The 72,089-nt window shown below is 34.7% G+C and overlaps 1 long non-coding RNA gene across 2 annotated transcripts; it reads left to right on the top strand.

The window, feature by feature from the left end:
• Positions 1–43,899: 43,899 nt before the first annotated feature.
• LOC110702727 lies at positions 43,900–47,390 on the top strand. 2 transcript variants are annotated; one of them, XR_002507560.1, is made up of 4 exons: positions 43,900–44,076; positions 44,219–44,248; positions 46,589–46,831; positions 47,113–47,390. It is a non-coding gene; the product is annotated as an uncharacterized LOC110702727 (long non-coding RNA). The 2 variants fall into 2 exon arrangements; XR_002507559.1 differs by having other exon boundaries at positions 43,901–44,248.
• The last annotated feature ends 24,699 nt before the right edge of the window (positions 47,391–72,089 follow it).

Below are 72,089 nucleotides of genomic sequence, written 5' to 3'. Positions count from 1 at the left end.
CTAAGTTTTAACACCAGAAGCACCTTTATTTGCACCAACATTGGAACGAGATTGAACAGCAGAAACACCTTCAACAACATTTAAATCCTTTGACTGTAAAAAAATTAAATTGATCATTATTTAAACAATATATGATTAGTTACAAACACTCATATAAACATATAAGGAAAAAAAACTTAGGAAGAGATGAAATATCAACATCAACAGATATGCTGGATTGAACAATGCTTTCACCAGAAGCCTACAAAAAATAAATAAAATATTATATACATAATATATGCATAAATATAAAATAAATTTATAATTAATAGAAAAAAACATACCTGATCAAAGCCATTAGAAAAACTCTGATCCGATTCCTTAGAACTAGAAGGAATTTCTTCTAAAAAAACTGAATTCAATCCAACCTATATTTTTAAACAATTAAAGATCATTAATATATAAAATATAAATAAACTTTTTTTAACATTTAAATTTACATGAGACTATTTATTTCTCAAAACAATTAATTCAGTAGGATCACTTATAGAATTAGCATAGGTAACAGCACACCCATTCTCATCAAGTTCCTATAAAAAAAATATATATGTTCATTTCAGAAAACGCAAATGTTCAATACTGAAATATTAAATGATCATATACCTATAAAATTGCTTGCCCTATACCCCTTTTGTAAGGAGTGTACATTGACTTTTTCCTCTTCCAATTACCCTTTGCCTTGTTGCACTATTTCTCCAAGGTACTTTTAGGCCTTACATTCCTCTCACCTTTGGGCTTAGATTTTGGAGGATTCTCGATCTCAAGATCAACAATTTCAACCTCTTCAACAGGTTCACTAAAATCAATTGCACCTGATATGCTCTCAACCTTTTCTTTTAAAAGATTGAAATAACACACAACCTCTGCCCTTGCATTCAAAGAATTCTGACAACTTGTTATCAACTTAACAAACTTTATAAGTGTTTGTGACCTCCAAACACTAGTAGCCATAATATTTGTCTCAAAGTAGGTTCTTCAATACCATAACTACACATGGCAGCCTTTGTCCATCGTTTCATTATATATTCTTGTGGAATATTACGCACACAATGCAAATGATAAACTCAAAGAGAATGAGAACAAATTAAATCAATCTCACTAAAGTACATGCATGTGCAACAAACTGCATTTGTTTCTTTATTGAAAATAACTACATTCTTAATTATATCCTTCCAACACCAACCATTATCAACATGATCATAAGCAGTCCCCTTAATCAAATCTTCTTCAAAAAGAACATAAGCTTGAATAGTGTACAATGATCTTGCATGAACTAATATACCAATATTAGCAAATGCTAGGTACCTATTACCCCTCAAAGTATTATAATCTTTGCCACATTCCTTACTTCTCCACTCAGAATTAACATCAAGAAAAACATGATAAAAATCTCATAAACCTTGAGTCTTATTAAGACGTTGTGAAACTGACTTATTAGTAGTTTCACTACGTTGAGAGGAGAAAACACCACCAGACCAATACTTCTTAGACGTTGTGAAACTGACTTATTAGTAGTTTCACACTTGTATTTATCCAACATCCTGTATAACAGAAATGATCATATATTAATTGAAATTTAAACAAAATATAAATTAATATATGTACATTTGTATAAAGAATAATGTTCATAAACAACATGGACACAAATAAATATTAGTGGTTTGGCTGATTTCGACGAATTGACAGTCGAGGGTGGTTGGCTGACTGGTTTTGAGGGTCGACGGTAGTTCATTGGGATTGGATGACGGCGGTGGGGGCTGGGTTGGGGTAGCGATGGTGAAAACTGGCACCACCGATGGCGGCTGGTAATTTTAGAGGTTTTCCCTTTTTTTAATTTTTTATTTAAAATCCAATAAAAAAATTAACACGTGTACAATGTAGGACCCACTAACGGTTTTTTGGATGGAAAATTTGAGTGGTGGTGAAATCAAAATTTTTGGTTTTTTAGTGGTGTTATAATAAAAATTTTAAAATTTGTTGTGTTATAATCAAAATTGTGACAATTTTGTAGTGTTATTTTCTAATTTTTCCTATAATTTATGTTTATAATCTTGATTGTATCAGATCAAGTTGTCTATATTATAATTATATATCCTACTTAACTTTAACAAAAAAAATCTTAGTTATTCCATCTTAAGTTTACATACACACATATAAATGTAATGCATGTACTATTATAGTTGACTCACTGTTGTTAATTTGCAATTTAGATAGCTATATTTTGTATTCATGTACATTATTTAACTTTAATGCGACTTTAGAAGTAACTACGTTAAGGACATGTTAATTAATTTAAGAAAAGTCAGTTAATTTATGCAATATTTTTTACCCTTGATTTTTATCTCAATTTTTCCAAAATTATTATTAAACATTATATAAAAGCAATTACTGTAATTTGTTATAAATCATATCATGATTGCTCAATATCTTTACATGTTATTTTATTAGAGATCTGATCATGACTGCACAAAATTAAACACTCCAGCAAATGAAAATATTACTATACATGCGAGGGTTGACCGATTATGGTTTGTTTCATCTTTTAATAATCCAAGTGATACTATTGTCATTCTAAAAGATGGTAATTTTAGATGTACAAGTTTGTAATCTAATATTTGTCATCATGTAGATATGTTTACAAGTTATGCTAGCTTTTTATGGAGTTTAAATATTTTTTACATACTTCCTCCGTTCTTTTTTTATTGCACCATGAGGGATTTCACTCTTGCCAATCCATTACTTTAGCTATTAATATATTCAATTATACTTTTGTAAAAATTATAAAAAATTTGATATTTGAAAGAATGATTTTGAGACGAATTTAACTAGATCCCACATGACAATATTTTTCCTAATGAATAAATCACAAATGTTTGTCAAAGACGATTAAGTGAATAGTGTAAAAGTCCTAATGGTGCAATAAAATAAAAACGGAGGAAGTATATAATTTTGGAAAAAATATCTGGACTTCCACTTTTAAAAAAAAAAAAGTCTTCACTTATGAGAATTTAAAATAATTTAGTAGAGTAACAAGTTTACAATATGTCAAATTTTGAATTTGGATTTTGGTTGAAGCGTGTAAACTCACGAGACATGCATATAAAATTCTTTTTAGACACTTAGTGCCTATTCAGTTTTAGCGAAATGAGCCTAATTGAACCGATAAAAGCTGAACTAAAATTAAGCTAAAGTGAATATTCCCTTAACTCCTATTGTCATTCAATTGAAAATAACGACCATTCTCATTGTTTTGATTTAAAACCTTACAAATCAATAGTTTCAAACAAGTTGGACTTCTACATTTTCGTTGGTTTTTATTTTTCCTTTGTTTGTGTGTTTTAATTTATTTCTTTTATGCTTTTTTTTAAAAAAATTATTTATCATATACTTTATTTTAACATAACAATACTATATTCTATGTGTATATTTTGTCAAATATATACATATTTTTTAATATAACAAAAATTTTAAATTTTTATATTAATTTTTAAATATACTATGCATGGCACCGGTTTTAAACTAGTATATTATACATACATACATGGTACTAAAATATTCTAACATGGTAAAATGTACTTACCCTAGCAAGAATATAACATACTTGTCTTGTGGATTTAGGTGTTTTACAATTTTTTTATCACAAAAATTTTCTTTTGGATTTAGGAGTCCTTTTTCCATTTTTGTGGTGTTACTGTGTTTTTTTTTTTGTTTACATTTTTATTCTTCTTCTAGAATGTGAGTTGTTGTTAATCATATACAATGGTTTCGTAATGCACCACGTAACAATTGATAAAGCTGGATACCAATTTGCCTTAGATCGAGTGTATTAGGGTAAAAAAATAATTGTGCATGCTCGGCTTTGTATCCTCAATTAATGTAGGCCAAACTAAATCGTTTTGAGCAAGATTGATTCCAAAAGTAAATTTAAAGTGTTTAGTGGAACCAAAATACATGACGTGTTCAAAGTTGTTAACTTGATATAGCTTCAAACCATTTAAGTTTTAACTTTTTTTTAATCTATATCATTAATATCTGCGGATATGAAATATTTGGAACATTAGTCATTTACTCCTATATATTTCTATATTTATTTGTTTTAAATAAATATTTTTCAAAACATAAAAATAAGTTGGGTGTTTGAAATAAGAATTTGTGTGATTTTGAATTATGTGTAAAGATGAATACATCTTAGATTTGTGCCCAAATAATATCTTAACATTATAAGGGATGTATTAGGTTTTTGTTTTAAAAAAACGGTAGGATATTTTAACTTATGGCATAGAATTTTATCAAAACAAAAAAAAAAATTACACAAAAAAATTAGATATAAATAAAAAAATTCTAACAAAAACAACTTTAAATAAACCCATATATATTTTTTTTTAAAATTACCAAAGCGCCTAAAATTAACAAAAATCATTTAAAAGGAATTTAAGAGTTTTGTGTTAAAAAGGGAAGTCTATTCATTCCAAGTGTGCAAAGTGATAATTGTCTTACTCAAAATTTTTCGTAGACAAATTGATGAACACTAAATATGGGAGCCACTACTACTTTAATGTAAAATTTGAATTTTTTTTGTTTTTCCATAGTTTAATGGATACAATGTTTTGTTTTTTTTTGGCATTGAATTCACTTTTAGGTTGAGGAAGGATGATGTCATGTTATTGATTGTTTAGCTAAATTAAGTTGGAATGACTCCTCAGCATGGTCTGTCAAGTATTAATTGCTCCTCCATGTTGCGAGTGTTTTGGCAAAGTAGACTTCACAATTTCAGTACACTATTTTCCATGGCCTCATCATCTACAGGATTAAAACCTCAACATTACTCATAGTTATACTGATGTCAGATGTAACATTTAGTGCAAAAGCTATAAGTAGTTAGTAGCTTTTCCATCATTTATAACAACTTTCAATTGTATTAATAACCATTCATTCTTTGATGTTTGTAAGTAAGATGTTAAGTATTAGGGGCTCTTATGGATAAACCAATTACGGTGCATACAATTATTTAATAATAAAACTGTGAAGTTACTAGTAAATAATTGTGGAATGAATTAATTTCTTACACATATAATAGACTTTGTTCTTATTCATATAAACCACATCGGTGTTGTATTGTTAATCTCTCACTTGTGAGAAACGATAAGTTTTAACCATGGCGAATTGCATTGTACTTGTTAATGTTCCCCTATTAAGCGCGATTACTTTAACACAAATTCAAGGTTACATACATGTATCCTTATTCAGATATATCACTATAGTAGTCATCTCATAACTCGATTCGACTACATGTCTCTCTAATGTATTAGTACACAAAATCACCTAGATCGCGCATTATTTTCCAATAATTAAACATTGATTATTATTTTATCCTAAGGCAGATCTTTTAAAATATTTTGATTAAGATCTAATGATTATATTATATATTTTAATATTCATAAAATTTTGTAATGTTACCTCTTATTAATCAAAATGAATAAGCCCTTAACTTTTGTATGACACAAATTTTATCCAAATACATATTTGCAAAAAATATGAATTGTCTGTGATGGGGTGTTGAAAATGTTGAAGGTGCCTAATAAATTATGTTTTTTCCAATAACTAGCATAAGCGGAGTATGACACAAAGTCTGTCATAGCCGAATAACAAGTTTTGTGTAAGAGAATTCATTGGGTGGTTGGGGAAATCTAAGGGAGTGTAACCTAAATTGGTTTGACTATTTTTACCATAATGTTTTTTTAGCAACTTAAAGCTATTATACTTTTATGTGCAAGGTTATGTGTAAATGAAATCTAAGGGGGTTTCATCATCATTTTTAGTAAACCACAATTGATTGTTATGGGTATGCTAATTTAAACATATTTGTAGAGATTGTGGTAGACATAATCAAGTTTATAAAAATTTGTTGACCACGACAATCAACAATATCACGTGTCGTCTAGTCACTATATACATTGCTACCGATTGTCCTTTCAATACTGGAGAACTTGGTTCACCAAACATTATAAATCTTTTTATTTTCCGGATACATCCTATACAAAAATATCCACATACGTGATTATACAAACAATAAATGTAAAATAATAATCGTATAGGGATGGAATGAATATGAGTATATTAATAAGATGAAAATTACTAACTATAATAGAATATTATAGTTTAACACTATTTGTATTCTAGCTATCTACTAGTTATACTAAAAACAAGGACGATAACTGTAATAGCGACTCGTGATGTCACTTTTACCCTTAAACCTTATCGCCTAATCAAGTTAAGGCAGTGAACCCCTTACTATTAGGTACCAGATTGGTATTAGTAGTTTGCTTAGTTGTCTAGTTTTAATTATTTATTAACATAATGAGGTAATAATTTGCCTCGGCTATAAATCATGTAGACAACGGTTTGTTGAGGTATTTTTTTTTTTTTTTTGCAACGTATATTAATACATACAATGTCAGCTATTACATTTGGTGTATTAACTTCAATAAATCTTACACATAAAGGTCACTTCAAGGGTTAAAAGACAGTTTTAAATATTCAAATCGCTTTTTAAATTATCAAAATTGTATGAGTGCATCCAAGAGTAGCACTTCAATAAAGATATCTAATTACATACTTTTGCGTTACAACTTACAACTCAAAGAGTTGGGTTACAGTATTTGTATTATGTTCCTGAACCCCTAGTGGCGAATACAGAATGCAAGTGTAAGTTGTAAAAAATATGCCTCTAAGACTTATCATAAGTATTATTGTCTTTAAATCTTTAATTGATTAGAAAAGTCATCTTTGCTTAGTTGCCCAAGTTAACACCCAAGAAGTCTTTATACTCTTGTATAGCCGAATGTAGGAGTATTAAACTTAGCATTCATTGCGGCAGTTGGGATTGTGTGAGGGTTTCCAAATCTTTTTGTTTGATTTGTAAGATTATTTTGCCCTTTACACAACTTCATGCTAGGTCAGAATTTTTGAGAACCTTACTTGTGACTAATAACAAATTTGTACTAATTACAATCTAAGGAAAGGGATCTATCTTGTGCCTCTAATGTGATAGCCATAAAAAACAAACCACTAAACACTCCACTTATGTGTACATAATGTATAAATAAATAACCTTTCACGTAACTAAGGTTGACCTCCGTTTAAAGATCCGAGAAAACATAGTATCTACAGAGTTGATCAATTAATTTCACATTAGATTTTAATTTGATAATATATAAGTTATTAACTACACTGTAATACCCATTATTACACCAAACTCATACAATAATAACGTTTAGATTAATTTGAAGGGCCAAGCCAATAACCTAAATTTTGGCACAACATCGCTATACATTCTAAGATATAATGTCAACGTAATGTCAATTGTATTGTACTAAAACATATTCCATTTTATTTGTCTTGATACTAAATCCATATCAAATTGTTCTGTAGTCAGATAAATTGAAGAATTCATTTAATTGTAATGATCACCCAATCTAAAAAGACATATGCTTACCAAATCAGATGTGATAAAAGAATTTATTTCAAATTTCCCTAATTTAGTAACAACTAATTTGGATATGAATCATTTATAGGAATTACTCATTAAAATCCATCTAAAACTCATATAATACTTGCATAACCATTATGAAGAGGCAGGTGATTGGCTTGGATTATCTTTCAATCAACCATTAGATACTAGCTAGTTTTTTTGGAATTCACAATTGGTACTTTACTTTTAACAAATGATTACTTTAAATCAAGAGTAGTTAACTAAGACATTTTCACCACAACGAAACGTATGTTGTTATTTTATTCTGTTTTAAAGCGTAGTAATGACCGATGACTTATTCACTCCGTCACTAAATTACATTCCTAGTTCAATTTTGTAATGCGCCCTCCCGTCATAGGAAGACATTTAACTTTTTAATGTTGGGACCGAGGAAGTGATAAGTTGGCCGTATACGAATTTTGAGTTTGGTATGTGATAGACGAGGCGATTATCTAATTTAGTAAAGTATTGTGAATTGGGTACTTAATAGTTTGACTGCGATTCTTGTAACACAATATAACCTTATTTCATGTTTTTATTTTTATTTTTATTTTTATCCAAATACTGAAATCAGTAATAACAATAATTGATCACAAAAATATTAAGTTAACATCTAATATAAATAAATAATATTTAACGATACAATTCACTATATCTACTTATTAAAAATTTCCTTGTCAACTCTAGTATAATTCAACTGTAACAGTAGTGTTTACATTCTTAACTATGGAATATCATATAATCCATGTTATTAAAATGCGTAGCCTATATTCTGCGGTACAAAAAAAAAAGCACCTACATGAAAACTCTAAATTACCAATATTTCCCAAAATATTTTAGCTTACGTTACCATTCAAAGCAAAAAATAAAATATAAATAGGTTTGTCCTTTTATTTTTATTTTGGGGTTGATTATTGGCTATAAATAGGGACAACAAGTGAAGTTTCATCTCACTCACTTCATTCCTTTTAAAGCAAAACACTAACATTTATGTTTTGCATGTTCATGTATCCCCCAAACCTCCACATCCAAACTCAAATAGCCTAATCAGTGGTGTATTTTGGTGAAACGAAAGGCGTTGATTAATGATGTATCATAGGCGTAACAAGCTAAGGAATGGTGGTTCTTCATTCATCAGAAATTTCAGAGCTGGACAGATGTTAAGAAACCTGCCTAGGGCTCCTAGTCCAACTGGTTCAGACCAAGTTGTTCTAGTCACTAGGGATGACTTGGTGAGCCATGAACTTGTGTCACCAATTCGGAGGCCAAGCAGTTCATTTGATGTTCCAGAAGAGCCTAGGGTTGAACCAAATGTTGTAGCTAATCCCCCCATCTTTGGTGGCCATCCTATTTTGGCTGTCAATGTTAACCTGGTCCATAACCAAATTTAGCTGTGAATGTCAACCCACAACCTGTGTTCTACAATTTCCTTCCAACCCATGGCCAAGAAGCCCAGTCACCAATTCACAATCTCGTGCCCTATTATGCGATAACCATTTTCACTGTTAGAGTTAGATCTGTCAATCTAAATGATTTTGGTGTGATGTACACTATTAGGGGCGACCACACTTTCCAACAAATTTATTCTGATTATGCTGCAAAGGTGGACTTGGAATCACACGAGATAATTCTTAGCAAGGGAAATCAAGACATTCAACAGACTCAAACGGCTTTTGGAGCCCTGATCCAAAATGGTGAGGTTCTTATCATGACTCCAAAGGTACTTTTTGATTTACATTGCCTTATTTTTTGGTTTAATATATTAGGGTTCTTGTATATATTATATTACTTTTATTGTTATATAGTGTCTTAATTATATGGTAATAAGGTTTTTAATAATTCCTAATGGAACTCATAAAACTAAGGTTTTAATTCATTTATATTTTAATTTGGTAAGAGGTCCATTATGTAATAGTTATCTCCATAGATTTGTTACGAAATTGCAAATATCAAGTCATTGAATGGCTCCACTAAAAGGAATAATTTAATGATCTCTAATAATGATTTATGTTGGTGGAATTTAATTGCATGAAATAAAGTATTATTAAAGCTAGATAATAAATAATATTCAATGTTGCATTTAAAAAATTAATAAGCTACCTAATTATGTTGATTTTATATAATTTGTTTAATTGTTGTGTTCAGAGGGTTTATGCGTTTGCTTCGTATATATGCTGCATACATGTAAATGTAGCCTATAAGCGCAAATTTTTATTTAGAGCTTTGAATTATTTCATTAAAAAAAAACCTAGTTGAAACACATGTGTTTAGGGAGGGTTAAAAAACTGAAGAAGTCGACTACATATTTTTGTATAAAGGGTTACAACAAGTAAATCCATTGTATCTTTTAGTACTAAGTAGATAAAAAAATTTCAAATTTTGTTCTGAACTAACAAATAAGTAATTTTCACTTTTTATTAATATGATAAGATAATAATTACTTTATACTCGAGGGAGATAACATTTGTATCTTGTAGGATCTTGAAAAAAAATGTAGACACATGATTCAAGCAATTCACTATTGAGGAGATTTGCAACATTCCAAGGGAGTTGACAATTTTGTGGCCCCTTCACGAGCCTTTATATGGTGTGTACACCTACTGGCGATCCCAACTGAACGTGCCTCTACATAGACTTATTTTATTCAGGGAACGGAAGTACCTGAACTCCTACCAGACACCACATGTGGCAATCATCTTTAACGGAGATAAAATATTTGCCTTCGCAAACATATAGTTTGTGCTGTGTGGGAGTTTAGATTTGTTTTTGTAAATATTTTGGTTAAAATGACGATTATTCAATATCAATGTCTAATTTAGCTCATCAAAAGGCTTATGGAGCAAGTTTGTTTGAAGTCAACATTATCTAGTAATGGTAGATCTGTACATCTAACGAATGACCTTAAAATATTTGTAATCGCATTTTGAAGCTAAGTGGCCATTTCGTAAAAAATAATTTGGTATGGTTGTCAAAGAACTTTAGATGTTCCATGATATTGTAATTGGGAAACGTTTCCCTAATTTGCACTAGTATCTTGGCACTAGTTTGTATGATAATATTATGACTTTGGTAGTAATTGACGAACAATGTGTGTTAAAATTATTTGTTGTGAAGACTTTTATTTTGTTTGTTCTTTGTTTATTAAATGCGTCCCCAGTTAATTTTCAGGTTTATGTCACAAAATTGTATATTTTTTAACGTTAATATTGTTAAAAAAAATGATGATAATAATCCCTATAATTAAAGATAATTTTAGATATAACTGTACGGAAAAGATTAAATTATGACTAAAGCAATGATTAGCGGTCAAATTATGTGAGATAAATGAGGAATTTACATCCTTATATTGCATAACTTTTAAGGATTGGAAAAATGATTTAAGGACACGTTTGTGAAATTTGGATATCGTGATGATAAATTGTTTTAAAAATTATAAATATAATATAAGTCTTAAAATAATGGATACGTGTGTAAAAATTATAACAAAATGCGACAGAGAAACTGAAAAGACCTTTGCTTTATACAATTTTAGATTAATGATTTAAACTTGTGAACATAGTACTCTTAGTGTTTAAATTTTTTTGTAAAGATCCCTTCATAGTGTCTAATAATACTTCCCGAATATTACATGAAGAATTCAAGGACTCCAAACGATTGATAGTTTTACATTAATTTAACACTCACTTACATATGGAACTTGGAACACTAGTTGCTTAATAAATGCAGTTACAATTTGTGAGGTTATCGTTTACAAAATTTTCGTTTTTTAAATACTATTATTTACTTGTAAAAATAATGTTTCAATTTTACTTCATGATAAGCTGAGCAGATTCAATTTTAATTAGGATCTACGTGTATTTCAATACTTCTCTCCTTTATGCAATTCAATGTATATGTAAATGAAACATGCCTTCTTTTTTTTTTACACATTATGCAAAATTGAAATAAAGAGATAAGATTTCGAATAATTACACCAATTTTTGATACATTATTTATCTGTACAACGTAATACGTGCATAGTTTATTCCTAATGTAATACTTCCTCCGTTCTATTAATATTTCAACAAGGATGAAATCACGCATCCCAAAGCACATTTTATATGCTAAATATCTATAATTGTGTAAGAGTAAAAATCATAAAAAGTTGATATTGTGAAAGTATTTTATGAGATGAATCCAACAAGATCCCACATGACTATATTTTGCTTAACGTATAAATCATATTATATGGTCAAACAAGAGTAATGAATAGTGCAAAAAGTCCATTGTTGCAATATTAATAGAATAGAGGAAGTATGATTTAGTGTTTATTATATTAAATATTTTGAGTAGCTCAACTTACATTTTGAAAGACAGTTTTTGTTAAGTGTGACATAATGAACATAATAGAATAGACACTTACAATAAATGAGCAATGAAAGCATGTACATCTTTTATCCAGAGGGTCACACAACTCGTAAAAAGTGTTATGTAGTACATGATCTTTACTACAAATTTAAAATTGAACAAGCTACTATTTACGTAAACCCATGGCTAAATAATAAATAAATTTTAATATCGGATGTGATACACAAGGGCATTATATGGATAGTCTTTCAAAATTGTTAAGATACATTCAACATTAAACGTGTACTAAAATTTGGAATTGGAATTGGAACCACTTTAAGCGGGTCCTAAACTTTAAGAATTGGAATTTGAACTGCCGGGGTACCGGGTCCTAAATTTATTACACTAAATTGGAATCAGGTGCAACTGGTTCCTAAATTTATTACACTACATTAGAACCACCAGGTCTAGTTCCAGATCCAGACCAGCTGGTTCCTTACCGATTCCAGTACCAATTAAGGATACCCGGAATTTTTGCTCACGCCTAGTGATAATGTGGCGATGATTTCCTAACATAATTACCATGTTGATATAATGTAAGTGTGTCAGAATTAATATGTATTCTAATAAAGCATATGATAAAAATGATAGTATCCTAAGTAATAGTTGTTTAAGTTATCCCTTAAAAATATCTGAATGCCATCATTTGTTTCTAGTATTGTTTCCTTTGACGGGCAAGCCTAGATGTTTGAAAATGCACCTATGCTTAGTGAAGCTGACCTTAATCACCCAAAGTTAGTGACAAAAACTAACATAAACCGTCCTAGACTTAATCACGTCGTATGTTGTAATAAAAATCTACTCATTAAAAAATAAGATATTTTTTTAATTAAAAAAATTAGGCAACTATTAATTTAGACCATTCTATCTCATCAACCAGACTCTAATACATCAAAGGCCCACTATTATGATCCACCCCCCTCCAACTTCCCTTTATAAATAGTGTTGTTGCACCCTATTCCAGCTGCTTCCAAATTCTATATATATAATAAAAAAAAAGCAAATACAAAGAGGGTCACATTAGTACTCTTTCAACTTTCAGAAAATGTCCTTAAACTCAAGCCATTCAACCCCAAACCACACTACTACTCTTTATTCATTATTGTATGGCAGTGATGAATCTTGCAGAAAATCCTATCACAAGAATCCACAAGACCGTTTGTACGTGAAAGATTTGTAGTAGATTGACGAACTCCTTCCACGATGTTGTTTCGGGCCTAGGGGGTACAAATCCTTATTCGATGAATTTGGATAAAATGCTTCAAGATCAACTCGAGTCGATGCGAGTTGACGCTTTGGAGTTTAATTTGTTTCCGCATTTGGAAGAAGGTAGAGATGAAACTCCATATTCAACCCCAAAAGAAGTGTATTCACCACAACCCAACGAATTACTTGTTAATTCCCCAGCTTCGACAAGTTAAATTTGTATTTAATTTTTCTTTAATCCACCACATATCTGGGTTTTACAGATTTGGATCAAAATTCATGTACCTAATATAGATTCAGTTTAAATATTTCAAATTAACAGTTTTGTTTGGGCTTTACTACGCATTTGAGGCTGGTCTCCGTACTCTAATCGTGGAGTCGGATTGCTATAACCTCGTTGATCTTGTACAAGAAAAATCTATAGAATGTTGTGCTACTCAAGTGGTCGTGAATGACATTGTAGTCTTGGCTAGGACTTTTGATTACGATTGCTTTTATTTTGCTCATAGAACTTGTAATAAAGTGGCCCATTCTAGCTTGTGATAACCCTGTATCATCCAATGTTTTTTTTTTTAGTAACAGTAACATTTTCTTTAGTAACTAATGGGTAGATATCAAAATCAATAAAGAAATATCCCTAATTATTATTTCTTATAATTATATTTATAATTTTATTTGTAAAATAGTAGTGGAAAATTGTTCACTCAATATATGTCTGGCTTTAATGTTAACAAAGCTATGCTTTTGATAGATATTGTTTTCGAACATTTCGCCAAACTTGAAACCATGTATGATTATTGGACATAGGCAAAATTATATGCTTAATGAAGGGATCGAACTTGAAACCATGTATAATTATTGTAATTTTTTCCATCATTGTTAACCAAATTGCAGAATTATTAACAAATATAGCGAGTTTCACCTTGTAACATTTTGCAAATTTATTGTATCGGCCTTTTGTGATATATTAATAAGATCATTGTTACAAATTAATATGGTTTTGTTATCAAAAAACACGCAAACATACTAAAATGTCCACATTGTAGTGTTATTAATAAGTGCATAGTTCCCTGTCCAAAAAAAAGGTGCATAGTTACTAAATATTGATTTTAAAATTAAATAAAAGTGTGCTAGATAGAATAGATGCAAAGAACTTGATGTATTAATTATAAATAAAAGTTAGCATGGTAAAAATAAAAGATGTAATATACTTATGACTGTATGACATCATATTTTTGTGTTAAAAAAAATATGATATCATATTTTTACATTATGATCATCTATTATATTAAACCATAAATCATATAGACATCCTCCTCCCTCTTCAAGTATTATTCTTGTTCTGAGTATTCTAACCCATGATGCAATATTTATTTAAAATAAAAAATATTATTATTCTAACACACACACACACACACTATAAACATTGTTCCATTATTCAATTACACGATTTGTTCAAATTATAAACATTGTTCCATTATTCATAGGGGAAATATAACCTTATAAATTTAATTTCCTGTTTGGCATTATTTTTTGTTTTCAGTTTTTTTTTTTTAAACTAAAAACCAAAAACAGGAAACAAGAAAAAAGTGTTTCCACTTTTTGGTTGTCGGTTTTCAAAATTATCATAATTTTAATAAATTTGACTATTTTTTTATTCATTACATGATATATATCATATGATTTTAAAAAAACAAAAAAACAAAAACCAGACAACCACGGTGATGCCAAACGAACCCTTATTAACTTAAGTTGTGAAATTTCATTTTGTAATAAGAAAAACGATTTTGTCAACTAATATTGTGCAATAGTAAACATTGTCGGAATTTAATCAAATTTAATATAACTAATTGTTATCTAATTTAATGCTTATTATTAATGATGTGAAACAAGATTGCTATTTACTTGATTCACTTTCCTTATATTACTAAATAATTTGCGTGTGTTACTGAATAATCTACTGCTCGTACGTACTGTTATTAAATAAATGGCTTGTGTTAGTAGTAAATAATGTGCTTGTGTTACTAAATAAATTAGTAAATTATATAATTAACAATGAGTAAGCTAGTAAAATAAAGTGAAATAAATAAATAAATAAATAAATAAATAATAATAATAATAATAATAATAATAATAATAATAATAGAGTTGGCCCAGGTTACTCACGGTGAGAAACAAGATTGTTTCTCACGAACAAGTGGCATGCCAGTTGGCAACTTTAGTTAAAAAATAACACGTCATACAGCTTGGTTATTATTTCGTTAAGTCACGCTGTTAGTCTTGCAACAGTAATCACCTGAGTTTCTCCTAAGTTTCAATTGAAGAAGTTCCCATCTTCATTAGCTTGGTTCATCTTCACACCTTCAATTGTTCACCTGCAATTGTTGCTCTGCTTTGGCCGTCTCGCTTGGTGGTGTCGGTGGTCGTAGGTGGCAAGATCAATTTAAGGTAATTTGTTTTCCCATCGTTTCGTGTTGTTGTTTCTTTCGCCACTTTTCATGGAGTTATATAATGAATTTATGTGGTTTAATGTTTAATTTTTGTTAATTTGTGTGACCTGTTGTTGAATTAGGGCATTGGTGAAAGTTTGTTATGTGAATTACCTTTGCGGTTGCTTAATTTTGTCAATAAAAGCTATATTTTCATTAAATTACCCAATTTAGTGTACTTGTATTTGTGCTTTTGCTATGAATCTGCTACTGCTGTCATTTTGCTATACTTGGGTATGTATTTTGTTAATTTCTGTTTAGTATTTGATATTAGATGGTATTTACAGGTGGAAATGGATGTTAATTTGGTAGGTGGGTGTGATGAGGGGTAATTTGATGGAAATTGGTGTAGAATACAGTCAACACGAAGGTTGTATTTTGAATTCAGAGAACGTAAGTTCAATGGGAGGTGGTTGTGATGAGGTGGGTAATTTGATTGAAATTGGTGTAGATGGGAGTGACAGTGAACATGAGGGGTGTGAAGTTTTGAGTGCACAGATCTTAAGTTCAATGGGAGGTGGGTGTGATGAAGTGGCAACTTGATTAAATTGGTCTTGATGGCAGTTAACAGAAAGGGTGTCAAGACGCGAATACACAGTCCTTGGAGAACATCAGCCTTACATAGACCATTGAAAACACTTCACCTTTGCCCACTAGAAATGGTAAAGCTAATAGTCTAGTGCAGAACTGCTCCCCAAATGAGACAATTCAAACCGTTGAGACTACTGTGCCAACTAATGAGTTCAGTGTGATAACCACTATTGACCCAAAAATCGGTATGGTTTTTAAGTCCTGGCAGGACATTGAGCTGTATTACAAAACATATGCAGAGCAGTGTGGATTTGGGGTTAGCAGGGTGCAAGTTGCTTCTAACAGTTCAAAATTGATAAGCAGGATCACATGGAGGTGTGAATGTTAGGGTCCGCCGGATATGAGGGCCAGGCGGGAGGCAAGGAAAAGGGCCAAGTTAATGGACGTTGGTGGCTCTACAGGTAATGTGAATGGTGATATTGGTGAGGATGATCTTGCACGTGGTAAAAGGAAATCCAAAAAATGTTTCTTCTTAGCTAGGATATATGCTAGTGTAGACACCCATTTGTGTCTCCCCAAAACCAAACCCAGTGATGAGTACCTTTCACGTCGAATCATAATCGAATGAAGTGAAAGTGTGGAAAGTTTAGTGTTGCGGATAGTTTTAATTTTTTTTCTCTTCTCACTGTTTTTGAAAACCTATTTTAAGAAAACAGCCAATCCAGTTTTGTTGGTCCATTATATGGGTCCAATAATAGTGTAGTTGGATAGGTCTTGAAAAGACCTTTCCAACGACATATTATAAGCCCAATTCCGATGAGTATTGAGGAAGTTATGACCAAATTACTGAACTGGGCCTGGTTTGAGCCTTATATGCGGCCCAATGATCTAGAGGAGGGCCTAATGTAGATTTATCATTCCTAATGCAATTAGGAATGGTTTTAGTCATCTAGATTCTTCTAGAAGGTTCTTTTCATTCCTAATTCAATTAGTATTGATAAATTGACTTTTGTTAACTTTTTAGAGTTTTTATCAAAGAATGTTTTTGAGGAAAATACGATTTTATCCTCCCGAACGGTCAATTTCTATCTGATTTTTAGAAAACGCGTCAAAATCTTATTCAGCGCCAAACGCCATCATTAGCTCCTGACGCTAAGCTTGGCGCCTCGCGCTAGCGTTAACGCCTGACGCTAATGTCAGCGTCTGGCGCCAACTCCTGTTTTACGCGTCAGAACTCTGATTTGTTTTTTTATCTTTTTGGCTGATTTTCTTTATAAATAGACTTCTAAAAACTCCGTTTTCATTCATCAATTCTCATCAATTCTCACCAATTCTCACCAACTTTCATCAAGATTCTCTTGATTACTCTATCTCTCTCTCTCTCTTTTCTAAACTAGCTTTTCACAAATACAAAATTCCGCATTCATTAGACTTAGAAACACCTAACCATATTCGAATTTGCCTTCGCCCTATACGTGAAAGGTTTTAATTTCTGAGGGTTTGGTCCCAAATCTCTCTTTCAATTATTTAATTTAATTGTTTTGATTATTATTTTCCTTGAAGTTACTAACGCGTGTATTTTGTTATTAGAAAGAGGTATGAGCAGTCCAAGTAAGTGATTTAATTGCTTTATTGATATTATGATATAGAAATCATGTTTAGGTTGTTATTTTGATTCCTAGTATCATGTTAGGATGCTTGATGTTTTGAATGACAACAATGATTCCTAGTATTATGTTTAGGGAAAAGGTTATAATATCAAATATGCTTATTATGATTCTTGCGATGCTTCCTATTCTTTTCCTAATACCATGTTAGTATCATGTTAGGGCTACATATTTGATTTTTATTGTTTAGTGACATGCTAGGGTTTGTTATTAATCTTGTTAGTATGATGCCTAGGATCTTGCTATTATTATGCTTTTTTTACAACATGAACATAATTTATTGATTATTATTATGTTGCTTGATTATATTTATTGTTATTTCTTGATCACACCTTTTATGCATGTTTAAAGGGAATTGGTACTTGTAATCACGCTTAATAAGATAATTAATAAACTTGTTTAGGGTTAATATGATTATAATTCAAGTGATTGCCAATAATATATTTGTTTGTGCATTAATATTCAACCAACATAGATAAACAGGTTTAAGGTAAACCTATTGATTGCATGTTAGTCAAAAAGCGCACATGTATACGATCAGAATAAAGTAGAGGCCTATTATTAGGGCAGGTTCAATCTCTTCTAGGTTGGATTTGTACCTTCATCCCCGAACTACCAGTCATGGTTCCAGACCTATTGGAGTTGACGATCTCCTGGATCGTTAAGGGGTGTAACCTTCACCTCGTGAACGGTTTACATGTTCCTGAAAAACTTGTTAGCGACTCTTTTGCTCTATCTTCTTTCCCTTTGGACGCCACCGTACTTTAGTGTATGATCATAGTGGGGTTCAAGCTAGGAGTAATGCTTGAAATATTCCCTACAGTTTTTGGCGACTCCACTGGGGAGGATTTCTATTTTAATTCCTGAAATTTATTTCGCCAATGATTTAGAATGAGTGGATGCGACTCGAAAAGCTCCAAGTATTTCATGTGCGTAATTTTGATTAACATTATTGTCATATGCATAAAAAAGATCTCATTGGAAAGACCATCCGTAATGAGTTAAAACATAGGATTTTTACACGTAGGAAATTTGAGGAATATCTTTCACAACTAGGACCGAAATAACACTGCGCGAAACTGGAAAATTTTATCGAGCACAGAAAGCTGCTGAGGCATGTAGGAATTATTGTCAACGAACAGAAGATTAGCGCCAGGAATTTGACTGTAGCGCCAGACAACAGCTCTGTCGCCAGGCGCTACAGCCAAAATCCGGCGCCAACTCCTATTTGCTGGCGCCAAATTCTTCGAATACCAAGCCAGAAATATGCGTTCTAATTTCGACCAGTTTTTCGCATTGTTTGCTCGATCCTACTTCCTGATTAAGTTTTTCTCACCTTTCTGAAACCCATATGTGTTCTACATATGGACATAACCCTCTGGGAATTCATGCTCCATCTACCTGATTGAACGCTCTAAGCAACAAAGGGTACATCCAAGAATGTTTAATTCACCAAACCATGGAAGCGAGTTTTTTCTAAAACTCCCGGTGTCCCAACCACTCGCGCCAACCCTTCACGGTTAGGCTTCCGCGCGGTGCATCCGGAAAATTAACCATGGACCCACAATTAACTTTAGAGAACTAGAGCCGTGGTTAGGTTGCAAACTCATTGCATCATATCGTGCCTACATGACTAATTGTGCATTTTTTGGTTGTGCATTCTCTATGTGGTTTTTCCTAACCGTTTGTTTGACTTGTGTTAAGACAAAATAAACTGCTTAATGTCTAAAAAGACTTTGCCTAATTAATAATTAATTAATTTGAGTAAATAAAGTCTAATATTTTAATCAGAGTTGACTTAGTACAACTTTAGGCATACCCAGTAGAGTAATAACACCGAAAGCAGTTAGAGATCAACGTTCCAGCACTGGCGCCGAGATTTGGACTGCAACGCCACTCTGTGGAGTGTAGCGCCTGGAGAAAGCTCTGTCGTCTGGCGCTACACTACACAGTGCGGTGCTAGTCCTGTCGTTTTTGCGGCAGTTCGGTACATTGCTCGAGTCATCACTTTGTGTCTAATCGAACAGTTTGCTGATCAATTCGATTATTTTTATTAATAATATACCTTGTTAAGACATTAATTGAATCTAGTCACATAGTCTAGCCACATGATCACGACACGAGTCTTAACATGTCACCTACACTCACTAGTCTTAGCACACACTTTGTGTATATATCACCATGACCATGTCTTAGGTTCATGCATGAGTCGGTTTTTTTCCATCATTTAAGTTGGGGGGTACATACTATTCCTAATTTTCCACATCTCTCCATCTACATGCTTTCTCCATATCATTTTTCTACCTTCTTCCATCCATTTCTTGTTGAATAAATTTTGAGTTAAACAATTAACAATAAATATCCCCAAATTCCTTTTCCACAATACTTGGTCGAGGAGAGAAGGGCGATTAATCAAGGATAATCTCTTTATTCAAGTCTTACTTTTTGATAAAACGATTCGTCAAAAGAGGAAGGCTAAAAAGATAATGGCAACTCAAGAGGAAGTTAATGAACTTAGGAGTCAATTGACTGACGTGACCGAGGTGTTAAAGGCTTTAACCCTCAAAATTGATGACCTTGTGAAGCAACAACAAATGAACCTCATGCAAGAAAGCTTGAGCAAGCTATCTAGTGACTATAAATTTCAGGGCATTAGTTCACAAGGGGTCTTGGTGGATAAAGAACTTCTTCCGCATAAGTTCAATGCAAACTACATCCCGAAATTCAAGGCAACTGACAACCCTTATTTTCATCTAAGAGCTTTTGAAACCATAATGAACATTAAGGGAATTGATAAGAAAGTCTTTAATTCTTTGTTTTCTTTATCCCTTGAGACCGTTTGTCAACAACGGCTCGTTTCCCTTGACAAAGAGAAAACCTCTTCTTGGGAGTCAATAACAAACACTTTCATAGATAGATATAAATGCAATATCCAAGTCGAAACTGATTATAGACAAATTGAAATGCTAAGACAAAAAGAGAATGAAGGCTTTACTTCTTTCTTCAATAAGTGGAGGGAAACTTCTGCTAAGATGATTGAGGTCCCCACCGAAAAGGAGTCTGTGAGGATGTTTATCAAGAATCTCCAAGAAAAGTATTCAAAGCACTTAAAATATCAACACAACTTGAATACTTTCAGAGCCGTCTATGACATAGGTATCGAGATCGAAGACGACCTCGCAAAGCAAAAAGCTACTAACAATAGTAACCACGGTGGCTGGAAAGGAAAGAAGAACGATAATACTTCTTCTTCCGAAAACGCCCACTATAGTAATAATGTAAGTACCTTTGACCATAATGGTGTTTTAGCCATGGACAATCAAGGATCTAAAAGGAAACCCAGGCGAGAGTTCACACCCATTGGAATGACCTACGACGTTGCTTTCGACCGTCTTTATGATCGAGGATTAATCAAACCTATTGGCCCTACAGAGGATCCAACGCCAGAAAATCGATCTTCGAGATGGAATCCAAACTCCTATTGCAAGCATCGTCGAGGAAACGGTCATACCACTGATGAATGCTACAGGTTTCAAAACCTCATTCAAGATCTTATAGAGGCAAATAAGATCCCATTGCCTCTAGCTAGCGAGAAGACTGGATGATGTCGGAGCAAACGACACAAGACAGAGGCGAGCTTCAACGACGAGATTTCATGACCTCTTTTTCTATTTCTTTTTTTTTTATTTACCATTTCCCCCAATAATTCTAGCATAGGCACCTTTCTTTTCCCTTAGATTAATTTTGTAGAATCTTTCTTTTTCCCATTTAATAAAATGAGCATTCACTTTCCTTACATATGATTTTCGCATTGCTAAGCACAAGGTATACCAATGATTTAAGGCACCCCTTGTAGCCACATCATATTGCCTTTCACCTTTCTAATTTACAATCCTTTCTTCATAAACCACTTTGAGCCTCGTCTAATGATAGACTTTTCATTTTTCAACCTACAACTACCTAACTTTGGGATGGGATGGTGTGCAACTTATGCAATTTTCAATTTCATAAAAATCTTGAGTGACTTCAAAAGATTAAAATAGCAAAAAAAAAGCAAATATATAAATAAAAGTGTACAAAAGGGAAAGTGTTCCAATGTCTTTGATATGAATACGTCTCAAATTGCGTCTCTTATCGAGTGCTCGGTACCGTGCCTGAGAAACATGAATGCCAAGTGAGTGATAGACCGCATGATCGGAATTGCCCACACTTATTAAAATAAAATAAATTCTAAAGCAAAAAAAGCTAAAAAAGAGAAGAAACTCAAGCATAAAAAAAATACAAAGATTCAAAAGCGAGGTTGCACACCTTGGGGGCTTATCGAGGGTTTTGAGCCTTTATCCCCTTCTTCTTCAAGCCTTTAGCCTAACCATGTTACAACCCTTAAAAAGACCTTTTTGAGGTATACATACACTTGTGCGAGGTTCGGCTAGAGCTACGTTCGGCCTGATTCCTAATGGATACGTAGGCAACCTCACATCGAGGTGCGGCTGTAATAAACATGCATTCACATTCATATTTACATTCGCACATCATGGTCATATCAAGGGATCTCCAATGCTCATCCCTATTCACTTAGAGCTAGACTTGGGGGCTTGATCCCTACATCATTAGCTTACCTAGCCTAAGAGTCACCATCATTTGACTCTTCTAAAAATAATATTTTCCCACACACTTAGCCCTTGCGGCCTAACTTTAGTGTCACTATCACACACATCACATATACATGACCAAATATACTTCCCTTAGGAACCCTTTGTCATGGAATATTAACACAACGTTGAAGCATGTCGCGTCATAACAAAATCACTCATCAATCATCATTGCATCACAAAGTACGAAGTGCTTAACCTCCGTGCCTAACTTACCCAAATACTTTCATCATGGAGTCAACAATTGAGATAACCTAGGATGAATTAATCCTTGCACAACATTTGACTAAGCTCATTCAACATACACCTTTAAAAACTTCGCTTCTTTCTTTTTCGCGTCTTTCTTTTTCGGGAGAAAGTCGGTACCCTCCACAAAAATGACGAAATTTTTTTGCTTTTTTTGCATTTTTGAGACACACAATCATAATACAATGCACACACAGGTCATGAGTCACACGTGTCATTTCACTTCGAGTCGAGTCAACCTCGAGTCAGTCAATCATAGTGAGTCAAGTTTATACCTTGAGTCATTTCAAGTTAATGAGTCAAGCAACACAATCTTAGGTCAACCCTAAAGAGATTAGCAAAGTCCTATAGTCAAAGATATAAATGCAGGTGCATCCCAGCAAGCGAGGACATTCCCGGATTTTTTTTGAAAAAACCGCGAATATGATACAGGAGATTCCTCCGAGATTAGAGGAATTACATAGATCAGTAAGTTAGAGATGAAGATCTTTAATTTACAAAATATTTGAGCGGATTAGGTTGAAAGGAAATGACCAAGCTCAAAGTTCGGAGCAAAACCAAGCAACAGCGGCAGCAGGAGCAGAGTAGGGAAGACCCGACTCCAGCGCCAGACGACAAGGCTGTCGCCTGGCGACAAAGTTCAGCGCTTGGCGCTAGATCCCAGCGTCTGGCGACAGAGCCAATTCTTGACGCCAGAGATATTTTAGCAGCAACAGAGCTCGTAGCCTCTCAGAATGGTTATTTCGACCTCATACAGCAATTTCGGGTTCCTTAGTACTCTAGTTAGCCCCTATAAGCAAATTGACATGATTAGTAGTCGGCTCGATTACAATCTTAGTAAGTGATTGACCTGACAAAAAATCGTCTCACTTAGCTTAAGCGCCTAAAAAACTAGCTCATTACAAGCACCAACGTATCGTTTTAAAAGCATTATTCTTAAACGACAATATTTCCAAATATGGATTGTCGCGCATTCTCCTTAAACGACAATTTTTCCAAAAATTGGATTGTCATCCCCAACTGACAATATTTCTAAAAATGGATTGTCGTGCAACTACTTCAACGACAATTTTTCCAAGATTGGATTGTCATCTCTGGCATAGTTTCCAAGCGTGGATTGTCGTGCTTCTTCTCTATTTGGCAATTTTTTCCAAGTTCGGATTGTCATACATTCATCGACTCGCTGGCAAGTTTTTCGAGATTGGATTTTCATACACCCAATTCCCTATGGCAAAATTTCCCAAAGGATTATCGTAGGTCTCTATTCATCATAAATTTCGGCAAAGGTTCCTCAAACGTGGATTGTCATTCATTTCAGTAAGTGGCAAATTTTCTCGAAGTGGATTGTCGGTCGACTCTTTTTTGCAAATGTTCCAAGACACGGATTGTCAATTGTGGAAATATTTTTCAAAAAGGATTGTCGCATAACGTTGGCAAATTTCCAAGGTGGATTGCTTTCAAGAGTTATATTCCAAGATGTGGATCGTCGATCGTAGCAAAATTCTTATGACAGATTGTTACGAAGCATTGGCAACTTTTTCCAAAATTGGATTTTGGCAAATTTTCCGAGATACGGATTGTCGCTTCATCGTGGCAACATTTCCATGGATGGATTGTTACGTGGAATTGACAACTTTCCCTAAATCGGATTGTCATACATCATACAAGAGTTATGTGGGCAACTATTCCCAAAGAAAAGAGGATTGTCATCACATCAAAAGCACCGACATACTGGTTCACAAGCAGCAAAGTGCCAACGGCAGTGATCTTTTCGAAGACTATCACAGCGGAAATTTGAGACAGCTACAAGCGTAGCAGTCTTCAGGCGGTATTCTCTAGCTTGCGGAAGATCGTCAAAAACAGCAAAATGGGGTTCCATAGATTGTGGAAGGTTATCACAACATCAATACATCAGCAAATCGGTTACCTCTAGAGACGTGTGCTCGACGGTGCAAGATACGCTTTTCTTAACTCTTTTATTTGTTTTAACTAACGCTAGTTTTGCAAGTAACGGCGTTACAAGAATGATTTAGGATCGCAGAACGTTCTGAATCATTCTCCGTCCCTATTGATACTTTGACTTTTGTTTTCAAAACGTGCGTTTCTCCAAACTCAGTCAAAGTGGGGGCTTCTATAGACAACCATTTGTGTATCCCCAAAACCAAACCCAGTGATGAGTACCTTTCACGTCAAATCATAATCGAATGAAGTGAAAGTGTGGAAATTTTAGTGTTGCGGATAGTTTTAATTTCTTTTCTCTTCTCTCTGTTTTTGAAAACCTATTTTAAGAAAACAACCAATCTAGTTTGGTTGGTCCATGATATGGGTCCAATAATAGTTTAGTTGGATAGGGCTTGAAAAGACCTTTCCAACGATATAAGCCCAATTCCGATGAGTATTGAGGAAGTTATGGCCAAATTATTGAACTGGGCCTGGTTTGAGCCTTATATGCGGCCCAATGATCTAGAGGAGGGCCTAATATAGATTTATCATTCCTAATGCAATTAGGAATGGTTTTAGTCTTCTAGATTCTTCTAGAAGGTTCTTTTCATTCCTAATTCAATTAGCATTGATAAATTGACTTTTGTTGACTTTTTAGAGTTTTATCAGAATAAAAGAATGTTTTTGAGGAAAATACGATTTTATCCTCCCGTACGGTCAATTTCTATCTGATTTTTAGAAAACGCGTCAAAGTCTTAGTCAGTGCCAAACGCCAGCATTAACGCCTGACGCTAAGCTTGGCGCCTGGCGCTAGCGTTAGCGCCTGGCGCTAATGTCAGCGTCCGGCGCTAACTCCTGTTTTACGCGCCAGAACTCTGATTTGTTTTTTTTATCTTTTTGGCTGATTTTCTTTATAAATAGCCTTCTAAAAACTCCGTTTTTATTCATCAATTCTCACCAATTCTCACCAACTCTCATCAAGATTCTCTTGATTACTCTCTCTCTCTCTCTCTCTTTTCTAAACTAGCTTTTCACAAATACAAAATTCCGCATTCATTAGACTTAGAAACACCTAGCCATATTCGAAGTTGCCTTCGCCCTATATGTGAAAGGTTTTAATTTCTGAGGGTTTGGTCCCAAATCTCTCTTTCAATTATTTAATTTAATTGTTTTTATTATTATTTTCCTTGAAGTTACTAACGCGTGTATTTTGTTATTAGAAAGAGGTACGAGGCATCCAAGTAAGTGATTTAATTGCTTTATTGATATTATGATATAGAAATCATGTTTAGGTTGTTATTTTGATTCATAGTATCATGTTAGGATGCTTGATGTTTTGAATGACAACAATGATTCCTTGTATTATGTTTAGGGAAAAGGTTATAATATCAAATATGCTTATTATGATTCCTGCGAAGCTTCCTATTCTTTTCCTAATAGCATGTTAGTATCATGTTAAGGCTACATATTTGATTTTTATCGTTTAGTGACATGCAAGGGTTTGTTATTAATCTTGTTAGCATCATGCCTATGATCTTGCTATTATTGTGCTTTATTTTCAACATGAACATAATTTATTGATTATTATTATGTTGCTTGATTATATTTATTGTTATTTCTTGATCACACCTTTTATGCATGTTTAAAGCGAATTGGTACTTGTAATCACGCTTAATAAGATAATTAATAATCTATTTTAGGGTTAATATGATTATAATTCAAGTGATCGCCAATAATAGATTAGTTTGTGCATCAATATTCAACCAACATAGATAAACAGGTTTAGGGTAAACCTATTGATTGCATGTTAGTCATAAAGCGCACATGAATATGATCAGAATAAGTAGAGAGGCCTATTATTAGGGCAGGTTCAATCTCTTTTAGGTTTGATTTGTACCTTCATCCCCGAACTACCAGTCATGGTCCCAGACCTATTGGATTTGACGATCTCCTGGATCGTTAAGGGTGTAACCTTCACCTCGTGAACGGTTTACAAGTTCCTGAAAAACTTGTTGGAGACTCTTTTGCTCTATCTTTTTTCCCTTTGGACGCCACCGTACTTTAGTGTATGATCACAGTGGGGTTCAAGCTAGGGGTAATGCTTGAAATATTCCCTACATCTAGTCTTTCAAGTGATGGCCTATGGATTTTGAAAACCGTCCACTTTAGAACATACTCATATTCTTTCACCAAGCATGGCTAATTTGGTGAAATAGTATTGTATGAAGAAAATGACCTTAACTGTACGAAAGAGGTTATTTAATTTTTATGAGGAGGGTGTTCCTGTGTCACAAATTCGTGGGTGTTTAGGCACGGAGAATAAAAATTTTCCGAATGTGAAGGATATGCAGCACGAGGTTTACAAGCATAGGCGCTTGAAGATGGCCGGGGAGATGTGCATGCAATGATGGATTACTTTGATTATATGCAGGCTGATAATCAAAACTTTTACCATGTCCATAGGTTGGATCCAAAGGGTCGTCTAAAGGATGTGTTGTGGGTTGATGCAAGGAGTCGGGTGGCTTATGATGAATTTGGAGATGTGGTGTGTTTTGATTCCGCATATCTAACAAATAAGTACGAGCTACCATTTGCCAATTTCGTGGGAGTAAATCACCATGGCCAGTCCATTTTATTAGGTTGTGCTCTTGTTTCACATGAAGACTCGAACACCTTTCGTTGGATATTCCAATAATGGTTAGCTTGCATGGGGAACAGAGCGCCCGCTGCTATTCTCACTGACCAAGAAGCTGCAATGAGGAAGCCTTTAGCTAAAATTATGCCCAATACACGCCATCGTTGGTGCATATGGCATATACTTAGGAAATTCCCTGTCAGAGTTGGAAGCTTTGCCTTGTAAGTAGTCTATTGTAAGCTTTGTTTTATACTCATTTAAAACCTGCTGTTTCATACATCTTTTTTTTTTTTTTTTTGTATCATAGGTATAAGCAATTCAAGAACCCTTTAAATGAAGTAATATATGAAAGTTTCACTGTTGAAGAATTTCTGACTTGTAGGTGTAATGCAATGAAGCTGTACAAGCTTGAGGATAATGAATGGCTACAAGAGTTGTTCATGAGAGGCACATGTGGATACCGGGTTACATGAAAGAGTACTTTTGGGATGGTATGAAGACAACACAGAGAGTAGAGAGTATTAACAGGTTTTTTGATGGATTTGTTACGCGCAAAACTAAGCTTTGTGAGTTTCCTGAAAAATATTGCAAAGTAATGAAGAAGAGGACCATCGATGAGATAGATGCTGACGCAAGGGATTTTTATACATAAGGTGGATTGTTAATGGATTCAGAGCAAAGAAGCTTTTCCAAAAAATCTACACAGATTCCAAGTTTCAAGAAGTACAAAAGGAATGTTCAAGGATGCTCTATGTTGTTTTTAAGGGTGAGAGAGTTGTTAGTGAAACAGAAATCCACTATCTTCAAGAAGACAGAGTTTGGATCATTCCTGAAGGAGCAAGTGAAGAAATCATTACTGAACGTCGGAGGTTTTACTCGCTTGTTTTCAATCCTATTACGAAAGACACTACCTGCGACTGTCGTAAGTTTGAGAAGGATGGTATTCTTTGTAAGCACATCATTAGAGTTTGGGATAATAACAAGGTCAAAGATATTCCATCAAAGTATATACTTGATCGTTGGCGGAAGGATATTCCCAGGAGGCACACACGAGTCAAGGTGGCTTATCACGATCCCAGTGAAACCAAAGAATGTAAATGTTGGAACAGCCTGATTCATGATCTCGAGGCTTTGTGCGACGAAGCATCAGCGGTGGACGATGATACAGTTGAGGCAGTTCGCACAGCAGTGTCAAATATTCGAGCGGAAATAAGGGTACGCCATGCTAAAAACTTGGCAGCCAATGCTCCAACTGAGTGTTCAACATTCCCTTGTTTTGAAATTTGATAATCTAATCCCCAGCCAGGGCCAGGTAGTACACCGAAGTCAGTGTCCAAGGCACCGATACTAGAAAGTAGGGCTAATAACAAACCTTTAGCATTTGTGATTAGTGGTCCTTTATGTTCGAAACGGCGTTGTGGGCGTCCGAAGGGCTCTAAAAATAAGAGTCCGGTTGAATTAGGCAGCACACCAATGCCTGTTAACGAGGCACAATAACCACCAAGGTCAGACACCGAAACTCATCAAAACCATACCCTTGGTGAATGAACTGACAACTTTGCATTTTTAATCCATGAACGTGTAAGCCAAAAAAGGCGTCGTGGGTGTTTGAAGGGCTCTAAAAATAAGAGCCTGGCTGAATTAGGCAGCACACCGATGACTAAGCCTGTGACCGAGTCACCACAGCAAGTACTAAGGCCAGACAGCGAAACTGACAAGTCTGCATTTGTAATACATGTTCCCGTAACTTCAAAAAATGCCTAGGGGGCGTCCAAAAGTATCTAGAAATAAGACCCTGGATGAATTAGGCTACAATCATAGTAAGTCGAAAGCTTCAAAGGTAACAACCTCAACTACCTTCCTCACTTGTCCTATCGCGTCTTAATTTGCAGTTACCAATCTCTTAATTACTTGTTCTGTTCCGTGTACATTTCAAAATTAGGCATCCAAACTTGGAGATGTCATAGGACAAGCTTCAAAGTTACCGGTAATTTGTTGTGTGTTAACAATTTCAGATTGTATACTATTAATGCAACAAAGTGAACTAACTATACTTTATATAACAACAGAGGAAGCGTAAAACAAGACAGAACCCATATGCTGAATTTAACATTGTTACTCCTGATGCTGAACATGATGAATTCGACCCATGGGGTGCCATGGAGCACGGGCTCACAGAGCACAAGTGCGAGTCTCCTTACGTTTGATCACTCAGTAATATGACGTGGGGTCGTGGTTTTAAGAATCAAATGATGATACTCACTTTAAGTATCACTACAAACTTGTTTTGAATCTAACAAATATTTGTATCACTTTCAAGTGATGATTTTTTGTGTGTGAAACATTTTGAACAAGAGATTAGTTGTCCTCAAACTTAATTAAGGGGATGCAGTTTACCACCATGTGTTATTTGTAATGGAAGCACTAATTTGGCTCACTTGATAGTTTCGGACAACTCATTTTGTTACTTGTTATTTGTAATCGTAGTATTGATTTGTTTCACTTTGTAGTTTTGCATCTAAGATTTTGATAAAAAATTTTGCAGTTATTTTTTTTTTAACAAAAAAAAAACGATATGGGCCAATAATTTATGAGCAATTCAAGTCTCATACGAAAAATGTTGAACAATTGGGCCCAATTTACAAACAACCAAACCATTGTGCAATATGGGCCTAATCAAAAGTGCAGCCGATTTTTAGATCCAACAATATTATCATGCCAAAGAAGTTTAGGACTAGTCCGAATCCAACCGTTAGATGGTTACGAACCCAACCCACAATACCATAGCCAACCCAAAATACCATAAACATAGTTGCAAATTCCGCTGGTAACAAAACTACTTCAATAGGATGTAAATGTCAGTTGCAAATTCCATAAACATAGCTATAAATAACTACTTCATTCATTTTCATTAGATGCAAAATTTTTTCAAAAGGATTATAATTGATCCATTACATCAAAACAACCTAAACAAACCTAAATAACTAAATACCTTAATTCATGAGATTAAATGTCACCAAACACAATATTTTACAACAAAAGGGTGACTACATATGAAACTTTCTACTTGCATTTAAATCAAAAAGGCACATGAGACCACGTCCACCCACAACTTAATACTCTGGAAACGCAATTACAAAACCCTTGTTCTTGATTCCTGCATCCCCAACGTTGAGACGCCCATTCAGTCTCACGTCTTGATGCATCAAAACAATGCTCCTGGGATCCATGTTGACCTGCTGACCTCAATTCTGGCATACCCTTGTCAGCTTTGTAGTAAGCCTTGCACACACCTGGACCTCATGGTATGGAGTACACGTATTTCTCATGGTAAAATGTTTCATCTTAGTGTTCATGTTGGTTCTAGGAATCTGCCAACAAAAATTTGCCAAATTAACCAGAGTTTAGTTTAAACAACCAATTAATTACAAGTATTTAGCATAACAACAACACTACTAAAGTACGATTGAGATTACATACCACCGCAATAGCGTCAAGGACATCACCAGATCTTATCCTCAAGTTTGCAGCCACATCGGTTGGTGAAATGACTATGTCATTTTTTTCAGCACATTTTCATGCGGCTTGAGATCCACACGTGATGAGTAATCCTCATACATCTCCTCAAAGGTTTTGTCATCCCTCATCTCATACACAACCCCCTCAGTCATTACGTTACCTACTCTTCACTAGGACAGTGTTAGTGTATGGAGAGGGATGTCGATCTGCAAGAGGAACACGCACATCCTGTTCAAAAACATGACCTGTTGGTAGTTCTAGCTTAGATGATGATGCTGCCGGGCAGTTGAGTACCTGGTGTAGCTCAGCTACGGCTTTGCCAACTCTCATTTGTTCCTTCACCCTCTTTTGAGCACTACCTGCCATGCTTTTGTAAGGGACAACAGCTCGTAGCCTCCTTAAGGCATTACAAGTGATGACTCTTACAAGCAAACTTCCTTTATTCCTTGTGAAATGCCTATTACATCGTGGCTTAATTGTACGCTTGGCTTTATGGTAGGAAGGAGAACGAGCTGGGAATGAAGAGGGTTTGGTTAAACCAAGTGGCGAGGGCAAAGTGATGGAGGAAGTGTTTGGAGCCATGGTTGCCAACACACAAGGTTAGGGTTTTTAGAAAGGATACTGTTAGTTTGGTTGGAAAATAAGCGTTTTCCCACCACCACTATTTATAATGTTATTCACCCAATACAGAGCTGCCACGTTACATAAATTTTTGGCGGGAATAAATATTTAGTGTGCCCTAATAGTGTTGTCATTTCCATACATATACAATAACTTAATCAAGATCTATTAAACTCACACTTGAGTTTAAATGAATACTAGTGTAAGATGTTTTGGCTATAATTGACCCAACTATTTACCCTAACTGAATATCCTTTCTAATCAATAAACTAACATAATTCGTATACTAAAAAGCCGAGATTATTAACACCTAGTTACATAAGGGTAGTCTAGGATAAATGTGTGCATAATTGTTATTATTTAAGTTTGTATATGATGATGAGGGATATTGGGAAATAATATTAACTTATTTTGAATTAAGTAATCCTAACATATTGTCTATTTAACATCTACACGATCATTATACTCACAACGTTATAATTAACAGGGATATATATATATATATATATATATATATATATATATATATATATATATATATATAATCGAGATCGAATATATCTTGATATTTGCGGTGAACATATTACATTCAAGTCTTTTTTTTTGTTTAAGAATCACCAAGTTAGACTAGCAACTAGCAACTAATTAAGCTTTTTCAAAACCCTTTTAACATAGTTAGTCTCGATATCAAAAAGTTAGTAAAAAGATTTTTTCTTTCATTTAAATAGATAATGCCCATAATACATTGCTGCAATCAATGCTTCACTAAGAGGGTAAAGCATTGTTTTATCCTTTGGACGGTTTAGGCTAATGGAGACAAGTCTCTGCTACGCATTTTCTATTTCCTTCTTCTCAGTTGAATACATATGCTAGCAGGCTCTATTTGGTCTACAACTCTAGCATATGTGTACTGTCTACTTTGTCTTAAACAAGTAACAAGACAGCCTCCCTAAAAAAAAAAGTAACAAGACATCCCTTTTCATCATATCATAACATTTTGGTGTTTGATTGCTCTTATTTTGTGTTCAAATAATTCAATACGATTAGCAACATATAATGCTATTATTATATATGGCACCAGAATCATATTAGTCACTCTAGTATATTGTATTTATATAATCAATCGTGATTAAGAACTCAACTCGCAAACAAATCAATCTATTAATAACTTCCATGTTTTGGATTTAGGTTTAAAGCACTGTCGAGGTTTGTTCAAGTTATCGATACATAAATTCTGGCAATACTCAAATGACCATGATTAACCTAAGCAACCACTTCAACTATAAGCATACTCCAAGCAAAAAACTAACTAGGTCGAGCCATAATCAACTTAGGCCGAAGTTATAAAGCATTGAATTTTTTTTAATTAAAATTACTCGTACTCATCACTGTCGGAATCTACCAACGTCTTCCTCAAGCCTGGTGAACTCGGTAGATCATCAGATGCAATCCATCCTGGCTGCCTCATTGAAACAAAATGTATACAGACTAAGAGTTATAATTGGTTTTGAAATCACCAACAAAAGCTCATATTTGTATAACAGTTGTAGACATAATGTGGCCATACACAGTTTGCTTCTTACGATGAAAACGTGGAAAAGCCCAATTATCCCATATTATCATAATCCACCAATGTTACTGTCCGGACCAATTACCTCTACCAAATACTCTCCTACCAGTTTCTTTCGAATGAAGTTAATAAAAGGCTTACACGCTCTAGCCTCAGTCATAATAACTAACATCAATCTAAAGGCCCTAAACAAATTCCCAAAATTTTCTTCAAAAGAAGGTCTATGCACGCTCCTTGCATTCCAAAATATAACAGTTGACCCCCTCAAGAAATTCTTTGTGCTAAAAGATTCAGCCGTCTATTGCGAGCTAATATTGACACTATAGAAACGGGTACCTGTAAATGGCGTAATGCAAGAATGAACATTAATATTTATATGAGACAAGTGATCCTCGATTTTAAATACATGAACTCCAACCCTATTAGCTCCTAATAGGACTTCTTTAATCTTGTGAGGAAGTGAGAAAATGGGAATTTCATTAGTGGATATTATAATTTTTAACTCAAAAACATGAACTAGATCACTAGGAATGAACAGAGGACTCACATAATCCTCTTGTTGGCAATACCATCTCATGAAAACAGACACTCCCCTATGCAAGTACGCATCTATGTCTTCCCTTACAATGATGCATGCAGGTTGCGTTATTTTTGGTGCACTTGCTAACACCATTACCCTGAAAGGAGATCTATATGGTACTCCATTATCTAGGTCACTTGCTATCTCCGACCTCAAACTCGATACACCCACTTGATTGTAAAAACTTAAATCAGTTTTGTCTTGGTAGTAAATAGTTGAGTTAAATTCCATCTCAGCTTCGTTCGTAGAATGAACTGGCTTGAAGTACAGAGATTCCTTCTGTGGATGGTAAAGTAAACTCCGGCGACTAGATGATCGGAGTTGATGGTTGTTGATTTGGGATACAATGGATTGTTGGTTAGAATTCATGGTTAATTTTATTTGATAATTGTGATCAATAAAGAAGTACTTGATGGAGGAACATCATATCGAAGAGTGTAATCCTGTTCTGACTTTATGTTGATCTGAAGCTTAAAAAAGGAATTGTGGAATGTCTGACATATCACCAACGTTTGAGTAAGTTGCCAATTGAATGTATTCATTTTCTGATGGTTGTTTTTACAATAATACCCCTAAATCCCTAAACCCTTAAAACTTAACCCTAAACCCTAAACCCTAAAATCTTAACCCTTTACGCTAAACCCTAAACCCTAAATCCCAAACAAGAAGCTTGAACTCGACTAGGTCAGTCGACTCGATTAACTCTGTCAAAATTTGCCTCGAGTTTGCTCCGGCTCTAAGTTGCTCGTAACCCTATAAAAGTACCATAATTTAAGTTTTTAGGTATTATATCATCGTCAAAGGTTAGGTGTCGATCAACCCTATGCTCGTGATCAACTTCAACTACTCGCTCGATTAGCACCCCATCCCAAACCCTTAACTAGGGGTGCTAATTGCTCACGAGCATCTCCCATTCGACTTGGTTAATGCTCGGTCAAATATCGACTCGAGTTAGCTCAACTCGACTTTGCCTCGACTCGAGATGTTACCGAACACGAGTTGAACAAGCTCTATGTCGACTCGATAAACTCGTGATTAAATAAAAAATATAGAATTTTTTTAAAAAATTACATTGTTTATACAAATTAGACACTTATTAAGTCTTAGTTTAACGAGCAGATTGTGCTCGACTCGAAACTTTAACGAGCATGAGTTGAGCACATGTAAACAGATTTTCAGTTGATTCAAGCACTCAGCTCGTGTTCGACTCGCTCGATAAGAATCCCTAACCTAAACCCTTAACCTGAGCAGATCTTCATCAAAAACCAGTTTCATCAAGCACTTCATGTCCGTAACCCGAACATGCTACTAAGCATAAACCGATTTAACTACAGAAACAACAAGCATAACCCTAGGTGAACTAGTACCCGGCCGAATTATTAAAATCTTTTCTCGACCTTATATATATTTTGATCTCTATTACTCATATATAGGTTTGCAACAGTTTTGAAGATTCTTGATCAGATGATTAGAATTGTATACGTAAGGCCTGTTCTCATTGGCTGAACCGAGCTGAACAGAACTGAACTGAACTAAACTGAATTGAACTAACTGAACTGAAATGAATATTTTATAAGACAAGGAAATTGGGAGCTGACTTGAACAGAACAGAATTGAACTGAACTGAGCTGAACTGAACTGAACTGAATTGAACTGAATTTCAACGTAAGAGAAAAGGCCCGTAGTAGTTTAACTTCACGACATAGAGATTTATTGGAATTTAACTTTAACTAAAAACCGACTATAATATATAACATCAATCTACAACCACATGGAGAATTATTAATTAACTTATTATCTATATTTATATTTAATTAGATTATCATGTCAATAATGACTTTGAACCATTGTTTGTGTTCTATTTTGTTAATAATGTTATCCCATTGTACCAGCTAATCTTAGTTGAGTTGCAAAATAGATGTAATTTTCATAGCATTGGATGCCAAATCTAATGGTATGACATAATCCCAAAATTTAAAAGCTTGATTGATTTCCAACTAAAAGAAACAACAGTTACATAAAAAAAAAATAATTACATGACTTTTGTGTTTGTTGATTTGACATACAGCCTATCATTATTTTCTTCTTTAAAGGAGATAACATTAAACTGACAAATTATTGGTATGGCTTAGCGATTTGACAATTTAATAACTAGTTATTTTTCCTTGTTTTGAATTTTTTAACTTAAAACAAAAACCAGAAATTTGAAATTTAAATTACTAATTAAGTACAAGCTAAGTATGGATGTAGCTTTATAGCCTATACTTCAATATTGCCTTTGGATTTCATAATAAACAAATGTATGTACTTACTCCAACATACAACCTGTCACTATTTTTCTTGTTAAAGGATTTAATATTAAAACTCCAAGTTATTGGTCAGTTTTAGGGATTTGACAATTTATTAACTGGTAATTTTTCCATGTTTCGAAATTTTTAACTCCAATTAAAAACAATAAATCTGGAATGTAAAATACTAATTAAGAACAAGCTAAGCATGGATGTTGCCTCTTTTTTGTTTAATTTTTTGTTTTTAAAGAGTGTATGGATGTAGCTTTATACTTCATATATTATGACTACATACTATTGGTCTTGGAAGCAAAACTAATGATTGCTTCAACTTTTGAAGTTATAATTATACCCGAGGGTATCGAGGATTGATCAAGCAAGTGTTCCCTTTAGAATAGATCACATATTAACTTTATAAACGAATACAGGTGAAATGCTTTGGATTGATCGATATTGGTTAAATAAGGACAATAATCACCAATTACCAGTTCAAACCACATCAGACTCTTTAATTTCAGCAACAAATACATAGTAACACAATAACTAATAGTCACTAACAAAGTAATTAGTACTAGCTTAGCTCGCCAAAGGCGACAATTACATAACATATACTCGTATGCTTTAAGTCTACACCAACATTAATCCCCATCGCTGCTCTCATCTTCATCTTCATGAGTAGTTAAATCATCCTCATTCATCAAAATCAGGTTCGGTTGCCAACCAGCTGTACAAAATCAAAACAAAGGCTATATATTGTTAATAAACACAAAATTAATACCAAACGAAATCACGAAAAATTACTATTTAAATTATTACTTACACTTATAGTTGTGGACAATACATGACCGAACAAAGTATGTTGCTTCATATGAATATATGGTAGCGCACGTCTATCCCAAATAACTAAAAGGCCCCCTAATCCATTGTCGGGACCAATAACCTCGACGAAGTAATTTTCACCAAACACCTTGCGAATTAAGTAAACAAATGGCTTGTTTACTCTAGCTTCAGTCAAGACAACGACCATAGGCGAATAAGCTTCAAACAGGACAGCAATATTTTCATCAAACGAAGGTCGATGGATACTTTTAGCATTCCATATCACTAACTTATAACCCTTCATGAAACATCTAATTTTTGACGATCCCGTAATTCTTTGGGAACTAATACATACGTTGTAGAACCTAGTTTGACTCAATGTAGCTACAGAAGAGAGGACATTTAAGTGAACATGTGTTATCATATCATCAACCTCCAACACGTGAACACCAAACAGATTACTACCGAACACAACTTCTCTTGGATCCAAAGGGATGGAGAATATTAGAATCTCCTCTGGGGATATAATAATTTTCAAATAAAAAATGAGGACTAAATCCTCTGGAATGAACGGAGGATCCATGTCCTTAATATTGTAGCAAAACCATTTCATGAAAACTGACACACCCTTGTGTAAATAAGCATCCATGTCATCTAGAAGAGGGATATAGGCCGGTAGGAACTGATTCTAATGATCGTGTTCCACCATCGATAAAATTGGGACATAAACTGGGATCCATTCTCTAGATACGTATTAAGTTCAAAAAATAAAGCATATGAAGAAAGCTAATTATCAGTTGAAAAATCATTATCATCGTGATATTATTTTGTTTTGTTGAACTTCAGTTCCGACTCGGTAGATGCGCACACAGTTTTGAAATACATTGTTTTATTGCAAGGATGAAAATTGATTTTCCGCCTTGAGCTACCAATCTCAAGATTGTGCAACTGTGAGATAATTGATTTTAGATTATTTTGCATTATGCCAGTAAGGGAGGTTTTTTTTTCGTAATTGGATATTTTAGGGGAGTGTATGGCAAAAACAAAAGATATAGGACAAAGACAAAAAAAAGACACTTCTTCCTTTCAATTTGGTCTTTTAAAGAAATTGTGAATTTCAAAAACTGATTTTGTACACGTGGAAAAGCAATTTCAAGAAACAACTATAAGTTGATATATTTACCAATTTACCCTAAACCCTCGACGCTAAACCCTAAACCCTAATTACTATACCCTAAACCCTATACCCTAAACCCTAAGCCCTCGACACTAAGAGCTCAAAGATAAACCCTGAACCCTCAACACGTTAACAATATCACGATTAAATACACAAATAACATTATGCTCACCGGTTTATCAAAATAAAAGCTTCAATGTTCAGATATAACGAAGTAACAAGTTTTAACTAGCTTTCAAGCTGTTCTAACTTTATGTAATTCTCATTGTCGGTTTGGTTGATTTAGCAAATATGATACATGCATTCAATTTTTATTCGATGTATACTTACCATTACCGTTAATTAAATGGATTAAATTGAACCGAAGGGAAATAACCACTACCATCAAGTGTGTGATCGATAATCAATAAATGCAATTATTTATTCCTAACTTTGGTTCATTGTATCAAAAATTTGCATCATATGTTATGGTTAACATTTTGAGCATTGGTTTACCATGTTAAACGTGACCACTCTACTTTGGTGTATGTAGCTGCATGCCACTCGTACTTACATAATATATACACACCTCTACTATTCACCGTGTATTGTGAAACATAAATAATGACCAATTATAGCCATGGTAGTCGGTGATCCTGTCTGATTCGTCACGATATATATTTTCTCGCTACCAACCTAATTATTTTCACAAATTATACTACTTTATGTTAGATACAACAATTTTTCAAATTACATAAATGATCACACATGTAACTATTATATTCTTCCGGCCTGTTCACATTTACTTAATTTTAGTTCAGTTCAGTTCAGTTCAGCTCCCATCAATTCTGTTTAGTTAAGTTCAGTTTGGTTCATTTCAGATCACTTCAGTTCAGCTCTAATCAGTTCAAATCAATTCAGTTCAGTTTAGTTCAGCTCCAATCAGCTCAGTTCAGTTAAGCTCAGTTCAGTAAATGTGAACAAGCCCTTAGTTATAATCGTATTTAGGGATGACAAGTCATCATTTACTGTTATTCTATAATTAACATGATCAATCTGAAGTCTCATTTTTTTAAAAAAAAATTATTAATAAAAAAAATCAAATGGTATAGAACTAAAATTACTTCATTTACACGTATTGAGGATGTGTAAGTTTATCATTTTACCATCACCGTTGATTTGTACATCAACATTTTATAAACTAAAAAAAATGTGAAGGGAAACATAATTACGAAAACCCATAACTACTGATGATATGCACTGGACATTGTCTATAAATTGAGTTAGGTAATTCACTTTAAATATCATACAAAATCTTCAAAAGATAGACTTGGCTTTTTAATGTGTCAGAAAATTTTTCCTACAGATTTTCCGCCACAGGGTACATGCTTACAGTCTGCTAATGCTCTTCTTCAATTTACAAAAGTTATGACTTGACAACTCATAGGCCTTGTTTGGCAAATGGATGTTGGCGGTTGGTTGTTGGCTGGTTCACTTGGCTTGTTTGACTAGCTGGAATGTTTGGCTGTTTATAATGGCTTTTGAAATTGGCTGTTTGTAAATGTGTTTGGTAAATTAATTGTTGGTTGTTGGCTGTTTATTAGATAATTTGTGGGCCAACAAGCCAAAAGCCAACAAAAAAGCTACTCAAAGCAGCTTTTTCATTTTGGCTTAAAAGCCAGCTTTTTCTCTGATTAAAAAGCCAATTACCAAACACATTTTTTGGCTATTTGACCACCTAAAAAAGCCAAAAACCAAAAAGCCATTAAAAAGCCAATTACCAAACATGGCCATAATGTAAAATGGGTTTTTGAGAAAATGAAATCAACACTTTTACTGCAATTCTTGACAATAAGCTGATCTGCAAAGTTAGTAGGACTTGAAGTAGTACTTGTTCTGCCAAAATTTCATTTTTTTTTTAAAATTTGAATAATGTTTTTGCGCTACTTTGAATGCAATGGACATGAAGTTTTTATCCATTTGTGTTTGATGACCTTGTCAGTTTCAAAAGAAAGATGATGGACACCTAGTAATTAAATGGACATCTCTATATAAGACTCTTAACAAATATTTTCCACACAGATGATAACCTAGAGTACCCAACTAAAGCAAAATCAAAGTATTATTACCATGGCAAACCCAAACTTTGACCTTGAAAACCCAACTTACCCAACTGGTTGCTATCTTGTTGCAACCAAAGCCAAAACAATTTGTCGGCAAACTAGGAAGGCTGGAACTCCAGAAATGGATTTCAACAGATTCATGTACTTTACTGGGAATAAGGCAAACGGAACAAGAGATATTCTCAGCGACAGGACTATAAGGGACATCATTCGTAGTGCAGATAGTCCCCTAAGTGAGGAACTGGATGGAATGGTCATGGTTGGCCCCTTAGGTGAATTTGTTCCAGCCCATCTCCTTAATTTAGTTTATATTGTTGGTATGATTAACTTAGTTGATGCGTTTAAGGAACTATATGGTGATAATCCTGAAGTCATTTACGACACCTCTAAGATTAGTGAGATAATGCCCTATTTTCTGGTTAAAATAATTGATCTAATCCCTGAATTAGACATCAAGGGCCTTATTTACCCACTTGAAATTCAGAAAACAAGAACTGAACTTGCTTGTTACTCTAATGGTTTGCAAATCTTTTATCTGCATGCTAAAATTAGTTCTATCGATGTTGTTGCTTGTTTGGGAAACTACAAGGTCGACCCCTTCCTTAGGTCCATCGATGTGAGCATTGAAACAAGTTATGTTAGTAATGAAAAGCCTTTTGAGTTAGGTTCATCTGTTGTGTTGTGGAATGCGCGTGGCATTACTAGGCCATCCTTTAAGCGACATGTCCTTAGGATAAGTCCACAAGCCAATGATTGTCATCATTTCTGAGACTAGGGTGGGTAAGAAGTCTTTTGAGCAGGTTGTGGAGGCAATTGAGGGTGATATGAATTGGACATTTGATGAGAGTGTAGGGCTGAGTGGTGGGTTTGCTATAATATGGGACCAGAGCAGGGTTGAATCTGATGAGATGCTTGTGTGTGCTGATGTTGAGAGCCCTCTTAGGATGTTAGGAACCCTTAAGGTAAAATCACATACAATGTTAATCTTTTTGTATGCATATCCTAAGTTTACTCTATTTATCATATTTATTGGCATAATTTGACAGGCTGCAAAGGAAACCCCTGCACAGGGAGCTGATAAGGCAGCTGGGGGTGAAGGACCTTCTGGGGAAGTGAAAGGAGCTGGAGAGATGTTAGCTGTAGTGGCCTAAACTGGAGATGGAGCTTGAAGGCTACGAGGTATGGTGTGCACACAACTATCCCTATATACCAGGAATTTCTATGATGACTATGTTTAATTATATTATGCTGTTAACCTGCTACTGTTGTTTAATTTCTATGATAACTATGTTTTGCTATGGACCTATAAAACTCTATTCAATGTATTAACTAAGCTCAATTGGTGTCTTGGGCAGCTATGTTCTAATTTGTGGGATGTATTCCTACATGTGCTACTTATGTCTGGATTAGCATGTTTATCTACATATTTTGACTACCTATTATGGTTTTATTAGTTATTTTCAAAGATTTTGGTAAATATGATTAGATTAAGCTCTAAAAGGGATCAAAAGATTAGATGTAGCCCTAAAAGGCATCAAAAGATTAGATTAAGCCTTAAAAGGCATCAAAAGATAGGTTAAATAATTACATACCTTCCAAAGTTAAGCCCCCATAGAGCATTATACAGTTATCCACAAAAGATTCAAACTACTACCAAAGACTTAAATAATTGTTTAAACTTACTTACATAAGTAGAGCATATACACAAGAAATAGTCTGCATATTTACATCCATAAACTTCCAATAAGACCTTCAAAAGGGGGTAAAGAGTTTATTTGGCTTCCCTATCCAGATAGTCTACTTCCTTAGTGTCAGCTGCATAGAGGCCTGCATTGAGTGTATATATAGGAATTGAATAAGCATCATCAGTGTGAAATTGAATCCTAAATCAGTTGCATGGCAGTCAAAGTGTATATAGCTAGAGTTAAATGCGTTTTTGATAAGGAATTTGTTGAGTAAAGGTAAAGATATAGTCTAGAATGTTATGTCAATGTTTTTAGGTGTTACACAAATATTGATCTACTAGATATATATTGATCAAGTCAAGGGGTGTTGTGAAGGAATCATTATTCCATTACAACAGCTATTGATCATACCAACTAAACACCCAAAAAAGAAAAAAAAAAAAAACCAAACATCACATTAGTCCCTTCCAAATAGTTTCTATTTTGTAAGCACATCAGTCCCTTCCAACTAAATTACACCAGGTTAGATGAAGATGAGATAGAAACAAATAACTTATTTACACTAATCAAAGAACAACTAACCAAGCCACAACCTACCTAGGGCTGCACACAAACCCAAAGAATGAGGGCTTAACATATATAATTTAACATGTGTAGTAGGCCAAATTTCTTGATTAAACTAATATGACTAACTAGCCCTTATGAATTTGTTTATTCTAAGTTAACTAGTAAGTTATTTGGATTAAGTTGAGAAGATGGTCAGTTGTTTGGAATAATTTTTGGTACTTGATCATATTCAAGGAAATTATGTTTCATGTAATCTAGATAGAGGTTAATAGATTGCAATTCAGAATCACTGATTAGCAAATCCATTCCATTCCATTCCATTCATCCATAGAATCCATTTAGGTGTGATTGTGATAGCAGAATCAAGGGTTAATACATATTTTAGGACTTATAGGGTCTATCAAACAATGCTAGTTCACTTCACTTCATAACCAAATCTGACTATACAACACACAGACTAATGAAACACACATATGGTACACCAGTTCTACTATGGATGGCAATAAACTAAATCAGACAAACCCCACATAATACTCTATTTATTCCTTCAATGACATACAATGAGACAGAAATCAACCATAATTAAACATTCCACTCTCCCTATCATACCTAAATGGAAACCTACAAACACTAAGAATAGCATACCCTAGATAAATTAATATCAACATCCAAAAGAGGTAAACAACTACAAAGGTGCTTACATTCTAAGTGACCCTATTTAATTTAGATAAAGTAGTTGAATTAAGTTACAACACCAAATAACGGTTATTTTCTTCCAAAATTCAACAGGATCAAGACATTGTTAGGGAACAAAAAATCTAAACAACTAATTTACACAAATCTAAGTTCAATTAACCAACTACAACCCCTCATAGGGCTTCACACAAACCCAAATAATTAAAAACCAATAGACAATTATCAAAAACAGAAAACCCTAACTTTCTGAGTGATCTGGAAACTAGAGGTAACGGTCGCCCCAATACTGGCTGCTTGTGCTGTTAGCGTTGTCAGTATCGTAGTCATCGGAGTCCACTTCAAGGTCAGACTCATACCAACTGTCATCGGCGTAGTTCCATTCTTGCCCACTGTCATCATTCTCATATCCCACTCTCCCTGGTTATCTTCACCTTCCTCCTCCTGGTTGTCCTGATCCCCACCCTCCTGGTTATCATCATCACCGTTGTCGTTGTCAGCTTCATCATCGCCTTCTTCTTCTTCTACACCATCCATCTGATCGACTTCTTCTTCGCTATCAGAGAGGACGACATTCGACATCTCCTTCCCTTCAAGGTAAACACGATAGGAGTTGATATCAGCCATCAAGAAGACGAAGTAGGCGTCGAAGCTAGCAAGGTTTTCGGCTGAATTTTTTGTTGGATTAGGCTTCCAAGACGGTGGGTTGAAAAGTCTTGATGTTGCACTGATTTGGCTTCCACTTGCCATTTTTTGGAGTGTGAGAACACTACTACAAAAGGCGTGCTTTTTGGACGCTTTTGGTTCGACGTTGTTGGTGTGGCGTCAGCCTATGTATTTTGGTACCGTCTTTAGACGCTTTTTCTGGTCAAAGATTTTTCTCCACACTTAAAAGTGTCGGGAAATCAGGTGCTATGCACGTGAGTATGGCTGCCCGCAATTTTGACCCTCACTCAAATCAGGTTCACAAATTCCCAATTAAACCGCCTATCCATACTAAGCTATTCTGCTCTCCTCTAAACCTAACTCCATCATCAGCAACAAAAAAAAAATTCCTTTTTGGTTAAAATCTGGGTTTTGCTTGCTAAACTTCAAGGAGGGGTTTTTGGTTCGTCACTTTCATAAATTTGAGGTATTAACTTACAGTTTGCTACACAATATTGTTTCTAGGTATATATATATCGTTTTTGGTACCTAATATATCACAATTCTCTAAATTTTCGTTAAAATTGGGAATTATTTCTTTGCATGTCTTCTATTTTGAGTTGGTGTAGAACAAGAATCGATCTCGATCTTATTGCGAGGTAAATTTTTGCCCTTAATTAGATAATTTTATTTCTTTTTATGTTGGTTTTTTCGTGAATTCTGTTTTCAAATCCAAGTTTTCACTCTTTTTTTTTATTTTTTAAAGGAGTTTATTGGTTTTTGTTATGATTTTTATGGCGTTTTTTAGGTTTTTAGTTTAGAATTTTATGGGTTTATGATATGAATAATATTGGCTTTGAATTTTCTGGTTTTTGATATGAAATTTCTGGTTTTTGATATGAATGTTATAGGCTTTGAATTTTCTGGTTTTTGATATGAATTTTTTGGTTTTAGTTGAAATTGATAATTGTTGATTAAATGTTATCCCTTGCACGAAGCTGGAGGTTTTTTTGTATTTCTTACATTTTTGTTTAGTTTAGATCATTGTATTATTCTAATTTTGATAATGCCACTATGCTCTTCCTATATTGCTCATCTAATATTCCTTTGATGACATTATGAATTTTGAGGTCAAAACAATGGCTTGTGGGCATCTAGTATCTCTGTCAAATAATTATTTAAGCCAAATAGTATCACTCTGAAGGGTGAGAACCCTATATCAGAATATGACCACCTATCTTCTTGTGTATTACACAAACAAGGTGGGATTATGCTAGTAGTAAGATTCCTAGTTGAATTTGCCTTGTGTGATTACACTGTCCTTAAGATAAGCTTAGCTGATAGGTGTTTCCTATCAATGTTTTAATTAGCAGCTCTTGGATGTTAAACAATGTGTATGTAGAGGTAGATCACCTGAAAGCATAAAGGAGGTTTTTTGTTCTGAAGGGTAAGAGAAATTCAACCTAGTATAAATTTTCCAGTTGGTATAAACTACTAATTTTGTTGATAAAATAGTAATTATGGTACTTTATCTGTGGTAAATTATTTTAGCAGGGTAAAAATAATTCCAAATAGTAGACACGTTGACAGATTGACAGAAATGTATGAAATTTACATAATTGACAAAAATTTATGTGCAGAAAGTTTACTTCTAAGGTGGAACAACACTGTTAAATAACTCGTCATAAATGATATGCATAATGTTTAAACAACTCTATGATGTTTGGAGGGAAGCATGAGGCTAAAATTTTAATCAACATTAGTTAACACTCTTAAGAGCACATCTAACATGTAAGTATCAATTTTAATCAATATAGTTGCTTTCAGTTACTGGGCATGACTTAGCATATTCAATGTGCCAGGGTGCCAGACATAGCTTAATTTTTTAATTCCTGTGCTTGTAAAAGGTTTGTCTTGTTCATAATTTTAATTGAACTTAATATTTCTACTACTACTTTTTCACATGCACCAACACAAGGGCACAACGAATAGGATTCTCATTCATGCTTAAACAGGCAATTTTTTACCGTCTGTTCAAATTACCTTTGCTGCATTTGTTTTTCACAAAAGATGGCTTGTGAGATGCTACGTTTGTTTTTCACCCATAGATGGCTTGTGAGAGAAATGTAACTAATGGCTGGGCCACTAGGCTCTCCACTATTGGGCTGTGATTCAAGTTCTGACCATTTAAACACTAAATTGTCTTTGGTTTTCATACATGTAAAGATATGCATCTCATCTGTTTAATCCTATTGCTCTGATAGAATCCTTAAATTCTAGAACTATTGCTTATAATCCTGAGAAAATGTAGTGAATAGTGAAGGAAATTGCATGTTTATTCTGTTGTGCAAGATGTCCTTTTGCAGCATTTGGTATATTCATTCCGTGCTTAATATTGTGATTAGCACTAATGCTTGCAATCAGAAAATGGCATTTGATTATGGTTGCATACGAAATATAGGCCTTCAGCAACAGGTATCTTTAGGCCCACCCTCTAATGTTTCCTAGCTGCTGGATGCTATTAATTGAAGCTTCAGCACTGTATCTGACCCACTATAATATTCAATGTTCTGTAGTGTACTTACTGCGTTTTACATGTTTGTATTCAATTTATTGCTTAGTGAGATTACTGAGATACACTTTACATGTTAATATAGCAATAATTACTTTGTAATCTAATAAGTTCTGGTATTGGGATTGGGTTATAATTAGGTGTTATTCATTGGAATATTGACTGAATTGGACTGTTAGTTGGGACTGGTAGATGATCTTTGCCTACTTGATCTTTATTAATTTTGAGCATATTCAATGTGACTAGCACTTACTGCTACTCATTTATAAAATTACTCCCATTTTTACTGCTGCTCATTTATAAAATTACTGCTGTTATGAGGCCTAATTTACATATGCTGATGCACTAACTAAGATGCTCAAGGATCCAAAGGATCATTTGAAGACATAATGCTGTTATGATGCACTAACTAAAATTACTGTTGTAGCTGATAAGCTTGCTTTTATGGGAGAACAAAGTTCAAAGCAGGAGAATGTGTCCCTTTTACTTACCCTCCAGCAAACTTCTTTGACATTTATGCTACTGAAATTCCTGATATGGCTCCCTAGTCTTCTGTTGATGGTTTAATCCAGTAGCTCCTTTTGCTAACCTCAGACTACTGAAAATTTCCTAACTACCAGTCAGCATTCTGGGATAAGTGCCATATAAAGAGTATTATCACTCTAAGTCAGTAAGTAACTGTCAAGTTATCTGCAGTATATTTGTATTACTTCATAAGTACTCTGAGTGGCTATCTTTTTCCATCAGTTACTCTATGATCTAATATAATGTGCTCCCTTTTAGGTTTTTTAATTTACAGATTTATATATGTGCATTGTACATAATTAATTGGACCCAGATTAAAGTATAATGTCTGTATATTTGTCTCAAATCGATTATGAATATTGAGCCTATATATATTGTGTAATGTACTAATTTATACTTTTTTTTTTTTTTTTTTTTTTTGTGAAGATTGGAAAAGGCAATGTAGGAGCAACAACAGAATAGGTCGGGACACTTGAGCATCAACAAGAGAATATATCTAAGGCCGTCATCTATTTATTTTGGTTTTTAGTCTTATATTAGCGATGTATTTATTTAGGGACAAGCTACTATAATATGCGACGTTTTTTTTTAATAATTGTGTTGATGTTTTCTTTTATAAATTTGGTAATTAACTACGTACACTTATTAATGTTGATTAATTGTTGTTTTTTATTTTTAATCTAGTTATATAGAATATTTGTTTATTTTTATTTTAATGTTATTAATTTAATTAAATTTATGATAAATTTATATAACTTTAGTGTATGTATGATGGTAATAATTTAATAAAAGGAAAAAAAAAAAAGCTTAAAATAAATTCTAGACGCTTTTTAATGTCTACATATTTGCACATTTTCAAATTTCAAAGAGTTTCCCGCCATACCATAGGCCGACACAAATAAACGCAAGACAACAAAAAGCGTCGCTAAATTTGAGTATGAGGACTGGTAAAAGCGTCGCTAAAAAACTTTACTCATTTTGGACAATGCGCGAAATACATAATTTACGACGCTTCGTATATTAGTTAGGACACAAAAAAGCGTCGATATTCTCGACGCTTTCTTATGTCCCTGAAAATTTTCAACGCTTTTTAGCAGCGTCGAGAACGCTTTTTAGCGTTGATAAAAGGCCTAAAATGCGTCTAGAAGACACGCTTTTTGTAGTAGTGCGAAAGGAGAATTACAGAGGATTAATTACAGAAGAGAGGAAATGAAGAAGACAGAGAATAAAAGTAATGAGCGGGACCCACAACGTTATTTAAGGCAAAAAAAAAACTGAAGTAGCCCCATAAATGGACCAATCAAAACGATGTTGTAATTATTTACATGTGAGTATAGGGGAAAAAAACAAATCGTTTCCCAAGAAAGGGTTGTGTTTTGGTTGATGTATGATGATTTTAGGTGTTACTCCGTACTCGTAGTATTTATGGACTTCGTACTCAAATAAGAACAATCCCGGAATAGAAAGTTAGTTTTTCACATTTTATTTTTAGTCGAATTCAGGGGTGTCAATTATTCGAAAAAAAAAAAACCAAAATCCAATCCAATGTAAGCCGAATTATTAATTTGGATCGGATCCAAACTTTAAATCGGATGGGATCGGGTTGAAATTTTTTGAAAATTCTGATTTTCGGATCGGATCGGATCGGATTGACCTTGTTCTAATCCAAAAACCCAAATTAACCGAAATGTGAAATCATGCTTTTACAAATAAGGATACATTATATTAATCATGTAAAATTTTGTTTATAATTACATTAATATAAATTATGTTTTTAATATTTGTATTAATCATAAGAACTATGAATTTAAGACTAGGCTTTTTATAATTGCAATTTTATTTTTATTATCACTTAACTCCCTAAAAATTTATAATGTATTTAAATTCGGATTGGAACCTAATAACCGAATTTTGATTCAGATTGTATCGGATTCATGAGAAATTCTAATCGGATTGGATTTAAAAATCAATTACCGAATTTTATTTCGGACCCAAAACCGAATAGGCACCCCTAGTCGAATCACGAGTTACGCGTTTCAAATTGACAATGTTATACACACACCGGGCAATCTTTCGTATTATTATTTATTATTATTTTTGTAACAAGTTTTTCAACACCGCTAAAATAGTACAATATTCGTGTCAAAAAAAAATACAAGATCAGTCGTGTAACCATTACAAGTGTGAGCATGAACTCTTAACAAGTGTCACCGGGAATTCTTTCGTTTTTAAATCCATAAAGTACGAAATTGGTTTTTAAAATAAGAAAATACAAAGTAGATGCTACTGCACACTATACTTGATTGTTTGGACAATAACTTAAATAAAACAATAAATAGACAATTATCATTGATGATGGCACATAAACCAACAACATATTCAAAATAGTGTAGTAGTTAAGAGTAAAAAATTTACATTAAAAATTATGTAACCATATTAAGACTGCGAGTTTAGAGGCGCACGCAATACGTGAAAGACTATCCCCTTCAAATTTATTCCCCTTCAAATTTACTGACAAGATTCTTCATATTTCGTTTATAATTTATTTTATACTTTACTAGCCCCCCCTCCCCCAACTTAAAATCTCTCTAATTTAGCTTTATTTTTAAGTTATTAGCTTATAAAAGTATCATATAATTAAGTTCTTATTTTATTTAAGTATTGTTACTATCTTTAATTTCTATAAAAAAATACAAAAAAATATTTTAAGTTCAAGTATTGTTGTTATTTTTATCTTTGCTAAAAAATTAGCTTTTGTTTAAGTATTTCTATTCTACACTAAAACCAAAAAAAAAACAGAAGGTAGAATTAAGCATCAGTAGGTTTGCTGTATATTACATTAGTAAATTTTATATTTAAAGAATTTACTTCTCCTCATATTTGATTACTTTGTCTAGTGACCATAGTATCAATTGATTCAGAACCCCGTTATATACTTCTCAAATGACAAAATTACAGAGAATGAAGAGATGTTATAGTAAATAGGGAGTTTTACTAAAGACGGTTCAAATTGAAAAATAATCGAGATCAACTCGATTCGAACAAAACTGGACTCGGTCAAAGCTCGATCAAAACTCGACTATATAAAGCGCGACTCAATATGTTAACGAGTCGAGTCGCAATACCTTGAACTCAAACTCGACTCGCACCATAAGCACCCCTAATAAAGACATTTAAGGGATAGACTATCAGATAAAAGCAAGAAATAAAATAATAAAATAATACTCATTTTGCTAGTCATTTTACTGAACAGACTTGGATAAATTTATTGTATTTAAAAATCATTTAAGTTAAAAATATTTGCACACTATTAATGTTGTTGATAGGTTGTTGTACACCTGTCAAAAATAAATTCCTAACAAAACCAACTAACAATGTAATAGGGTAAGTAGGGTCGAATCCACAAAGAGATGGTTATTCAATCTAACTTCTAAGGTATGGAGAAACTAAACTATGTCACGAAATTGGGATAGAAAAATAGTCTAAATTAAAATAGGAATAAAACAATTAATAAAAAGATCTAGAGTTATGGTTCACCATGTTTATAGCTCTAAATCTATCAAATATCAATAACAATTCAATCAATCAACTATCTAGAGCAATTGCTAAGCCTACGATCGAGTCTTATCGCTCTCAATTCAACATATGCAGTACGGTCGCCAACATAATTAGAATTGCTAATTGTAGGGAAGCCTCTAAAAGTAAGATCTTTCGATTCAAACTCTTATTAACATGAATTAATCAAACAATTGATCAGGTTGCAAGATTAACAATAAAGCACTATCAATTAGAGAAATTAATAATCAAAATATTAAAAACATCAATCAAGATTCATTGTATAAACATGGATTCCCAAACCCTAGAAATAAAACTACTCAAACATGAAAGAAATAATTAAAACTAGATCTAATAAAGAAAACATAATTAAAGTAAAGAAATAAAATTACCTCAGAATAAAAGTAACAAATTCAAGCATGGAAGAATCCATAGATTTGTCCATGAAAAACTAGGGCTAGAGAGAAAACTCAAAAGAACGTAAAATAATAAAAGATAAAAAAGGCATGAGGAAAAAATAATATCCCTTGAGTATTTATATTATCCTAAAACTAATCTAAAAATAAATAAAGAAAATAATTAAGAAAATAAAGATTACATAGGTTGAATTATTATTGGATGATAAAAGATGAAGTGGCATAAAACCGCAAGCAAAGTCGACAACACGAGCACCTCATGGGCTTCTTTGGCTCGCCAGAACCTGCGGGCGCAGGCTGGTGGCCGCGGGTTGGCAGTAGCTACGGCTGGTGTCGAGTGGTCGCGGGACAGGGGCGCAACAACATCCCGCGGGTGGCTGACTACATTGCTTAGATTCAAACATCTATAACTTATGTTCTAGGAATTCTCTTGAGGCGTGCAACCTATCATTGGAAATCTCTTTAAGTCTAGTTTCCAACTCAATTTGAATCGCTTCAATCCGATATGTAGAAGTATGGTCAAAAGAGTGACCAAAGGTCTGTTTTGCCACTTTGTAAAACATCGTTTAACTTCATTTCTAACTCAAATTCAATTCCGAAAAGTGCATAAAAACCCTTGAGGATGCTACTCCTCATGCATATAAATCTCAAAATCAACATCCACAAACATGGGATCTTTGATTTATAAATGACAGGGTAAAGTCGTATCCCCTAATAAAAGTTAATACCTAAGTACTCTAACTAAAGTAGATAGGGAAGTAGGGTCGAACTCCACAGGGAAACAAGTCTTTCTATTCCTAATTAACTAATATAATCTAGATTATGAAGTAACCAATATTTATATTTGAATAATAAACTAAACTACGGAGATTAAGAATAAGGAGAAAATAATATAAAAGGATCTAGGGCATAGGTTCACCAATAAATAATACTCCGGGGTAAAACATAATAATCAATCATTGACATTGCATAAATAACATGATTAACAGGCTCTCGCAATTTATTAATCAAAATAGATCTAACAGGCTCTCGCAATTTACTAGATCTAAGTTCCTATTGAAAATAGCCTTTAATATCAAATTAACATATGCTCGATTCATCAATTCAATATTGCTATACTTTTACAAGCCATAATTGTAAAGCGTTAAAACAATTCAATAAGAAATTATCATGCAATATCAAAAATCAATAATAGTCAATTATCAATGCATCAATTAACTAGATCTTAAAGGGCTTTCGCTACGTATTACAATCACAGAATTAATCTACCGGTATTAAATCTCATCTCTCGAATCTCGACTTAACCATTTATAAATTAATCTGCCTATTGAAACTAGACCTAAACATCAATTCTCATATGTCGAATCTCGAATCAATATTGTCAAACTCATGCATAAAAGGTCAGGCCTAATCTAGTCACAAAGCATTAAATCAATCAATAGGAAATTAATCTAGTATTGACAATCAACAACAATAAATCACTCCTTCATATTATTTATGGATCCCTATAAACCCTAGAAAGAAAACTACCCACACATAATAGAAACTAAACTAATCAAAGCAATAAAGCAAGACATAATCAAAGGGATAAAGTAAATAACTAAGATTAAGAGAAGAGAAATAGTTACCAAACGAATCTGGAATTAATGAAAGTAATTAAGAACAAAAGTTTAAGAGAGAGACAGAATCTAGGAGAGAAAATATTCTAAGTAGAGAGAAAAAATCTAAAAAAGAAAGTCATCCAAAATTACGTACATAATTCGTACTTAAACATTCCCCAAAACAAAAATTAAAACTAATCTAATCAACTCTGAGAAAAACACGCGCCCGATCGGGCTATAGGCCGCCCGAACGGGCGCGCCTTTTTCCTTGCGCCTCTTCTCAGCAGCGACGCCCGATCGAGCTAAATGCTCGCACGATCAGGCGCGCCTTAGGCCACGCACCAACAATTGCATGCCGCACCCGATCGTGCTAATGCTTGCCGATCGGGCCCATTCTTCTCTTTGAGGCTTAGACTTCGATTGGGCTTGATTCCTCGGCCCAATCCGGAATTCCTCTTCGAGTCTTGAATACTCGGTCCAAATACCTCGGTATCCCGATTACCGAGCCCTTAATCACTGGCTCGATGAGTCTAACCGGCCTCGGACTTCAAAGATGGTCGTGCTCTTCTAATTTCCGTAGTTGCTCCATGAAAAACCCAAGAAAATGCTCCAAAGGCGCAATTTCCTACAAAACTCAACAAAGACTACGAAAACACTAGAAAACACCAATTAGCAATAAAAGTGGCTCAAAAGAACCAAAAACACTACTAATTATGACCAAGGGACGGGGGTAAATTACTATATAAAATGGACATATCAAACTTCCCCAAGCCAAACCTTTGCTTGTCCCTAAGCAAAGAGCTCATCAATGAACATATAAAACATGCCTCACCCCAATAATCAAATCAAGCACAAATGATTCAAGGCAAATCTAATGAAACATGCTTCAACATCAATCAATCTTATTCATCCAATCACCCTTCCTCCCCAACAATTGTCAAATAGAGCTAACCACAAGAGCATATAGAATTCAAGACTAGTGCTCACACACTCAACTCTCATTTATGTGGCGAGTAGAAGATGTACTCGACCGCTCTCCAACCCAACCCCTTTAATGTGAACAATGCCCTCCCAAACTCACACACTCGTGTGTTTAAAAAGACATACACTCAACCTCATAGTCGACTCAGAATATGTCAAGTCATAACTTGCATTGATAAACAACACTTTCACATTTACACAACTCTATGCACAAAGGTCGAAAGGTCTTTAAAGCTTGTAATTTAAGGCTAGGGTAAAGGGTAAGATAAATTTGGGAATATGTGAGAGAAAATCTATGCATTAAGGGAGCCAAATCCTAATAAACCCATGATCAAAATAGAACACTTGAACATATGAAACAACTTTTTTTCTTTGCTCTTTTTTTTTTCTTTTTAACTCATATTGGAAATTTCAACTTTGTAACACAACATATCAATATTTTCCAATCATAAAATTAAAGAACAATCACTCTCCTTTTATTCCCACATTGTGCAAATAATGTGCACACCACAACTCCCTCACCTCACCAACTAATAGCTCCCCCAAGCCAAGCTTGGGACTAGTAACCAATGGGGCTCACATAGGCTTGTAATGTGGCTAAATAAACAATAAAAGGGCACAAGCAACAACATGGGTAACAAGAAGGGAACAAATGTATCTAATATCGTCTGAAGGCTTCCTAGGAGAACAAATGCCTTCGTCCTCCTCAATGTGCATAATATTGAGCTATATAAACATTACTAATAGTTGCAAACCAATACTCAAATTCATTGACATACTAGGAACTATGGAACTATCACACATTCCTAACCAAATCAAATAGTCAAGCACTATATTCACAAATAGTTGGCAAAATTGACGCATGTTTAGGAATCGAAACAATTAAATTTCAAATCATGACCAACAAATCCACAATGCTCATTATTAATAACCAAGAATCAAAACAAATTTTCTCAAGTCAGGGGCACAGGGAAGCATGATTTACAATTCATTGGAATGTATTTTTGGATTTTTTATTTTTCAATTTTTTTGTATTTTTTTCATAAAAGAAAGCAATAAAATCTACACTAAAAAAGCAAATAAAAATTATACTAGAAAGCAAATAAAAAGAGAAAAGGAAGAGAATTACGAAGCAAAAGATCACCCCCCCAAGCCAAATCAAGCAATGCCCTCATTGACTTGGGAGTGTAGCTTACTCCTCATCCTCATCCATCCTCGAATAGCCCCCTCCATGGCTAGAACCGGCTCCTCCATGGCTCGAACCACCACCTCCATAACCTGAACCACCTGCAAAGTAGTTAGGATCCACATTCCCCCCAAGCCCACCAAAAGGAACATCAGTCCCATAACCATAGACCAATGAGTAGTCCACATAGGTACCGTAGGCACTTGGGTCCGTGTATCCTCCTTGAGGATATTGGAACCAATCGGGAACAAGTGTTTCGGGGGGAATAGCCCCCCAACGTGCATAATCATTGTACATGGGGTATAGACCCCTCCCGAGGTTCCTCTCCACATACCCCACCCGTCTATCTAGAGACCCAACTCTAGTGTCCAAGTTCCTAACCATACTCTCGACTCTCCCTTGCCCCATCTCAATCCTATCCAATTGCCTCCTAAAAGCCGAAGTTCATAAGGGGCGTTGGGGTCAATGTTGTAGTTGGTTGAGGAAGTGGGAATGTCATATGCGTCGGGTTGGGGTGATGGGTGGTGAAATTGAGGTTGTGGTGAAGGTGGTGCTTGGTGAGACGCTTGGGCCTCACCTTGGTTGCCTAAGTCGAAGGTGTAAGAAGGTTGACCCTTCTCAAACTTGGTCAAAACCGGGTTAGGCAAAGTAAAAGCGTCCCTTCTACCCGATTCCCTTTGAATCACCCACCAAGTCTCACCTCCTATGACATTTATCCAATTTAGGCCACCTAAATAGGGTAGGCCCATAATTGTTGGGCCGACTACCTTCCCTTCGTTGTTAGGGACAAAGTTAAGGTGTTTGACCGCTATGTGAGTTACTAGACCACCAAAATAAATGAGTACCCTAGACCTACCCGCCTCGGCCGCATTGGCCACCCTTTGGAAGTATTGGGCCATCTTATAGACAATGTTGAGCTTATCACTCCTAGGTATCATGTATGACCCTAACAATTCTAGTTCATCCCTCCTAACATTGGCGGGTTCATGCCTCCCAAAGATGGTAAGGCCAACAAACCGTTGCCAAAACTTTGGCACGGGATGTTGTATCCAAGTGCCCTTGACATGTTGGAGGTTCAAGTTAGCATCCCCCGTAAGGGATTGATAGACAACGACAATGTTGTCTTGAGGAGGTTCGATTGGTCTATCCGATTTTAACTCAAATAATTTGCCAAATTCTTTCAAAGACAATCTAACATCATTATTAAGCAATCTAAATTGAACATGAGTAATCAAAGCATTAGATTTTATGACATTAAAACTAGAAATAAATTCCAAGGTTAAATAATCATAATTATCATAATGCAAGTTTAACAAACCACTCATGCCAATTCCTTTAAACAATTTTTCTACGGGTATATCAATTCCTAATTTAAAGGGTGGGGTGATGAACAAAGCGTGTAGGAATTACTTGCCTTGACGTGAGATTGATCATCCGTTGTCTTTGCTCTTGGGTGGTGATGACCACCCTCTCCCATCCCGAAACTTGCAACTCCGGGTCAATCCTAGGTGCTTGTTGCCTTGAGCTTTCCCCCCTTATGGTCCTAGATCTTTTGAGATCCATTTATGATGAGAAATGGTAGGAATTGAAGCTTTCTCTCTCTTAGGGTTATGAGAAAAATTGAGAGAATGTGGTAGAAATTTGGGTAGATTGTAGAGAAAGATGAAAGGATTAGGAATATGTAAAAATATTTGAGTTTTGATGGAAGAATTAGAGGAGATCTTGAAAATAAGTGAGTTTGAAGGTGTGAAAATGGAGGTTTTAGAGAGAGAAAGTAGTAATGAAGAAGATGGAAGAAGAAGAAAGTGAGGAAAGAAACAAAGGCAAAGAATAAAAGGGGACGGCCAAAAATAGGCGCGCCCGATCGGGCGAGCCTCACCCAATCGAGCGAAAATATGGAATTCCAAGTGTCTCCTTGCGCGCCCGATCGGGCGCGAATACGAAGTAAAATTTCGCCTTGTTACTCGCCCGACATATCTTTTCCTTCACTCGATTTTCCACAAAAATGCGCCCGATCGGGCAAGCTTCACCCGATCGGGCAAATTAAGATCCAATTCCAACTCCAGTTGCGCGCCCGATTGGGCAAGCTTCCCCTGATCGGCCGAATTAGGAGCTGAAATATTCCTCGCTTTCGCGCCCGATCGGGCCCGTGCCCAGTCGGATTCTCTTAGCTTCTTCTTCAATTTCTTTTCGTCTTCAAATTTTTCTAAGTATCGTTACCTCGCAAATCTATACATGTACAAAAACACTTATAAAAGGTAAAATTTCACTCTCCTCGCCTCTGTAAAATAAAAAAATAAAGAAAAAGGAAAACTAGTCTAGAAAGAAAGAAATACGGGTTGCCTCTCGCAAAGCTCTGGTTTATCTAGGTCCCGCACGACCCTCTTAACACAATATAATAACTAGGACCCTTGGCCTAACGCTTGATCGGGTGGTTTCTCACCCGGTCTAGCGGTGTTTTGGCTGCGAAGCGGCTTCTTGACATGCCCTGTGGGACTAGGGATGTCAGTGGGGCGGGTCAAGTAGGAGACCCGACCCGTCCCCGCCCCAATGGGGCGGGGATGGGTCTCGGTTTGGCGGGTGGTTGGGCGGGGATGGGGATAAAAACCATACCCGCCATGGGTGATGGGGCGGGGGTGGATTTTAAGTTGTACCCGCCCCATCCCCGCCCCGCCCACCCACCCCATCCCCACCTCATACCCACATTTATATATATTTTAAAGAAAAATTACATACTTTTATTCTATTTATAAAATAATTACATGAAATACAATATTAATTATAATAATTTGTACGACACTTATATAATAACACAAAAATGTGTATAGAATGTTTTATTTTATAATTCGTATTAATTATGTAAGATTGTGTATTTGAGATACGGATATTAGGTGGATCTTGGGTGGGGATTAGGCGGGTATTTGGTGGGGATTAGGTGGGGATGGATATCCAAGTGGGGGTGGGGCGGGGATGGTTTTGGAGTTGTACCCGGTGGGGCGGGGATGGGGATGAAAATTGAACCCGTCGCGGGGATGGGGATGGGGATGGGGATGGGGATGAAAATATTAGGTGGGGATGGGGATGGGAAGGCCAACATCCACCCCGCCCCGCCCCATTGACATCCCTATGTGGGACGCCAATTCACCTTATCTGGTGGATCCTCCTTGAGTTGGACTGGGAGATCTTCAATGCTAAGCACTAAAGATCCTTCTTTAATCGAGGGTTGATTCAAATTCTAATTGCATTCAACACTTGCAACTTGATCTGGCGGAACACTTACCGTAGGTTCAAATTGCACAACTTACTTGATCGGTTCCACCTTTTCATCCTCGAAACCAAGACCAACAGTGTAAAGTGCTCTTTCTATTGCATCGACTTTCTTCTGCCATTTGTCTATCTCATCTGAAAGGGATGCAATACAAGATACCGCCTCTAAGGGATCTTTTTCAAGAGCTTGGGGCTTGTTATAATAATTCTCGACCACATTAACACTGAAACATTTCTCCTCAGCCATGGAGCTTTTAGGGGCATTATTAAGATTAAAAATAACTTTATCATCCCCTACTGAAAGTGTTAACTTACCACTTCTCACATCTATGATTGCTCCTGCAGTGTTAAGGAACGGTCTACCCAAAATAATTGGGGTTTGCACATCCTCAGCCATATCAAGAACAACAAAATCAACAGGTATATAAAATTTACCTACTCTAACAGGGGCATCCTCTAAAACACCTAAGGGGTATTTGAAAGAACAGTCGGCCATTTGTAGAGTTATATTGGTAGCTTTTAATTTACCCATATTTAACTTGGAACACACAGATAATGGCATGACGCTAACGCTAGCACCCAAATCACACAATGCATTATCAATCATTAGATTGCCTATATGACAAGGGATAGAAAAACTACCCTGATCTTTTAATTTAGGTGGTGACTTATTTTGAAGTACGGCACTACACTCTGCAGTGAAAGCTACTATCTCTACCTCACTAATAAACCTTTTCCTTGTCAATATTTATTTCATAAATTTTGCATATGAAGGAATTTGTGTGATTAATTCAGTGAAGGGAACTGTTACCTTCAAATCTTTTACCATCTCCAGGAACTTACCAAACTGCTTAACCAAATTTGTCTTCAAGTGACGATTGGGGAATGGAAGCTTGATAATTGGCTTTTAAGCATTGTTGCTCTTGTCCGGAGTAGCCGCCTTCTCTGGAGTCGTACCCTGCAATGTAGAATCAGATATGTTAGTACTATGCTTTAGCCCTGCAAAGCTATTAACTACATTGTCAGGTTCAACGGAATCAAGATTAGCATTATTTAATAAAACAGGTTCATCAACTCCAGGCATAGGGGGCCCTTCATAGTTTGAACCACTCCTTAGAGTAATTGCATATGCTTGATCCGTAGGCCTGGTCGGCTGTGCCGGTAGAGCTCCCTGTTGGCGGGCTTGTAGAGTAGCGGAAAGTTGCGCAATTGGATTATCTACAATTTTATTATGTGCTAGAATTTGATCAATTGTCGCATCTCTACTCTCCATGTGCTTTTGCATATTAACCAACATTGCTCTAATTTCCACCAGAGAAGGGTCATAAGATGAGGAGGTTTGTTGTGGTTGGTTCTTCTGGCTAGCATTGGGATGATAATATTTCTGTTGTTGTTGCTGTGGCGCCTTTGGTTCTTTTGGTGGTGGGTTTTGAACATTAGTACTCCGGTAGGAAAGGTACGGATGATTCCGATACCCAGGATTGTAGGTGTTGGAATATGGGTTATTATGCCTATAAGCTTGAAAGGCATTAACTTGCTCCACGGAACTCCTGCAATCTTGTTCCCAATGACCTATAAAACCACAATTTTCACAGAAAGCCTTATTAGAATTATTATTAATTGCAGAAACATTAGCTACATTGGCAGTGCTAAGATTATCTAATTTTTGGCAGATAGAGGTCAGTTGAGCTTGCAAAAAGGATACAGAGTCAACACTATGTTTCCCCTTGTTAGCAAATCCTCTAGGATTCCCATATTGGGAATTATGTATCGCCATATCTTCAATAACCTGACCTGCATCATCAACATTAAGGTTCATACACCTCCGACTAGCCGCAAAATCTAAAATTATTCTAGAAGAATTTCCAATGCCATTATAAAAGGCTTGGATTAACTGCCATTGTGCTAAATTATGGTGGGGGCATTCTCTTTGTAGGTCCTTGAACCTCTCCCAAGCCTCATATAAAGATTCATCGGCTTCTTGGGCAAAGTTCTGAATCGCACTCCGTAGTATGGCTGTTCTCTCTGCAAGATAATACTTGTTATAGAAATTCAAAACCAGAGTTTCCCAGTCAGTTATACCAAGTGCAGTTCTATTTAAGCCATTAAACCACAATTTAGCTTTTCCAGATAAAGAGAAGGGAAAGAGAATCTCCCTGATTTGGTCTTGAGTGATCCCGGCTTGCCTGATGGTATTACAATATTGACAATAGTCGGCAATGTGAAGATTCGGGTCTTCACCCTTAGCTCCACTGAATTGCTTCCTGTCTATCATCGTTATAAATTGAGGTTTAATTCAAATTGAACCCCATCAAGAGCCGGAGTGGGGGTGAGATGCGGAAAATCTGTAAGCTTTGGTTGTGAGTAATCACTAAGCTTCTTTGGAACCGCCATCTCTGATTCTGCGTCTGATGATACCTCTGAATCGCAATAACCAGTCGGAGGATCGCGGTGATTATTATTATTATCACCAGAATCTGCCAGGATTTTCTTGTAAAGATTTTTCTGTCTATAGAAGGAACGTTCGATCTTAGGATCGAATGGGATGTACCCTGATCTGGAACACCTGGGCATAAACAAAAAACTAGAAGCAAATATGAGATTTGCCTCAGAGAACTAATGTTCTCTGAGACAAAAAGAAAATAACCTAGACTATAAAAATAATCAGAAATAAAAATAAAGCCGTTTCCCCGGCAACGGCGCCAAATTTTGACAGGGTAAAGTCGTATCCCCTAATCAAAAGTAAATACCTAAGTCCTCTAACTAAAGTAGATAGGGAAGTAGGGTCAAACTCCACATGGAAACAAGTCTTTCTATTCCTAATTAACTAATATAATCTAGATTATGAAGTAACCAATATTTATGTTTGAATAATAAACTAAACTACGGAGATTAAGAATAAGGAGAAAATAATATAAAAGGATCTAGGGCATAGGTTCACCAATAAATAATACTCCAGGGTAAAACATAATAATCAATCATTGACATTGCATATATAACATGATTAATAGGCTCTCGCAATTTATTAATCAACATAGATCTAACAGGCTCTCGCAATTTACTAGATCTAAGTTCCTATTGAAAATAGCCTTTAATATCAAATTAACATCTGCTCGATTTATCAATTCAATATTGCTATACTTTTACAAGCCATAATTGTAAAGCGTTAAATCAATTCAATAAGAAATTATCATGCAATATCAAAAATCAATAATAGTCAACCATCAATGCATCAATTAACCAGATCGTAAAGGGCTTTTGCTACATATTACAATCACAGAATTAATCTACCGGTATTAAATCTCAATTCTCGAATCTCGACTTAACCATTTATAAATTAATCTGCCTATTGAAACTAGTCCTAAACATCAATTCTCATCTGTCGAATCTCGAATCAATATTGTCAAACTCATGCATAAAAGATCAGGCCTAATCTAGTCACAGAGCATTAAATCAATCAATAGGAAATTAATCTAGCATTGACAATCAACAACAATAAATCACCCCTTCATATTATTTATGGATCCCTATAAACACTAGAAAGAAAACTACTCACACATAATAGAAACTAAACTAATCAAAGCAATAAAGCAAGACATAATCAAAGGGATAAAGTAAACAACTAAGATTAAGAGAAGAGAAATAGTTACCAAACGAATCTGGAATTAATGAAAGTAATTAAGAACAAAAGTTTAAGAGAGAGAGAGAGAGAATCTAAGAGAGAGAAATATTCTAAGTAGAGAGAAAAAGTCTAAAAAAGAAGGTCATCCAAAATTACGTACATAATTCGTACTTAAACAAAAATTAAAACTAATCTAATCAACTCTGAGAAAAACACGCGCCCGATCGGGCTAGAGGCCACCCAATCGGGCGCGACTTTTTCCTTGCGCCTCTTCTCAGCAGCGACGCCCGATCAAGCTAAATGCTCGCACGATCGGGCACGCCTTAGACCATGCACCAGCAATTGCATGCCGCGCCCGATCGTGCTAATGCTTGCCCGATCGGGCCCTTGCTTCTCTTCGAGGCTTGGACTTCGATTGGGCTTGATTCCTCGGCCCAATCCGTATTTCCTCTTCGGGTCTTGAATACTCGGTCCAAATACCTCGGTATCCCGATTACCGAGACCTTAATCACCGGCTCGATGACTCTAACCGGCCTTGGGCTTCAAAGATAGTCGTGCTCTTCTAATTTCCATAGTCGCTCCATGAAAAACCCGAGAAAATGCTCCAAAGGCGCAATTTCCTACAAAACTCAACAAAGACTACGAAATCACAAAATACCCATGCCGATCAAAAGTACTTTATAAGCTTGTAATGGGGCAAAGGTGAAGGGGTAGGATAATATTTAGGAAATGTGAGCGAAAAAGCCAACTTGGGGAGCAAAAACATAAACGCGATCAAATAATGATCTAACTCCAATTGACATCACTAACTTTCTCCAAAACTTTATATCGAACATAGATTGAAATCAATTATACATCGTCATGGATATTTTTTTTCTTTCTTTTTCCTTTTTCTTTCCCTTTTATTCTTTCAATTCTTCGGCTTTTTCAATGAGTACATATAAACAAGCTTTTTATTCTTTTTTTTCCCTTCTTTCTTTTTCCAAGTAACACTTCTCAACTATAGAAACAACTTTTATTTTTTTCAATATATATTCCACCATATTTTGCATAAATTAAAGCTTGACACTCAAATAACGACACCACATCAATAAGCTCCCCAAGCTAGCTAGACTTGGGAATAGTAACCAATGGGGCTAAAGAGGCTTGTAGTGTAGCTATATATCAATAAATGGACAAGGCAACAACATGGGTGCGCAAAGGGAACAAATGTATCTAAATATCATCTGAAGGCTACCTAAAGAACATGGCCTTTATCATATGCGGCATGCTTGAATCATAGTCAAATTACTAATAAATCTCAAGTTAAAATCATTGAAATAACAAATTGCATCATTCACACAAACACAAAGTAAGGTGACCTAACAAGAGAATTGGCTAGCTATACTTGATATAGGACAACCAATCTTTCCATAGACCATTCAATTGATTTACACAATATCAAGTAGTGAGCAATGTATAGCACAAACCGATTGAATTTTAGAATGATAACTAAGATCAAAAGAAGCTCAAGAGAGTCAAATCAAACCCGCATATGGTTCGAAGTCAAAATATAAAAGATAGACACAAGTATGCAACAAAAACAACTAAAAACAACTTAAAACACTAAGAAAGCAATACATTCTTTTTCGTTGTATGTAAACTCCCACTCCTAACGAATGGTACAAACCATACAACACCTACAAAGCAATAAAAACTAAACTAAAACACATCTAACATGCACAGAGTAATGATGACAATCATCCTCCCCCAAGCTAAACATCACATTGTCCTCAATGTGAACAAAGAGGAACTAAAGCATAAATAAGGGAGAGGCATAACTCACAAAGGGGTGGGTAAGCAAAGGGAGCGTCAAATGTATAGACACCTCCACCACAATTGGTAGTTGTAATTGGGTAGCCGACATAGCCAAGAAACTTAGCTATGTTTGTACCTAGCAAAAGGCGTCATCACTAGAACACACATTATCATTATTATTTAAATAACGAAAAAAAATTGAAATAAAAATAGGAAGTAGAAAAAAAAAGAAAATTAGGTTGCCTCCCAATTAACGTTGGTTTTTAAGGTCCCGCACGACCCTACTCAATTCGTCAATCGGAAGAATCCAATGCCTCGAGTAATTTATCATATGTCCCTGCAAACATATCATTGAGCACTACATATGGCTTGAATACAAGAACACCAATCTTGAAATACAGGGGGTTAGAAAAATCATAAGAGAAATTAAAAGAAAAAGAAGAGGAGAAATAATCAAAATAAAAAGAAAAGGGAAAGAATTTACAACTTCTCTCTACTTGCTCTTTGGGCAATATAAACCTCTTTGAATGAATATCAAGGTCCACTTTGCCACTGTCTTGCAATGGAGATATTTTGAAAAAGTTAGAGCAATAAAGCATAGAGGATGAATTCACAAGTTTAAGACTCTCTACACATGGGACATAAAAGGAAGGTAGGGTTGGCTCAACATCCATGAATTTACCAATATTAATCAAACCCTCTTCTATGAGCATATCTGCACAAGAGTCTACAGCTTGAAATCTCATAACTAATGGTTCCTCAACCACAAATTCATCATATAACGGTTCATCATCCTCTAAAATATCTACTATATTCACTTTGTTCTCATCTTGAACATCTATTAATTCATAAACGCTCTCTTTAAAATTTTCATTCTTAATCCACCCTTCACCATCATCATAAATATATGGTAAGGCACTAGATTTTACAATCAAATGCACTTCAACCTTGGGAGAGGGATTCAGAACATGCATGAAAGAGTTATTGTAAGAACAAGAAGACGCATCATGATCATATGAATTGCAATGGGGGCAGTAGCAAGGGGATGGAGTATTGGTCAAATTAGTGAAGGAAAAGTAATTTTCTAGAGTTGGTTTAGCATATAATGTCATTTCCCACTCATATATATCTCTATCTAACTAGTCAATAAAATCCCAATCAAAAGATCCTCCACTACATAATATAGACTCAACAATAAACCTAGTTTCTTCATTTAGACCCTCATAAATCACTAAGCACATATCCCATATATCAAATATCAATAACAATTCAATCAATCGTAGAGATGGTTATTCAATCTAACTTCTAAGGTATGGAGAAACTAAACTATGTCCAAAATTGTGTATATATATACAGATTAGTCTCACCAAATAAGAAGCTAAATAAAATCAAGCGTCTCCCTGGCAACGGCGCCAAAATTTGATAGGTTGTTGTACACCTGTCAAAAATAAATTCCTAACTAAACCAACTAACAATGTAGTAGGGTAAGTAGGGTAGAATCCACAAAGATATGGTTATTAAATCTAACTTCTAAGGTATGGAGAAACTAAACTATGTCCAAAATTGTGATAGAAAAATAGTACTAAATTAAAATAGGAATAAAACAATTAATAAAAAGATCTAGAGTTATGGTTTACCATGTTTATAGCTCTAAATCTATAAAATATCAATAACAATTCAATCAATCAATTATCTAGAGCAATTTCTAAGCCTACGATCGGGTCTTATCGCTCTCAATTCAACATATGCAGTACAGTCGCTAACATAATCAAAATTGTTAATTGTAGGGAAGCCTCTAAAAGTAAGATGTTTCGATTCAAACTCTTATTAACATGAATTAATAAAACAATTGATCAGGTTGTAAGATTAACAATAAAGCACTATCAATTAGAGAAATTAATAATCAAAATATTAAAAACATCAATCAAGATTCATTGTATAAACATGGATTCCCAAACCCTAGAAATAAAACTACTCAAACATGAAAGAAATAATTAAAACTAGATCTAATAAAGAAAACATAATTAAAGTAAAGAAATAAAATTACCTCAGAATAACAGTAACAAATTCAAGCATGGAAGAATCCATGGATTTGTCCATGAAAAACTAGGGCTAGAGAGAAAACTCAAAAGAACGAAAAATAATAAAAGATAAAAAAGGCATGAGGGAAAAATAATATCCCTTGAGTATTTATATTATCCTAAAACTAATCTAAAAATAAATAAAGAAAATAATTAAGAAAATAAAGATTACATAGGTTGATTTGTTATTGGATGATAAAAGATGACGTGGCATAAAACCGCAAGCAAAGTCGACAACACGAGCACCTCATGGGCTGCTTTGGCTCGCCAGAACCTGCGGGCGCAGGCTGGTGGCAGCGAGATGGCAGTAGCTACGGCTGGTGTCAAGTGGTCGCAGGACAGGGGCGTAGCAACCTGCCGCGGGTGGCTGACTGCATTGCTTAGATTCAAACGTCTATAACTTCTGTTCTAAGAATTTTCTATAGGCATGCGACATATCATTGGAAAGATCTTCAAGTCTAGTTTCCAACGCAATTTTAATCGCGTGAATCTGATCAATAAAACTCAAGTTATGATCAAAAGTGTGACCAAAGGTCTGTTTTGCCACTTTGTAAAACATCGTTTAACTTCGTTTCTAACTCAAATTCAATTCCGAAACTGCATAACAACCCTTGTGGATGCTATATTGATTCCTCATGCATATAAATCTCAAAATAAACATCCACGAACGTGGAATATTTGATTTATAAACTCAATTAATCGACTTCCATCCAAATATCATCCGAATCAACTCCAAACACTACGAAAGCGTCCAAATGTCTATCAAAACACCTGAAACATTAAGAAAAACACAAACGAAACATAATAGAGTACAAAACAAAAAACTTATGTATTTACGACCTAAAAAGTGATTAAAAGACCTAAAAAGCAACTATAAACTTAGCATAAACGTGCCTATAAATCCTATATAAATGTGATTCATCAGTTGTTACTACTAATTAAATTTCATTCTACATCATCAAGTAAACATTCCAAATTAAACTGCTTGTTATATATATATACTTCGTATAGTTTAACATAACTACACTTGAAAGAGATTTGATTTTATAAAAAATAACTACCGTGTGAGGAGTTACCTATCGAAATCAACACAGTGATTGATTTATTGTTACTAGCTCGTTCTTAAAAATTTAATTTTACTTAACGTCTAACCCTTTCTTTATAAATGAACTTCCAATTTTTAAGTACGACATCAGTGTTATGAAGCGTAAAAAGCGTAACTCATATGATGGTTGTTATTCGTTCTGACCGCACATTGTTACTTATCTTGCTCGTAATGTGCCAAAACACGGACTCGATTGAATCTAGTTAAAATTTGACTCGTGAATTGTGATCGGGGTAACTCGGGCAATACCATACGAAATTAAAAAAAAGGACAAATTATACTTGCTAATTGTGTCACATAAATAAACATAATGTAACAAAATTTTAATTGTCTCCTTAAATAAAAGAAAAAAAGATGATTTGACAATTGGTCCACGTGGCATTAAAAACTTCCTAATTGTGTCACATAGATTGGCGCAAAGAATTAGGGAGTTGAGGTGTTATGTATGACATTATCCCTTGATCACATAACTTCTCCTTCCACTATCTTTAATCAACTTCCACTCTCTGTATTTGTCTCCAAACTTCATTTTGCTTTCTCCGATTTCTTTCTCTTTCTCTATCTATTGTTCCTTAATTTTGCAACTCTCTTTTCCAAAATTTTTAAGTTTCTGAAATTGCAAAAATGGTGAAGCAGAACAAAGGAACACTGCCAATGGAACCCTCAGATGATCAACCCAAATACACAGAACTTCAATTCCTTGAGTTGAAGGAGAAGGTGCTAAGAGAGCAATTGAACGACCATCAGTTCATTTGCCAAAGCTTGCAGAGCCAATTCAATGATGTTAGTTCAGTCATTTCTAACATTCGCCGTCAAAAGGCACAGACCACTGAGGCACCGAAACAAAAGCGACAGAGCACAAAGGTGGTCGAAAGTCCACATAGGTTGGGGGCTACAAAAAGACCCACCAAGGGAGCGAAAGCAACGGCTATGAAGAGGGTTTCTGGTCGGGGTGGTGCAGCAAGGAAAGCACCAGTTGGTAATGGGCAAGGGCCCACTAATGCTGGCCAAGGAGACACATCTGCAGTCGGAGCAAAAGGGCAAGGTAAGGAAGTTGTGCCGATACAAGTGGAAGTCGTGGCAGCACCAGTGAGGCCAAGAGCAAGGCAGTGGCAGGTGAGGTAGAGGAGTGCCGACAGCCCCAGAGAGGTCGCATCACCCGCTCCGTACCATGTCCGTGACCGGTGGTCCCTGGAGGTTTCTGACCAGGAAACCGGTGACTACGACTACGGTAACTCAGCTTCTACCATTGAAAAATTTGACCAAAGGAGGTTAAGTAAACTAAGCCAATTAAATCTGATTTTGGATTTTATATATCATGAAAAGGTTTAATCTTTTAATTTAGTTGGCTTAGATTTAAATTTATGTCTAGTTTGATAGTTTCAGGTTTAAAACATTTTAATCCTTGTTTATTTTGAACAGGTTGTTTTGCTTATGTAATGAACAATTAAATCGTAGTTTGGACATGTTTATTCGATTATCTGTCAATGGAACTTTAGTTAAATCATGTAGTTTGGTAAATTTTTGGTAATTTTGAGATCAATTTAATCGTATTTTGGACATGTAATTTGATTATCTGTTATGGGAACATAGTTCAATCATGCAGTCCATAATTTTTTGATAATTTTATGAACAATTAAATCGTATTTTTGACATTTGTAATTAGATCATCTTTTTTAAGCAATTAGTTTAATCATGCTCATTTTGATAAGTATGGTTTGAGTGTGATTATGTTAACTAGTGAAAACTAATAATGCTTATGTACATGTTGGGCCAAACTCTAATAAGACTATATGGTGGGCCAAATATATTATAAATCACACACTTATTCTAATACACAGTCCAGCCCAATTACTCACATCAATCAGCCTAATTACTGATGTTCAAGTTTATGCATTCAAATACTCAATATGGTTATTAGTTATTCCCTATTAGTAGTTAGTTCTAACAGATAGTACAACAATCAGGATTTACAAGCTAAAATAAAAGTAAAAACAATGCATAGAATACAAGTTATTTGGGCTGATCAACAGCATAGCCTTCATCTTAGTCTTGCCACCATTGGGAGAAATTCATAAAACTCTTGACTTGTAGTAGCAGAGGGTACAGAAACCAATTGGTCGGAAATAGATCGCGTGCTTAAAGGATACAAAGGGTTCGAGCTTTCACTATGATGTGGAAAAGAGTTTAGTGGTGCACCCCTCCACTTCTTCGCTTTACAGCCATGTTGAGGAGTATGAAAAAATTCATTTACCCTGCAAGGTCCATCAATGTCTCTTGCTTCCTTTAGGTGGCTCTCACCGTACGCGACATCCATCGTCTATAACATGTAAAACAAAAAATAAACACAGGGTTAATCGACCAATAAACACTCATTCATATGAATGGCAACAGACAATGTAATAAAATTGATACTATTACTAACCCCCAACACACCATAATCACCACCACAAGCAATACGATCTTCTTTAGTGGATATGCTAATCTGATTTAGGTTCCAAACCTTAATCCTATGGAATTCACCCCATTGAACGGGAAACCTATCCAACTTATCCAAATGGAATACTTACAAACAACAAATGCATGAACAATGTAATAAGGCGGTACAATGTAAGGCATAAGTAATATAGAGATGCACAAAACCTACCACAGCAAAAATGGTACATCCACCACATCCTCCTGCTACTCCCGTCGAATAAAAACAACGCGCAAAACTAGCAATGCTTTCCATCAACTTATTCAGAACAAGCTCACACCAATTGTACGAGGTAGCATTCATAGCACACTTAAGGGCGGGAAATAAACCACACGCCAGCCTAGGAGACTACTTAGGACATAAAACCATCTCCAATGATATTAACAGAAAAGTAGTCTTAAACTCCTCTTCCTCATCTACTTCCCATTCACCCTCCAACCTTTCCATCAAATTGGAATTCATAGGTATTCCAACAGAAGTATAAGCACGGCCTCCATGCTTGCGCGATCTGGTCTTTGAAGTTTGGCCATATTTTTGCTGAATTTCATTCACCTTCTTTTGCAGATCACCTGACTTGGATTTCCCAGTGGGAACAGTTAACCCACCATTTGGGATACCTAGAACCCAGTGTACCTCATTAGCCAATAACCTAAATTGCTTTCCATCCGGAGCAACTAGCAACTTATTCAACGGATCAATACGACTCATTAACCAATAACCCATTTGTCGAGGCAAATGAATGTCAGTTAGGACTTTCAACAACCCACCTAAGCCCATTTCATTTACCCATCGTGTCCTCCTCTCGTCAAATGTATTGCATATCCTAGAAAATGTCTCAACTCGACAGTTCATGTTTGGTGGCTGCAATCACATTACAGAACACTAGTTTCTTTTAGGACATTAACAAATATGGTACTCTCATTAGTTATTAATACAACTGAGTTAATCACATACCCGACGGAAAATATTACATTGTTGCTTTATAACTTCACCCTTTGCTTTCACTATACCACCAATGCTTAAACTATCATACTGCAGACCACCAAGCAATGCATTATTACATTTGCCTGAATATTACATTTCAGACAAACTTACAAACTTAACATACCATAAAGACTTCCTTGCTTAAGACTTTCCTCTTAGTATGATTTAATACATTGATATCGCCCTGTTCAAAATAAACAAAATCCCATATTACAACTACAAAATCTCACACATTTCATGTTATCAATTAAAGGTTCAACTAGGGCATTAGATAACAATGACACTTACCATTCTTTCCAATAGACGGCCTCTAACCACCGAAGAAATTATCCTAATTGCTACAAGCTGCATATTGACAATATTCAAACACATTACTAATTTGCTACAATCTAAACTGCATATGGAAATTATCCTAATAATAGCTACAAGCTAAGCTACACTGCATATAGAAATATGGTCCATTTGATGCAGCACTAGTTTCTTAGGTAGGAATTCAATTGCACATAACAAACAAACATAATTTAACACAAAAATATAAAATTTCAATTTCCAAAAGAGACACAAAGGTGATTAAATGCAATAACAGCAACATTAAATACATTTTAATGCAATGCTAAGCTCATTTCAGTAACTCATCTCAAAGAATGCTCATTTCAGTAACTCACCAAGGAATTAAAGTATACATCAAACGTCACCAACGATTTGAAATTAAAGATCAAATACGAAAATTGGAATTAATCTAACAAGTTCGAATTGAAAATCAAACATCACCAACAAATTGAAATTCAAGCAAGTCACAAAAATTAAAGCTCTAAGAATATACTTACCAGCTAGCACACTTCGAAGAACTTCACGATTTGAAATGCACTCCCTCAGCAAAGCCGTGGTGTTTGAGAATTTTCTCACTCCAAGGGTTTTGTTTTGGCCGTTTAAGAGACTGTTAGCACCGTCAGTCAACCAAATGAGTCATACACATCAACTTCCAATAATAGCCTTCAATTTAATACGTAAAAATACGTATTTGCCCCGTGAGAAACATATTTCATCTCTTACACGATGATAAATATGAATTTGCTGATGATGATGATAATAATAATAAAAATAATAATAATAACAATAATAATAATAATAATAATAATAATAATAATAATAATAATAATAATAATAATTCTTAATACCTTCGACGTCGTTTTGAGGAATTGCGCCTATATCCATCCAATCATTTTCAAGAAGAAATAGTTTACCTAATTCGATTACACGATTTGTTCAAATTATAAACATCATTCCAATATTCATAAGTGAAAGATAACCTTAGTTAAATTATAAAGGGAAAATAGGTAACTTTGAAATTAAGTTAAAATTACGTACAATATTCAAAGTTTGCTAGATTATTGAGAATTATATTCATTATATCAATTTATTACTAATAATTACATGTTTACAATTTTTTGGGGGTTTTCTTGTTACTACAAAATTTTATTTATAAACTACAGCTTACTCATCACAAATTTTAAATTAACGTACACTCGTTTTACAAAAGACTTTTGTCTATATTTGTTACTAACTTCGCAAATATCAATTTGAGGGTAAGAATTTTTTTTAAAAAAATAACTTTTGTTCTTCCCTACTACAAAATTAGCCAAAGAGACCACCTTAAGGGTGGTCTCTAGCTCACAGGCCTAAGAGACCATTTCATCAAAAGTGGTCTCTTGTTTTTAAAAAGAGAGACCACTTATTTAGAATAAATGATGGTCTTAGATTTTGAAAAACTGAGACCACTTATTTAAAAAAATGGTCTTAGTTTTTGAAAAACCGAGACCATCTATTTTTAAATACATGGTCTCAATTTTCGATAAACTAAGACCATCTATTTCAAATAAATGGTCTCTTTTTTTCATTTTTCGGTAAAAAAAAAAAATTGTATTTTAAATATATGTCTAAATTTAATTCAAAATAAATAAATAATACAATTCATCAATATGTAGCATTTACAATGGAAATACAAGTAGCTTATACTTGCCAAAATTATACTAAAAACATACTCATTATTGCAAAATATATACAAAACCCATACTAGAAATATATTACTTAATGCTACAATCAGTATTCAATTAAAAAAAAAGTAGAACAAAATAAGAAATTACAAACAAAAAAATATTACGTAGAAAGAAAATGCCCAAAGCTAGAACTTTGCTTCTCCTCGCATTCAGCTACTCTCATAGGGAATCAATCCCCTATATATCGTACCTCATTAACGATCATCAACAAACTATCTTACAACCACATTCGTTCATTTGTCTTATACTTTAATCTTGGTCGCACGATTTCATTA

Source organism: Chenopodium quinoa, unplaced genomic scaffold (genome assembly GCF_001683475.1).
Source record: "Chenopodium quinoa cultivar QQ74 unplaced genomic scaffold, ASM168347v1, whole genome shotgun sequence".
Classification (NCBI taxonomy): domain Eukaryota; kingdom Viridiplantae; phylum Streptophyta; class Magnoliopsida; order Caryophyllales; family Amaranthaceae; genus Chenopodium; species Chenopodium quinoa.
Note: the sequence above shows the minus strand (reverse complement) of the source record. Positions and strands in the feature narration are given on the sequence as shown.